At 37.6% G+C, this 72089-nt stretch overlaps 2 protein-coding genes across 2 annotated transcripts; one reads left to right on the top strand and one right to left on the bottom strand.

Annotated features, from left to right (window-relative positions):
• The first annotated feature begins 32284 nt into the window (after positions 1-32284).
• On the top strand, positions 32285-36948 carry LOC145093646 (uncharacterized). The gene is made up of 2 exons (XM_079031842.1): positions 32285-35100; positions 36386-36948. The coding sequence occupies exons 1-2, from the start codon at positions 32466-32468 to the stop codon at positions 36820-36822; spliced, it is 3072 nt and encodes a 1023-aa protein (XP_078887968.1). The 5' UTR covers positions 32285-32465; the 3' UTR covers positions 36823-36948.
• Positions 36949-37294: 346 nt separating this feature from the next.
• LOC145093645 (nuclear poly(A) polymerase 2-like) lies at positions 37295-44005 on the bottom strand. The gene is made up of 13 exons (XM_079031841.1): positions 43868-44005; positions 42580-42755; positions 42186-42263; positions 41506-41613; positions 41283-41345; positions 41038-41199; positions 40642-40755; positions 40452-40514; positions 39454-39783; positions 39057-39221; positions 37914-38393; positions 37611-37687; positions 37295-37514 (listed from the first exon to the last, which is right to left on the bottom strand). Exons 2-13 carry the CDS (start codon positions 42724-42726, stop codon positions 37490-37492), a joined length of 1812 nt encoding a protein of 603 aa, XP_078887967.1. The 5' UTR covers positions 42727-42755; positions 43868-44005; the 3' UTR covers positions 37295-37489.
• Between the last annotated feature and the right edge of the window lie 28084 nt (positions 44006-72089).

Raw genomic sequence — 72089 nt, 5'->3', positions numbered from 1 at the left:
CATATCTGTGAGTTTTCCATTACTTCAATGTTTTCTCTTTTTTTTATTATTATTATGAGAGCTCATATGCAAATTGAGATTATGATAAACAACCATCTCCAATCCTACATCCATTTTCTTTAGATAAAAAATATATAAATAATATTTCATCTTTAACCGACACTATTTTTTATACAAACTTCTATACCAAAAATATATTCATAATATATTCATTTTTTAAAACTTATATAGATTATGATAAAATACCCATCAACTTATAATCTTTTTTACATATTTATTTATATTTCCTATATAAAAACTTTATAAAACGTACAAAAATTGGTTCTGGACCTTTAAACCCGGTTCCGGTTTTTTTACATATTCGGTTCCAAAATCCGGTTCCGGTTTTTTTACCCGGAATACCTGGACCCGTACCCAAAATACCCGGAACCCGGATAAGACTAAATTTGGAACCCAATACCCGGACCGTTTAAACATTTTTCGATTATACCGGTTCCGGTCCGGGTTTTCGGTTTTATAACTCATCCCTAGGAAGAACACACAATACAGCTAGCATATACATTACATATACATTACATTCAGTTATGTGAGCCATTAAACGGGTCATGGCGCTACCTGCTATGACCATTTTTGTATCCAGAATCTCCTTAATTGGGGAGCGTATGAGTTTACGTATAGATCTATACTGGATTGACTATCCTACACCTTGTTGCTCGCTACAGTGGTACTTGCAAGTCTACGGGTGCCAAATGTCATTTCTTACGGCATCTTACATCGTCGTTTTACTATTGAGTCGGTAGCAGGATACAGGCCAATCACATGTTACTTTAAATTTCACTTGGTTTAAGGTAGTTAGTACAGCAGTAGTAACTTATTATAAAACTACAGTACATTATTATTTCCCAATTACATTCACTTCGTGAACATTCACACGATGCACGGTAATGTAAATACTATATTTTTTGTTAATGATAGTTAGATTTGGGAAAATACACAGTCTTACAATAGACACAGTTAGATACTAGATGCCTTGGTAGAAGGCTACTTTTAGTAGGAAGCATAGGGTTTTCTAGGTTATTCAAAACTTTTACATACTCATACTTACAAATACAGTCTCACAAATACATTCTTACAAATACATTATTACAAATACAGACACTAAAATACTTATGATCTCACCAGCTTTAAAGCTGATACTCTCTTTCAAAATAACTTGTATCCTCAGGTCAACAGTAGACAGGTACTAATGCAAGGCTTAGAGAAGATGGAGCTCGTTCAAGACTCATCTTTCATTCTTGATTCATACTTTAGTGTCTATTAAACATGTCAGAACACTTGTATTAAAATTATATTATTAATGCAATGGATGATGTTGTTGCTTGTTTACTGCTATTCATTGTTGTGATATTGTACATGACGTCCTTCGCCCCAGAACGTTTCTGCCGTTCTCGGTTTTGCGATGCGACATATTGGTATCAGAGCATTTTTTATAGTGAATTAAGTATATCAACCCATAAAATTTATACTACCTATAAATACAACGGGATTAAAAATACTCTGACCAAGAGTTTATACTTTTAAATAATAAAATATTTCACAAATTATACGTGCCTGCATTCATACTAAAATCAGTGTCACTAGGACAGTACAAAAGAATTACGATTGTTGGACAGCACAAGTAGACTTAGAGACGTATGGTTAACCCTGCGAAGATGTAGCTTGATCAACTACATTATCCGAGGAGTGACTAGCATGTGCCTAAGGATGGTTGTGAGTTTGCAACAAGTCTAAAAACTTACCAACACTACCACAATAAGAACAGTAGAACTTAACATTAAACTTAAAATACTATAGGAGTATTTTGTGTTACTATAATTACTTATCTGAGAACTAAAAGTCTTTATTCGTATGCCTTAGACAAGTATTCGTGTAACTGATAAAGATCCCCTTATAATTATCTAGTTAGTTCGTCTATTAATTTATTTTCTTACCCCAATTCTCGCGTAGATAACATGGTTGGAGTCCATCCCCATGGCAACCCGTACCTTCTAAACGAAGTCATTGCTGGATGGTTTGGAGAAGAACCAGAGAATGATCATCCGATCCCTTTGAATGATCACCATGATGAAGACCTTTCGGATGGTGCTAACTCCGAACCCGAGGTTGAGAACCTACCCCAGATAGCTCCCATTCCAAATCCTGACCCTCGTCTAGCTTTTCATGGCCCGACGCCTCCTTAGGTCGAATGTTTGGAAGCATGGAGCGAAGATCAAGATCAACCTATGACGTTTAATGGAGACCGAAGCTTCTACAACGTAAATAAAGGGAGCACAATAGACAGATTTCTACCAATCCTGATCCGTAGAGTTGCCCGAAACGAAATTCAGGGCAGGACAGCTCTACGTCGTATCGCGGAAGTTGACACCAATGGAGGGATGCATATCCTTCACACCAACTACCTTGAACATGCTCGTGAGAGATCTGAGAGAGACCACAAAACCCTGCTGCAAGCACTAGCTGAAACCCGAGCCGAAGTCATAGAGCTCCGAGTACGTCAGAGGGTATACGAAAGATGCCTGCTTGATATTGAACTAAGGGTTCACCATAGGGGTGACCGTCGCCAATAGGAGATACTTTACTTCCCTTCTTTGTTTTTAAGAACCATGTTCATATCTATGTTCGGTGTAGCACTTATCTATGTGATTACCTTGTATTGTAAGTACTTTAGTTAGGTCTTTATGTTGTCAAAGACTTCTCTACTCCAGATGTGATGTAACACCTACTATAAGGTCAATTTTCCCGAATTTATTACATCTTAAACTTCGATGATATTGACAGTCGGCGAACTTCCGTGTCACGCTTTTGTTTAAATACTCTCATCATACTTTCATTTGGAGTCTATCTGAAACTTGCTTTAGTCAAGTCTTTGGACTGTAGTAATTTAACTCCGGGATCATCTTCAAGCCTCTTTCAAAGGTTGGATAATATTATCACCAACCATTAGTACCTCGGCTTGAACGACAAACGTCTAGAGACCATTCTACGAACTTACTTCTACTCTTTCTAGGACTGCATCATAGAGATGTAGGTCAAACCTACGTGAACATACTTCAATTCCGTACTAGGACTGCATCATAGGGATGTAGGTCAAACATTTGAGAACATACTCTTACTCTTTACTTAAGCGATCGAAGTACATTTAGGGTCAACCAAAATCGCTCACAAAATCCTTATCTTTTGTGTTACAGAATCATGTCGTCATCTGGAAACAATCAGCCGAGCAACGAAACCCCTATCCTCCATATCGACGTCGCTACGTTACAAGCTGTAGTAGCAGCTGCTGTGACAACTTTCCTTACACACATTAACTCCGGCAACACAAACAAGACTGACAAAGGAGTCGAGAGTCCCGATTGTAGTACCAATCTGGGAAGTCAACAAATGACAACAGTCACGGATTTGCGAAGCCGTAAGACCCAAAAGAGGAGACGATATCGCCAAGCCAGAAGTGAGCGAAAGTGATTCCAAAGACTTGACATGCAACAACAGCAAGTGGCAAATCCTGGCCCTTCAGCACCGGCACGACCCATTCCTCCAGCCCTGGCATCGGGACCAACCCTACACACAAAAGTAGTGATAAGGTTGGACTCTTTAAAAGGAAATTTTCGAAGTGGGGTAACGAGGAAGGCACTCGTGTCCACGTAACCCTGACTAAACACCTCACTCCCACCACTAATGCCAGTACTAGCCAGTCATGCCACCAATGCTGTGAGATAGGGCACTTTAAGAAGGATTGTCCTATAACAAAGAACTCCGGTGCAGACGGTAGAATTCTAAGGATCACTGCCGCAGGGGAGACTACTTCGAACCCACGTAAAAGTAATTAAGGCGTTTCATTGTAACAGACTTATAAACCGTTTTAAATTAGTGCGACTCGAGTCTTACCTTATGCAGGATCCCGTCAGTTAAGGGACCCCCGTGTTGCGTATACTTGTCTTTTGTAGTATACCTTGTTCGCAGCAATACACTTGTAGTAAGTCTAAGGTACTGTAACTATGTTGACGGTTGCACGGTTGTGTTTTATCTTTAACGCCTTATGTTCAAATCTAATGTCTTTAGTTCCCATATGATTCTGACATTATCATACAACTAGATTCAATTTGATCCGCATAATACCAGCTCCTTACGTACATCTCTTTCTCCGAAATCGCCTTTCTAGCGAAGCCGTCATATCAGAACACTAAAGTACTCATGCATGGAGTACCCCATGTTTCTTTTCCTTTCCGAAGAAATCCTCGAAGTATCACTCGTACAGTACGTCAAGTTTAATCCAAAGACCCATACGGTTGATCTATCACTGAAGAATGTATACAAAGGGGTGGTATATAATCAAGGTTCTACAGGTTAAGAATTGATGATTCCACTTTAACTTCTTTTCGTCATTGGGATGTGAACGTAAAGAAGAATCATTTATTCGACTATCTTTTCAATCTTAATTATATACGAATCGTATACACGAGATTGTGATCGTTGAACCATGTATGAATTCTAATATGAACTTTAGGACGGAGACTGTCCAAGACTACGAGTAATCACAGCATCAGGTGAACAAACTTAGAACCCAGATTGCCATACCGTCTAAACACCTACTGAAATACAAGAACGATCCGGACAACTTAGCGAACTACCCAATAGTAGAATTGGAGGACCAAACTCCTCACCCTGGAGGGCTCCGGTCTTATTCTTCCAAAGGTAGACGAATTGTATCTTATGTACCTCGACTATCGGGGACTCATGAAGATTTCATTTGGAAATCATTATCTTTGCCTCGCATGAATGTGTGGGCTAAGCAAACGCAAGGAACGATTTATCTTTCAGAAATGGACCGGGATCCGAATATCAGCAGTTTCGAGTGTTAGAGAAGGATCTCCTGAGGACTACCTTCCGAACTCGATGCGGACACTTCGAGTCCGTAGTGATACCCCTCGGATAGTACCAATACGCCCATAGCATTCATGAGCTTAATGCGTAGGGTACGTCATTCTTACTTGGATCAGTTCTTCATTCTCCTTGTAAATGACTTACTTATCTACCCTCGTAGTAGGAAGGAAATCATAAAGAGACCTACAACAAACCATGGAACCAATACGATCAAAGAAGCGTTACGCAAAGTTCTCTAAATACGAGTTTTGGAATTCAAGAGTCAAAATTTCCTAAGACACTCTATTAGTGATGTGGAAATTCTTGAGGACCCTTGCAATTTATCAAAACCGTTGAGAATTTGTCAGCACCAAACACTCCGTCGGGGATTCGTCAAATTTTAGGTCTTGAAGACCTACTATAGTAGTCCATTTAGAACTCCTCGCAAATTACGGAACTTCTTACGACATTGACCTAGGAGGGAGTGGCCCTTGACTGGGAAGAGAAGCAAGAGAGAGACACCCTTGGAACTCCAGGTGAGAGACCAAATTCTTTTGGAAGTCTCACTCTGGAAAGGCTTAATACGCTTAGTAAAGCGTGGAAACCTAAATCCAAGATAGTTAGGACCTCCGAGATTCTTACCAGAATCGGTCAGGCTAGACAGAGGAAGAACACACAATACAGCTATCACATACATTACATATACATTACATTCAGTTATGTGAGCCATTAAATGGGTCATGGCACTACCTTCCATGACCGTTTTTGTATCTAGAATCTCCTTAATTGGGGAGCGTATGAGTTTGCGTATAGATCTATACTGGATTGACTATCCTACACCTTGCTGCTCGCTATAGTGGGACTTGAAAGTCTACGGGTGCCAAATGTCATTTCTTACGGCGTCTTGCATCGTCGTTTTACTATTGAGTCGGTAGCAGGATACATGCCAATCACATGTTACTTTAAATTTCATTTGGTTTAAGGTAGTTAGTACAGCAGTAGTAACTTATTATAAAACTACAGTACATTATTATTTCCCCATTACATTCACTTTGTTAACATTCACACGATGCACTGTAATGTAAATACTATATTTTTGGTTAATGATAGTTAGATTTGGGAAAATACACACTCTTACAATAGACACGGTTAGATACTAGATGTCTTGGTAGAAGGCTACTTTCAGTAGGAAGCATAGGGTTTTCTAGGTTATTCAAAACTTTTACATACTCATACTTACAAATACAGTCTTACAAATACAGACACTAAAATACTTATGATGTCACCAGCTTTAAAGCTGATACTCTCTTTCAAAATAACTTGTATCCTCAGGTCAACAGTAGACAGGTACCGATGCAAGGCTTAGAGAAGATGGAGCTCGTTCAAGACTCATCTTCCATTCTTGATTCATACTTTAGTGTCTATTAAAGATGTCAGAACACTTGTATTAAAATTATATTATTAATGCAATGGATGATGTTGTTGCTTGTTTACTCCTATTCATTGTTGTGATACTGTACATGACGTCCTCCGCCCCAGAACGTTTCCACCGTTCTCGATTTTGGGGTGCGACATTAGGGTTCAAGGAAACCCCCTTAAATGAGTTTACAGTTTTGTGACCATTACTCATTGAGTTTACGGTCGTAAACTCATGCTCCTTTGACCATGCGTTGTTTTGAAGTTCTACAAGTCCTCAGAAGCATTTGTACTTGATGGTTAAGCCTTTAGAAGAGATTAGGGCACCATTTTCCTCCTTTGAGGAGTTTACGCCCTAAGACCATTTCCTTTTGGGTTTACTACCGTAAACCCTTATAGATTATGGTATTTTTGATGTTTTCAAGTCCTAAACATATAAAGGAATGAGTCTAGACTAGTTTCCAAAGCTTGTGAAGGGACTAGGGTCACTTTGGCCCCTAAATTAGGGTTTACGGTCCAAGGCGTTCTTGGACCGTAAACACCTTTGATCTTAGGTTTCAATGGTGTTTTATTTATGTAAAGAAGTGTATCAAGCCTTAACATACTCTAGGATAGAAGTACTTACAATATAGAAGCTTGAAAAGGTCCAAAAGTGCAAAAACACTAGTGTGTGTTCTTGGTGTTCTTGGTGAAACTTGAAGAATCAACCTTTTGGAAAGATTTCATGGATAGAAGTGTGTTAAATCACTAGGTTAAGTGAGATACTAACTTAAAAGGGATAGAAACACTTACTAGATGAAGATCTTGAAGAATTCTTTGGGTGATACTTGAGAGAGAATTGAGATTTGGATCTTGATTTTGTGAAAAAAGGGTAAATAATGACTGAGTGTCACTTATATACCCCCAATTTAGGGTTTACAACAGTAAACACCTTTGTTTAGGCCGTAAACTCCAAACTCTTGGATCATTGGGGTATTATTGTTGCACAATAAACCCTAGAGCATCTTCTCTCCTGATATCTCCTAAAGTGTTGATCTTAAAATACTCAAACTTATTCCAAAAAGCTTGAAAATTAGCAACAACAATTCTGACTTCTATTGAATTGAAATGTTGTACAGAATAGAAATTTCGGGTTGTCACAAAACATTTCCATATTTTCCATATGATAATTTAGTATTAATAGAATCCTGTCTATTCATAATAATGTCAATATGGCCCATCCATTACAATACTTCCAATTGCCCACAAGCAAACAATCTTTGGTGATCCTTAGATTGTTCTTAGCAATTGTTTAACAACTTTAGTCATATCCGATTCTGGTCATTTTCCTTCTTAATTCCCTAGGCATTTGGAAAATTCAGAACAAATAAATATTATAGCATATGCAATCGATCCTATATCTGAAGCATATGGGACACGATTCATAATGTCTTACATAAAGGTATGATACTTGACTAGTCTTTTGCTATAATATTTCCATATATAGAATTTCCAAAGTTGATATATTTCAACATGGTATCATATATCATTGACTAAATTTTATTAAAATCCTCACAATCTAAGCTTTTAGAATTGAAATAAAGTATGAGTTCCTCACCCTTAATTATAGCAAAATTATTTTTCAAACTCTGCAAGTTTATGAATTGAAACTTTTTTTCTATAATTAACATTGCTAATTTAAAACACTTACCATAATAATTATGCTCCCACTAGCATAAAAATTATTTCTTTAAAAGCAGAACACTTACGCTCCCACTAGCTTTGACATGTACCAGAAATAAGCTGGACTTCTAGAAATCAATACTTGTTGACTTTTTTACCAAAGTTCAGATTTCTGATACAAGATGCTTCAATAAGACTTTATCTAGTCTTCTCAAACTCATACACCTTTCATTAGATAGCTCACATGTGTGTCTAACCAATTTCAAAACTTACAGTAATAAGTCTCAAATGTTTAGACTTTTTGTCATTTCTCACAATTCTAACTATGAATAGGGTTGTCGTAATCATAATCGAATTTGAGAACGCAAATATCACAAATGATATCTCCTTAAAATCTACTTATTGAAAATGTCTCCTCACAATCATTTTCATGAAGCGGAGAGAAACCTCTGCCACTTAGATTAATGGTGTATATGTTCCTATCCATGTGAATTTATCATAACCATTATCACAAGACAAGGTTAGTGTTAAATCTAAACTCATATTGACTGAACTTGTTCAATCTAAATTTATTGCCACTTAGCAGCACAAGGGCCTACCATTGCTTCCAGGTTGTTATGCAAACAATTGATAACTCATAGAACTCACATGCGTAGTCAACTTGACTGGAATGGACACAGAAACAAGAATATGTCAACACGATAGGTTACAAACACTAAGTCGTGTGCTAGTGATTAATAACATGTTTATTCTTGATTAGTTCTTGAAACTTTTCAAGATCTTTAAGACTCCCACTGACCTCTTCACATATAAGATTCTCTTTATCAAGAAACATTACTTGACAAACAAATATTCAAGAGTTAGTGTCGGTTCTTATCAAGAAAAACACTTCACACAATTGGTCTTAGTTGGTCTCTGTCTTATTCAAGATACAATAACTTACAAATTTCAAACGTGCAGGAGTAAGAAAATATCTTTTCTATTCCATATTTGATGAGTGTGTTGTAAACCTTCTTAAGATCATGTCACTCAATGTACAATCTTGGAGTATGACACTAAGACTTGATTTGGGAACGAAGTATGACTCACCTTTTGATTTAACCGTTTCAACAATTCGTGATTCCTCTTATTAGCCAGAAAAGTGCACTAAGGTGTCCTTAGAGGATCAATTGTGATATGGTTCCATAATCATTAAGATGATCATAATATATGATAGTAAAGTATTCTCCTTTCCTTTCAGATTTGAGAAACTTTTAGTCTTTCTGCCTGTTTGATTCCTTTTATTTTCTCTGCTAGACATTGAAACTTTTTCAATGATTCAGAATCACCCTTAATCTAGTAAGCATAACCATATTTATCAAACTTTTAGTAAATCATAAAAAAAATAGTTTTATTGATCTTTGTGGTGAACCTGACTAGTGCACAATGATGTGTACTAGATTCCTTAGTCCTTCACTTGACTCACATATACATGTGAACAAGGAATTAGTCTTAATTTCCCAAAGATGAAGGTTCTCATTCATCAAACAATACAAGTTGCATGATCCCAAGTTTCTATCCAATTGAAACTTGGGCGATGAGAATCTTTCCTTATTTGGTAAATTATGACACTACCACAAACGAAAGAATCAAATCCATTTTCCAATATTGCTAACAATAGAAATATACAAACATCAATTTTCACAAAATGTGGAAGAAAAAACTTTTCCTTACAATGCAATTACAAATGAAAACTATGTTCCAAAATATTTCTAAGCAATCTATCATAACTCTTAAGCAACAGCTCAAAAATCTGATCATTGAGCCATGCGATCGAAATCCATTTCTTCGCGATCAGACCCAACATACTCTTCCTTTAAGCTTCCTTTGATTCTAAAAAACATCAAAATGTAATTACATTACATCATGTATTAAGAATCTCCAAATAGGAACTTAATAGAGTTAGATAGTGGACTTCCCTTAAGCAGAGTCAAACACTTTGACTTTACCATCCATGTGGTCCTTCAGGTAGATATGACAGCTTCACAACCAATTCTCCTTCTCTTGGAAATAGAAGCAAACAGACTCTTTCAGAATGGTACATGGTACAATCTCAGACTTAGCCTTTCTCTTTACCATTTGGTCAAATGACTTGACCATGGTCAATCCCTTTCCATTGGGAATAGAAAGCTTTTCTAGACTTCCATTGTTTCCATTGTCAGTGTCCATGGAAGTTTGGGAAGTAGATCTTCCAATCAAATTTGCTTTACCAATGCGCCAAATCATTGTTGATTCAATAGCAAGAAGAAAATATGTTAGATCAATAAGGGTCATGTCGTGATATCCCATATAATAGTCCTTAAAGAACCCGCTATATAACTTAGGAAGTGATTGAAGAACAAAGTCAATAGCCAACATCCTTGAAACAACGACACCCAACATTCCCAGCCTGTCAATGTGTGACTTCATCTCCAAGACATGTGCACACACAGACCTTCCATCTTGGTGTTTGCTAGCCAATAGGGTTTAAGTGACCTTGAACTTTTCAAGTCTTTAAACATGTGGGTTAGGGATAATTCTTGGAGGAGGTGGAGGAAGTGAAGCATGATATCCATTTCCACGATCCAATTTTGGGACATCATCTTCATAAGGAAAGCTTTTTCCAAAAGATTCGGGAAGACCATAGTTGTCAGAACTAGACATCTACAAGGGAGAAATTCAAGTTTAGTATATTTAAATCCTTAATATAACACCCAAATGAAATATTAAGGCTAGGCCCCAACACAATATTTTAGAATTCGGAAGTGGGATGCCATAATCCAATTGCACAATATTTGAAAGTAGGTAATTGACGATTTACCAATTACCACCATGAAAAACGAAATTGATTATTAAATTTTAAAATGATTTGAAATTCCTAGATTCTTTTGAGATTCACTGAACTTTTCAATGGCATGTTTAAATCTCGATTATGCCCTTTAAGTTTGTGACTGGGATGCCGAGGATCGTAAACAAGTTGTGAATAACCATGCAAATTAGCTTGGTACACTTAATGTTACAAATCATCCAATCAATGTCTCGGCTAACCACACACGCTCCATTGATCCATGATTAAGATCAAGCTACAATTTGCCACACATTGTCTATCCCAAATTAGTGTGTCGGTTAACCACACACGCTCCACTAACAACTTAACAAGGTGCAGAGTGAAACTTCATGGAATAGCACCATTTTCACATTTTTCCTAAAGTAACTAAGATTGGGAATTTATAAAAGTTCAGTTACTTTCTATGTTCATGATACTTTAAGTGGGAGTTTGTGTCCTATCCTACCCGTTCGGCTAACGTCCCTCCACAAATCAAGGAAGTGGTGGGTGAGAGTGGACACCCATTCAACTACCATTTTATAGGCAGTTTATGGATTGGCTTCGTGAATGAGGCCTACTAACGGTAAAACTGACATTTACTTATACATATATGATATATTAAACTTAAAATTTTATATAGTATAAGGGTGCATTTTAAACTTTTAAATACTTGATGGTTTAATCTATTAATAAATTATACTTTTAATTAATTAAACTTAAACCATGTTATTACGGATTTATTAATCTTCTCTTTTAATTAAACACTTAATTAACTTAATTAAATCCATAAGAGGTAATTTGAACTATTCAAACAAACATCAAGGTTTTAAATATAAAAATTCAAAATTAAAAACTATTTAACTAACTTTTAGGCTATGAACCCAAGAGTTGCACCTTTTAATTACAAAAGTTTTAGAATTCAATGTTTCATAATTTGAGACTTTTCAAACACCAAAACTTGAGGGCAAGTTTTGTAACTCTTGAAAACCTTTTGAATTCCAAACTTGATGGCAAGTTTGTAACTCTAAAAAAAATTTAAAATTCCAAAAATTAAAACCAAGTCTTTTAACTCTCCAAAATATTTAGATCAAATTTTAAAACCTATAAAATAATCATAATATTATCTTTTACAAATTTGACATAATGCAACTCTTATAGCAACATAACTTCAAATCAGATATTACAAACAATTAGCATATCATATAAACTAGTAATAATTTCAAGATTTGACAATTTATCTTTTAATTGGATGGGATAATCATTACCATATCAGGAAAAATAGATTTTATGACACAAAACAGTCTGAGGTAATGATCCAAATCTAATTCTGGCCAAAAAACCCAAAAATATGCCAACAGACTGCTAAACTCATCGAGTCGGATAATGGACTCCTCGAGTTCATGAGTGGACTTGCCGAGTTCACCCTGGCAGAGTGCAGAATTTCATTTTTTCCAGCTTTGAACAATTAGCCATGCATCAAATATAACATAAAACAACCCATGGCTCTGATAACACTATTGGGTTTTATGTATTACAACAATCCTATGGTGCACATACAACCCTAATGCTTTGGATCTAAGTTTTCTCTAGTTATACATGCAACAAAAATTATCCAAAGCAGGAAGCTTACAACTAGCATACAAATTGATATTTACCTATTTGTTTTAGCTTGATGTATTTGCCCTTTAATAAGTTAGCACCTCAAATGTGATGCCACAAACAAGTCACAAACACCATGAACAAAGTAGGACTTTGAGAGAGAGTTTCTAGGCACCAAAATTCGGCTATAGCATCTCGAAGATCACTAGTGTGTCAATTTTGTGCATAAAGGGGTTACATATATAGTGTAGAATCCAAGAGTCACATTCTTACACTTAGGCTTATGATCAATAACTCATGTGGACTAACTCTTTATGGATTCTTACATACACTTAGCCTATCATTGATCAATAGCCCAAACTGTAAGTATCACTAATTTACATAATTAGTCCCTGTTAATCTAACTAGTTTCTTTTGATCGCTAAATTAGTTCCAAATTAATTCTTGATCAATACTAATTAAAGAATATGATTTCTCAACTAATATATTATATTTATAATATATTAGTAAATCATAAAGAACCTCTTTCTCAAATATCCATCCTATCAACTTGTCTTGGTGAAGGCAACCCGAAATTGACCATGCTACTCTCGGGTCAAGTACATACCAATTATAGTTATGGGCATAAACACCTAATCCAACAGTGTATTCTATGTATATAATTTTATTCCTTTTATTACTATTTTTAATATTTTGTACCGGAATTAGTGTGTAATAGCAGTACGAGTGCTTCAAATAATAGTGAAGAAATTTTGTAGTATGATTCCTACTAGGTCTCTCTACAATAGTTTGGTGTAAACTAGTCGTATATAATTAATATTGAAAAGAGAGTCGAATGAGTGACTCTGCCCCAAGTCCGCAACTAAACAAGGAACAGGAAGTAAGGCTGAATCACACATTCTAAATCTATAGAATCTTAATTATACATTACCCTAATGTTTACACCAGCCACCATAGATCACCTTAAGAGTCCTTAGTTTTTTTATATGAATGATATGACTTATTCGGGTGGGGGTCAATTTATGACTATCATTTATCACGTTTCGGGATCTATGGTTGATGAACTTTAATTGGCACTAGTTTTAGTGAAAATTTTGAGGCTTAGATATTGTTGTTTGGAAATGTATCGATATATGCTGATGGTTTCGGGAGAGTCTCTCCTGTAGTGATCATAAGTGCTCTTCCATTACTATTAGCAATCGTGTCCCTAGCTCTTGGGCACTCCCTTTTGAAATGCCCAGACTCGCCACAACTATAATAGGTTTGGCTCACTCTATCACTGGCAGCTTGGGCGGTTTGTCAAGTTGGCAGTCTACAAAAGCGAGCGGTATGCCCATTTCTATTGCAATTCTTGCAATGCATCCCTTAACACGATCCTTTGTGATGGAAGTTACATTTGTGGCACTTGGGTAGGGTTCCAGCATACAATTTTGTCAACACTGATGTAGTAACTTAATACATAGTAGGAGTAGTGTAATCACTAACTCACATGGATATACTAGTCTATCATATGCCAAAATGGTGCACAAGGTGCCCAGCCATTTCACTCATTTCATGAGTGGCCTCCTCCGCTCTCTATTCTGCGAAGGCTGCCCTAGCCTCACCTGCAAGGATATGTTGCCCCATGGCGGCCACTTCCTCCTCTAAGGAGTGTAGACGTTTCGTAATATCCTCCTGCTCTGCTTGCTGGTTTAATATCGCACCTGAATGGTGTTCTTATTCTCCACAGAGATGTCGAAATCGCATTGTCACATTCCGGGCTTCGCCTCCAATCTCCATTACTTCATGATGGAGAGCCTGAGATTGGGTGTCTAGACAAACCACTTGTGGTACCATGGCAGGGTAGTGGAGGTCTTCATGGTGAAATTCAGCCATGTTGGTTGTACGAGAATAGAGGTATGAGAAATACGTAGAGGGTTTAAGTGTGTGGTTCAATGGTATCCTGAAATACACCTATAGTATTTTAAATGTCACATTTGATTATGGGTATCTTACTGTTGGTAAGTGTAGACTCGTTGTTTCCTACGACTATTTCCCAGCATATGCTAGTTACACCTCGGATAAATATAATTGATCAAGCTATATTTATTCAAGGTCAAATTACATATCCCGAGGCCTACCCGTAGTTTTCAACTCATCATAATACTTTTATTATGCCCTCGTTATGACACTGCCCCAACTTGTATGTACTTATACTTTACTTAAAATATTGATATATATATATATATATATATATATATATATATATATATATATATATTATTTGTAGTCAAAGTGTTTTAGCCCTATTGTATTTATAGTTGTATACCTTGTATGGTTTGATATACTAGTTCGCTATAAATAATGCTCTAATACCAATCTGTCACACCGGCGAACCGGAACGGCAGAAACATCCGGGGGCGGAGGACGTCATTGTATAGTATCATAACAGTTGAATATAAATGAAACATAGCAACACAAACATTCATACAATGGAGATACAAGCTTACATCGTTTACAACTTTGTTTTAATCAAAGGTTAAATACAAATAACTGAAAAGTAAAAAACATGAAACGGCGACGCCGGCCCTCGAGAAAGGTGGAATACTTGTCTACTAGTTTCCTGAGAATACAAGTAATTTTGAAAATCATCAACAATAACGTTGGTGAGTCCATAAGCATTTTTGAATGAAAAGGGTTTGTAACTGTTTCGTTTTAAAATGTGTTTGTATGCTTTCAGAAAATCCGATATTTTCTATAAAATAGGTTGTTAATCTAATAACCAAGACTAAAAATGCATGAATATTCTTTGTATTTTTCTCTTGTATGTATAAACGTATATGTTCCCAGAAAACCCAATGTTTTCTGATGTATGAAAATTGTAGTCTTATACCCTAAGACCAGAAATGTAATAAATAGTATACTAAAAAGTAGTATGTAGGTTTTATTTTTTATAAAACCGATGAAGTGTAAGCTTCCCATAAACCAAGATAGTATCGTTAATCCCTATGTGAGTCATTATAACCATGTTTGATGTAACTGTTCTGCCTGTACGACGTTCTTCAGGCGTCAGAATACGTAAGATATTTGTCACCCTAGACTGACCCATCTAGCTATAGCGAACAGCTCAGGTGTGGGGTTGTCAATCTCGTATAGATCTATACATAACTATCTCACTCTCCCTCCAGGAGACTCTGGTCATAATGCAGGACTTAAAGTGTACGCTAGGTAGGTACGGTGAAGTGAATATCTCACTAGAGCATTAACAGATTTACGTGAACTATGACTCCCTTTTTCTTGTATTATGAAATAATTACATTGTTGGAAATTTATGACACATAAACTATACCATTAATAGTTTGCCTTGTATTCTTTTTTTGTAAACCATTTATATAAACTTATATAAATATCAAGTTGCATATCTTTTCTTGTATTGATGTATGTTACCAAAATTTGAATCCTTGGGTTTTAACCCACCAAAAATAGTAGTGAGTAGAAATATAACAATTTTTCTTAGAAAATCTATTTTTAGTAAAAATCTCCAAAAACTTGTAGTTGATAAAACTCGTATTTTCCTTATTGATGTGTGTTAAACACCAAATGAGTTATATTTTCAATATCTTTGTATACTAAACCCATAATCACAATTTTTTGGTAAATAAAATGGTATTATCCACATCTTATGTAAATTTTACTCCAAACTCAAATAATAGGTTAAACCCTGCAAACATCCATAAAATAAACTTTTTTTTGACTTGTATCCCCCCCCCCCCCCTAATAGCAAGTAAAACTCGAAAAAATTGGGGTATAAAGCTCACCTTGGGTTGGTTTTTTGGATGATTTGAAGTGTTGTGGGGAGGATTTCAAGCCTAAACACTAGTATGTGCTTGATGAGCTCTTTGAAGCTTATAATATCCTAAGAAATCTACCACATGATTTTGTGTGTAAATGAGGATGAAACATTACATAATAATGTGTAAAAACACTAGGGGTTGTCGAAATTACTAACCAAACTCTAAGGACCGCTTAGATGATAAAGATCTTTGAGAAGAACTAAGCTTGTTCTTGAGAGAATTTTGAAATACGAAGCTGGAGTGTAGAAGGAAATGGAAAAAGAAAAATTAAAGAGCGCATGTAAATGGAAGGGGTCTTCTGGCATGGTTTAAATGGAAGGAATGGGTATGGATATATGTTAGATAATTGAGTGTTGTGCATGGTAGTTTGCTGGGTAAAAAGAGGTAAGGCCGAATCTTTTCTCCCAAGGTAAATCTGTAACATCCCGACTCTCGGTTATGATATATATATATATATATATATATATATATATATATATATGAGTTGATTGTGCAACTTGACGAGTTGGATGCCCCAACTCGTTGAGTAGAGACGGATTGTATAACAACGTAAATTTTCAAACCAAATTTTTAATTTTCAAACACAATAAAACACATGTCACATTTTCACAAAAATATCAAGTATCAATTTTTCAACACATATTTCAAAAATTGTTTATCACAAATCCAGTATCCTCCAAAATCATATCTCCAATACATGTGTGTGTACAATCAAACCGGGGCCTTCCCGCGATCCTCGGAAGTACCTGAAACACATAACACATAACACGGTAAGCACGAAGCTTAGTGAGTTCCCCAAAATACCACTTGCAAAAATAATAAGCCTCTCATGGCTATAACTTGGCATGGACCCTCTGGTCTCGTGCGTCTCGGTGTGGACCCTCCGATCGTCTGTCTCAGTGAGGACCCTCCGGTCTCATAACTCGTTTTGGACCCTCCGGTCCTATCTCAATGGAAACCCTCTGTTCCCACAACTTGGGTTGGACCCTCCTATCCGATCTCATTAAACACAAAATTAAACACAAAATATAGCATATATATCACACATACAAATGCATAATATCACATAACTCAAATAAGAACAAAAGACCCTCCGGTCACACATAGGTACCGCTTATGGTAAAGTATAGTGAGAAGAATTATGTCTTCATGATTTATATTGTGTATTATACTGAGCTTACTGAGTTAGGACCGGAGGGTCCACCCGAGTTGTGGGACCGGAGGGTTCCACTGAGACACATTGACCGGAGGGTCTTATTCGAGTATAGCATGCGAGGCTAATGAGATGTGTGTGGTATTTTAGGGAACTCACTAAGATCAATGCTTACCGTGTTATGTGTTATGTGTTTCGGGTACTTGCCAGGATCACGAGAAGGCGACGACTTGATTATACACATGAGATGGAGTTATGTTTTGAGGATCATGGATTGTGTTTAAACAATTTATGAACATGTGTTTTTGATAAATTGTCATTTTAGAGAGTTGTGAATTGTGTTTATGAGAATTATGTTATTTTTAAAATGAAAATTTTGTTTGAAAATTTACAATGTTACAAAATCATTGACGTACAGAACATCTAATAGAAAAATCCCAACTGGATACCACTTTAATTGGTCGTAAACCCTTTTAAAACCTCTTTGCTTTACCGGAATCACCCTATTCCCTTGGTGATTTTAGTCCTTTATCTTTGAATTAGTGAGTTTTCGGCCTTATTAGGGCACTTCCTAGTGTTTTCGATTTTTGATATGGTCCATTATTAAGGGTTTTCGGTTCTATAGGTCACCTAATAAGGTGATTTCGGTCATCGAGTCCCCCATGGAAAGGTTTTCGGTTTGAGTTTCACCCACTAATACGTAACACCCAGTTCGTGGTACGTATTTAAATTCAAGTAATTTCATGTTTTACTCTGGGACTAGGCGAGTTGAAGGCCCAACTCATCGAGTAGACTCGATTTTGACCGGGAAGTTTAGTGACCTACTCGACGAGTCGGGGGACCGACTTGACGAGTAGAAGTTGTCTGGATGAAACCATAATACTTAGGGTTTGCACCCTATTTAAACGACTTATTCTGCATCAAACCAACCCCCATCGTCCCTCCCAACCCAAAGAAACCCTAACTCGAAACCCTAAGCCTTTATTGAGTGTTCTTGAGCGTTTTGGTGCCTTTTGTGTGTGTTTGAAGTTGGAAAAAGAGAAGGAAGCTTGGGAGATCAAGAGAGAGAAAGTAGATCCAGAAGTCTTGGCACATTTCCTACTCATTTGAGGTATAAATCTGATACATTGGCTATTCATTACATAGATCTTGATTTTGGGCTATTTTCTACCTTTTTCTAAGCTTTAGTAAAGCTATACTCGGATTTGTGTGTATATTTGGAGTTGTACTTCAGATTTGGAACCATTGAGGGCTCCCATGGCATAAAGGTGTCAACTTTATGGCCATGGGAGACCCATGGAACATATAAACCCCTTTTTATGGCTTTTTGAGCCAAAAACCCCATGCATGGACATCAAGTTTATGACTTTACTTATAATATGGACCCTAGGAGGTCAGATCTATGATTTGGATTCGTTAAGACCAACTAAAATCGACAATATAGTTTTGGACAAAGAGGGACTCAGCGAGTCGCTTAGGTGACTCGGCGAGTCAGGTCGCAGTTTCGCCCATAACGACTTCTGGAACTGGTCTTTGGTTGAGTTGAAGGAAAATTCAGCCTGTTGGGGTTAGTTATGGACTTGAAGATCAAAGGACTCAACGAGTTCAAGGAGGAACTCGGCGGGTTCAAGACAATGTCCCAACCACATGAAGATGGACTCGACGAGTTTAGAGAGACCTCGGCGAGTCATAGAATATATACCTACATACGGATGAAGATGAACTCAACGAGTTCAAGGAAGAACTCGGTGATTCATTTGAAGAAGGTCCCGATGTTTGTTGAAGGAGAACTCGTTGAGCTCTTGCTGGACGGGATTGTAGCATTTTGTGGACGTGGGGATTCGACGAGTTGGTGGTCCAACTCGGCGAGTCGAGTCAACCAGAAAGGATGTTGTGAGTATGAAATGGTAACTTAGAAAGGATGTTGTGTAGGGATCGAGGGAGTCGAGAAGAGTTGATTTTCGTGCCTAGGATAGTGCAGACACTACACGACATTGAGGTGAGTTACCTTCCAGTAGAAGTGGGTCTAAGGCACCAAGGCCGACCCACTAGTAGTTAATTATAGTTAAGAGGATTGTCTTTGTGATAATTATCCGGTTTGCTACTATTTGATGTGTTCTATGTGCCAGTATGATATGTTATACGTGATAGTGGTAGTAGGAAGGGAAGGGAACAGTCCTCCGATTCGGTCGTTAGGACCGAAGGGTAGGTCGGACACCCCAGATATGCCTGACAGCATGATTATGATATGTTATTATGTGATAGTAGTAGGTTTGAAATAGTCCCTGTGGCCGGTTGAGATAGACCGGAGGGTAGGCAGGCACCCCAGAACGTCCTAACACAGGTAGGTCCGTACCCAAAAATGGCTTGACATGGGTAGGTCAGCACCCCATAATGGCTTGAAATGGGTAGGTCGGGCACCCCATAATTTCCCAGCGGTATGTATGGTTGTATGGTATGTGGTATGGTGGGGGAACTCATTAAGCTTTGTGCTTACGGTTTTCATTTTTGCTTTTATGTACCTCTTCATCCAAGAGGAAGGAGTCGGCAGGGTAGCAGTGCATCGCACACACATGCTTCGGCATTTGAGAACCCTGGGATTGTACTCTGGCATTATACTATTTAACATTATGGTTTTTGAGACATGTAACTATGGTTTTGTGGTTTAATGTGATATCAGTAATGTTTTCCTTAAAATTGGTCTCGATTTTTGGGATGTTACAAGTTGGTATCAAAGCCTTGGTTTTAGGGATTCAGGCACACCTCCGTGGGTGCCTGGACTCAAATCGAGGGCTTGAAAGATTTGTACAAGAAAACAATTTTCTAAAAATATAAAACAAGGAGTTTGAGAAATAACAAGGTGTGTGATGCGTGCGACTAGCCGAGCTCAAGTAAGTTTTTCCCCAAGATACCCATACATGATTGTTATGGTTTATGATATGATTATGAGAATTGCATGCTAGACTAGGGCTAAGGATCTAGGGAGGATGCCTTGTATGCCTGTTATGTGATTATGAGAACTGCATGGTAGATTAGGGCTAAGGATCTTGGAAGGATGCCTTATATGCCTACTATATGAGCTTACTGAGCTATATGCTAGGGCTGGTTAGTCAGCAGTATGATAGCATGATTAGGTTTTGCTTGGTTATGGTTAGTCGATACATGAATGCTACTTGCTTTGTGCTTATAAGGGTTCTAGCTAGCTTTAACTAACTAGTAAGCGAATATGTAATGATATTCGCAAGCTATGTTAGGGAAAGATGGTAGGGACTCCTTGTACAATGATGGCGGAGAGTAGGTCGGTGAGTGCCCTAGGACAAGCCTAGGATGAGGTTAGTTTGGAAAGCAGTATTAATATAAGGGACTTGGTGAAGTCGAAGCAATCCTTGAGGAAAGTATGGATAGATGTGGAAGGTAGTATGGGACCGTACTACTGGAAGCAGAGGATCCGTACTCGAGTCAAGGAGGTCTAAGATAGAGCCAAGGAACTTGGAGAGTGTGTGAGACCTCTTGAGAGTATGTATGACCCTGATGTTTATGTGTCTATTTCAGCATGGCGATTACGCAACATGGAGCAGGAGGTTCAAGTTTTGGATCAGGATCAGGATCAGGATCGGGTGTGGGATCCGAGCAGGTTGATGACGGGCTACGCGAGTTCATCGTGTCATAGATCATGAAAGGTATCCTTGAGGCGACATCGGTCATTTATGGGTCGATCAAGGAGGGGATTATTGAGTTGATGGAGGATCGCCTCTGGACATTCAAGAGTGACTTGGCGTCCAGCCAGTCGGGTACGTGCACACTGTCCCTCAAGGACTTCAGGGGGAGTGGTGCGCCAGACTTTCAAGGGGTGAAGGACCCCATTGCCGCTAGGAGATGGATCGCAAACATCAAGTCTACACAATTGACGAGCTTCTGCCCGGAGGGGTCGAAGATCTGCTTTGTTGCAGGTTGTTTGAGAGACAGAGCTAGGGATTGGTGGGAGTCAGTTGGTGACTCACTGGGAGCCCCGACCATCAAGGCTATGACTTGGTCAGACTTCATGATCAGATTTAGGGCTGAGTTTGTGCCACCTGTGGAGCTTCAGTAGCTAGCCAGGGAGTTTCTTGACATGAGACAAACTACGGAAACAGTGGCAGAGATCACCGCCAAGTTCTGAGAGAGGGACTTGTTGGTACCTTAGTATGCAGGGGATGAGGAGATGAGGAAGACCCGCTATCATGATATGTTGAGGGCTGATATTCGGGAGCATGTCAGCTAATCAACCTGCCCGACCCTGAATTCCATGATTGCTAGGGCGAGGGAGAGGGGGTGGATTTAGAGCACCTCAGGAAGAGAAAGGTAGAGACGGAGTAGGTTACTAGGATTTCGGGGAAGAAACCCAAGGGATCCTACGCCAGGTCGAAGGGCCAGCCGGGGCAGAGCCGCTGCAGGAAATGCGGCAGGCCGCATGAGGAAGCTTGTAGAGCGGGATCATCGGGCTACTACAAGTGCGGCAAGACGGGGCACTTTGGCAGGGATTGTACTACCCTTGCCCCCACTGTTCAGACATCAGACCTGATTTGCTTTCATTGCAATCAGAGGGGCCATAAAAATGCCAACTGCCTTAGGCTGACAGAAGAAGCAGTAGCAGCACCAGTGGTGGCGCCGACTCCAGAAACTACTTGGGTTACGTATGGCCGGAAGGTCAAGTCAGTGGCTCCAGTGGTGAGGAGCCGAGCTTTCCAGTTGACAGCCGAAGATGCACGCGACACACCTGATGTGGTGACGGGTATGGTTTCTTCTCTCTAACTTTATTATATGTCGCTTGTGATATTGATATGCCATGTTATATGTTCTGTTTAGGATCGTTCCATGTGAACGGTATCCCAGTTCAGGTGTTGTCTGATTCGGGTGCTACCTGATCATTTGTCTCTCTTGCGCTTAGCAAGAGCTTCCCTAAGTCTTCTAGCATGTTGGATTGCCCTCTAGAGGTCGAGATTTTGGATGACCGATCAGTTCGAGTAGCGGAGGTTTTCAGGGATTATGTTTTGAGGTTGTTCAAAGAGCGCTACTTGGTAGACTTGGTTCTCATACCATTACGGGGGAACAGGGTTATTATAGGCATGGATTGGTTGAGCCCAATGGGGAAGTGATCGACTGCGTGCATCAGTTGGTCCAGGTCAGTACCCCAAGTAAAGGAGAGCTGGTAATTTATGGCGAGAGGCCATAGTGTGGACCAGCTTTATGTTCAACAACGAGAGCTAGGCGTTATCTCCAGCAGGGGTGCGCAGGGTATGTCGCCTATGTTTTGGATACCCGAGAGGCGGGTAAGGCGACAGTGAGTGATGTACCGGTGGTACGAGGGTACGTGGATGTATTTCCAGAGGAGCTGCCTGGGATGCCTTTGGAGAGGCAGGTAGAGTTCAGGATTGACATAGTCCCTAGTACGGCTCCGATAGCCAAGGAACCGTATCGATTGGCTCCACATGAGATGCAGGAGTTGTTTATGTTGCAAGCGCTGTTAGACAAGGGATTCATCAGACCAAGCAGTTCACCCTGGGGAGCCCCGATTCTATTTGTGAAAAAGAAGGAAGGGTCACAACGAATGTGTATAGATTACCAGGAGCTGAATAAGGTAATGGTGAAGAACCGTTACCCACTCCCGAGGATTGATGACTTTTTTGACCAGCTTCAGGGAGCATCTTGGTTCTCTAAGATTGATATGCATTTAGGTTATCACTAGATGAGGATCAGAGAGGAGGATGTGCAGAAGACTACTTTTTGGACACTATATGGTCACTATGAGTTCGTGGTGATGCCTTTCGGGCTCACCAATGCTCCTGCCACATTCATGGATCTCATGAACCACGTGTGCAGACTGGTATTGGATCAGTCTGTGATAGTTTTCATTGATGACATCTTGGTTTATTCCAAGACACAGGAGCAGCATGAAGAGTACTTGCGAGAGGTGTTAGATACTCTGAGGAGGGAGAGTTTATATGCCAAGTTCTCCAAGTGTGAGTTCTGGTTGCGTGAGGTGCAGTTTCTAAGGCACCTTATCAACCAGAATGATATTTAGGTCGACCCGGCCAAAGTGGAGGCCATGATGAGGTGAGAGGTTCTGAGGTCTCCATCTGAGATTTGGAGCTTCCTGGGACTGGTAGGTTACTATCGTAGATTCATTCAGGACTTCTTCAAGATAGTCGTGCCTTTCACCCGGTTGACAAGGAAAGTCGTGGTCTTTAGTTGGGGGCCTGAGCAGCATGCCGCATTTCAGACACTAAGATAGAGATTGTACGAGGCATCAATCTTAGCCTGCCAGAGGGCGTGGAGGATTTTGTAGTGTATTGCGATGGGTCCATCTCGGGTTTGGGCGCGGTATTTGTAACAACGTAATTTTCAAAACAAAATTTTCATTTTGTCACAACCATTTTCACATAAAATATTTTCAAAAATATCCAACAATAGTTATCAAAACATATCGTATCCCAAGATCACAAAAATCAAATCCTCTCTCTAATGTGTACGAGTCACGTCGGGGCCTTCCCACGGTCCTCGCTAGTACCTGAAACACATAACACAACAACTGTAAGCATAAATGCTTAGTGAGTTCCCCAAAATACCCTTACACACATACGCCTTTCCAGGCCATACTCTACACGACCTTCCGGCCCATTTGTCTCAGGGGACTTCCGTCCCAATCCTAGTAGACCTTCCGGTCCTACTCATATCGACCTTCCGGTCCATGACTCCCTGACCTTCTGGTCCACGTCATAAAGGCTTCCGGCCCATATCATACATAGCATACATATCACACACATAACGCATACAGAACATACAACGCATATCATACAAAACATGCATCTCAGAGCATACAAGACCTTACGGTCACACATAGGTGCCCTTCCAGGTACAGTATAGTGAGAAGACTCACCTCGTATGATGTCTAGAATCTCACGTGCTCGATATCTCTGAATCTCGAAACAACGACCTAGCCCTGCCTAATCACAACAAATAATCATTCTAATTATTATCGGCTTCCAAGGCTATGCTACACCCTTTTCCACTATCCCACAGAAGGGTAAAAGACTATTTCACTCCTCCTTGACTCAAAAGTCCACCTGTTGACCAAAACCCTAAAAGGCAACAAAAGTCAACAGCAAGCAGTACACGGGGCGTACCAGCTCCTTTACGCGGGGCGTACCCTTACATTCCAGAAACGGGGGACGCGACCCACTACGCGGCGCGTACTGGAGTACGTGCCAGCGTACATCCCAGTTTCTCACTTCCTCATTCTAATGTCTTAAACGATTAAGACATAACCCCATATTCCAGATCTAGCCAATTTAATACCTCTTAATCCATAAAGTCGAAACCTTTAAGCCTTTGCAGTGCTATAAAGGTTCCCCACACCTTCTAACACCTTTCCTTTCTCCTTCAAGAGTCTAGATCTCATGCATGGCTCAACATCCACGTCCAAGATTGCATTTTTATGAACATACAACTCATATAGTTTTGATATATGATAGATCTAGGCCAATGGAGACTACTTGCTCATAGTCTCCATCTTGGGACCAAAAACCCTAAAAATTGGTCCAAGAAGCACACCATATAAACTACAAGGCAAGATCTGAACTTTTTACCTCAGGAAGAAGCTCCAACCTTTGTAGTCCTCAGATCTACACTTGTCCACCAACTTCTAGCCTCCACAATGGTCTCCTCTTCTCTTTCACCACCTTGAAATGACACTTTGAAGCTTAGAACACTCACACCCAAGCTAAAAATGAAGGAAATGCTCTCTTAGGGTTTCTTTCTGAAAGATGGTGGCTGAGGGACAAGACCATCTCATTCCTTTTATAGCCCTCAAGTCATATTAGGGTTTTGAGTCTGGGCGGGTTACGCCCGGCGTAACCTTAGGTACGCCCAGCGTACCAGGATGGAACCGCGTACAAAATAAGCGTGTGAGTACGCATAGCGTACTCCTTGTACGCCCTGCGTACTCACAAGCTTAACACTCAACACAAAGGACCCAATATGACAACTTGAAAAAAAAAGGTTAAATGGTTGAACCTGAATTTCGGTCTATTACAGTATTGATGCAGAGGGGGCATGTTATCGCCTACGCTTCGAGGCAGTTGAAGCCTCACGAGGTGAACTATCCGACGCATGACTTGGAGTTGGGGGCAGTTGTTTTCGCCCCCAAGATTTGGAGTCATTACCTCTATGGGGTCCGTTGTACTATTTACACGGATCATAAGAGTTTCAGGTACCTCATGGATCTGCCAAATCTGAATATGAGACAGTGTCGATGGCTAGATGTGGTGAAGGATTACGATTGTAAGATCCTCTACCACCCTGGGAAGGCCAATGTCGTGGACGATGTGCTTAGCCGCAAGGTAGCACCGATCAGAGATATTTGTTTGAGGATGACCGTGGTGACTCCGCTGTTGGAGCAGATTTGAGAGGCTCGGCAGGAGTCTATGAAGGAGGAACATCGTAAGAGTGAGCGTATTGTGGGTCAGGTTTCCTCCTTCGATTATGACAGTCGTGGATTTTTGGCACTACACCGTAGGGTGTGGATCCCATATCATGGAGGTGTAAGCCAGGTATTGGTGGAGGAGGCACACAAATCCATGTTTTCCATCCATCCCGGGGGGATGAAGATGTATAGGGATCTTCGTAATGATTATTGGTGTCCCTGCATGAAGCGGGATGTAGCTTGGTACGTTGAGAGATTCTTGACTTGCAGGAAGGTCAAGACCAAGCATCAGAGGCTCCATGGCAAGACCTAGCCGTTGGATATCCCAATATGGAAATGGGAAGATATCACTATGGATTTCATCACGAAGCTTCCTAGGACCGTGCGGGGAGTGGATTCGATTTGGTTCATCGTGGATCGATTGACCAAGAGCGCCCATTTCATTCCGATTTAGGAGAACATTTCGGCCGAAAATTTGGCCGATATCTATATTCAGGAGGTAGTGGCTTGACACGGGGTGCCAGTATCGGTGGTTTCCGATAGAGATGTGCGGTTCACTTCCAGATTCTGGAAGAAGTTTCACGACAAGTTGGGTACTCGCCTGCACTTTAGCACCGTTTTTCACCCTCAGACAAATGGTCAGAGCGATCGCACCATCCAGACTTTGGAGGATATGTTGCCAGCATGCGTTTTAGACTTCGGAGGTAGTTGGGATACTTACCTTCCTTTGGCAGAGTTTTCCTATAATAATAGTTATCACACGAGTATCGACCATCCTCCCTTCGAGATGTTGTACGGGAGGAAGTGCAGGACCCCGATATGCTGGGGTGAGGTTGGACAGAGGGCATGGGGAGTACCAAAGTGCTACTCAAGACTACAGAGAGGATCTAGTAGGTTCGGAGCAAACTTCAGACTACTCAGAGTCGGCAGAAGTGTTATGCCGACAGGCGTCGTTCGGACCTAGAGTTCCAGATCAGGGATATGGTGCTTCTAAAGGTGTCTCCTTAGAAAGGTATTATTCGGTTTAGGAAGCGGGGCAAGTTGGGCCCAGGTATATTGGACCCTTCAGGGTTGTAGCCCGAGTGGGCAAGGTAGCATATAGGTTGGACTTGCCAGCCGAACTCAATCAAATTCACAGTACCTTTCACGTCTCCCAGCTGCGGAAGTGCCTGGTAGATGATTTAGCAGTGGTGCCTTTAAAGGATATTCAGGTGGATGACAGCCTGAACTACATTGAGCGGCCAGTAGCTATCCTTGACTGGAAGTCGCGGGATCTGAGGAACAAGAGGGTAGAGTTGGTGAAGGTGCAATGGCAGCACCGCAAGGGCTAGGAATGGACCTTGGAGCCGGAGGACGAGATGATGGAGTACTACCCCGAGCTTTTTCCAAATTCAGCAGCAGACATCGAGGACAAAGGCTAAAATAAATGGGGGAGATTTGTAACACCTAGTTCCTGGTACGTATTTAAATTCAAGTAATTTTATGTTTTTCTCTGGGACTCGGTGAGTTGAAGGCCCAACTCGTCGAGTAGACTTGATTTTGACCGGGAAGTTTAGTAACCTACTCGACGAGTCGGGGGACCGACTCAACGAGTAGAAGCTGTCTGGATGAAACCCTAATATTTAGGGTTTGCACCCAGCTGCAGAAGTGCCTGGTAGATGATTTAGTAGTGGTGCCTTTAAAGGATATTCGGGTGGATGACAGCATGAACTACATTGAGTGGCCAGTAGCTATCCTCGACAGGAAGTCGAGGGATCTGAGGAACAAGAGGGTAGAGTTGGTGAAGGTGCAATGGCAGCACCGCAAGGGCTAGGAATGGACCTTGGAGCCGGAGGACGAGATGAGGGAGTACTACCCCGAGCTTTTTCCAAATTCGGCAGCAGACATCGAGGACAAAGGCTAAAATAAATGGGGGAGATTTGTAACACCTAGTTCCTGGTACGTATTTAAATTCAAGTAATTTCATGTTTTGCTCTGGGACTCGGTGAGTTGAAGGCCCAACTCGTCGAGTAGACTTGATTTTGACCGAGAAGTTTAGTAACCTACTCGACGAGTCGGGGGACCGACTCAACGAGTAGAAGCTGTCTGGATGAAACCCTAATATTTAGGGTTTGCACCCTATTTAAAGGACTTATTCTACCTCAAACCAGCCCCCATCGTCCCTCCCAACCCAGAGAAACCCTAACTCGAAACCCTAAGCCTTTATTGAGTGTTCTTGAGCTTTTTGGTGCTTTGTGTGTGTTTGAAGTTGGAAAAGGAGAAGGAAGCTTGGGAGATCAAGAGAGAGCAAGTAGATCCAGAAGTCTTGGCACATTTCCTGCTCATTTGAGGTATAAAGCTGATACATTGGCTATTCATTACTTAGATCTTGATTAGGGGCTATTTTCTACCTTTTTCTAAGCTTTAGTAAAGTTATACTCGGATGTGTGTGTATATTTGGAGTTGTACTTTAGATTTGGAACCATTGAGGGTTCCCATGGCATAAAGGTGTCAACTTTATGGCCACGGGAGACCCATACAATATATAAATTCCTTTTTATGGCTTTTTGAGCCAAAAACCCCATGCATGGACATCAAGTTGGTGACTTTACTTATAATATGGACCCCTAGGAGGTCAGATCTATGATTTGGATTCATTAAGACCGATTAAAATCGTCAGTATAGTTTTGGAAAAAGAGGGACTCGACGATTCACTTAGGTGACTCGGCAAGTCGGGTCGCAGTTTCCTCCAAAACAACTTCTGGAAGTGGTCTTTGGTTGAGTTGAAAGAAAACTCAGCCTGTTGGGGTTAGTTATGGACTTGAAGATCAAAGGACTCGACGAGTTCAAGGAAGAAATCGGCGAGTTCAGAGCAATGTCCCAACCATATGAAGACGAACTCGACGAGTTTAGGGAGAACTCGGTGAGTCATAGACTATATACCTTCATACGGATGAAGATGAGCTCGACGAGTTCAAGGACGAACTCGGCGAGTCAGTTGAAGAAGGTCTCGATGTTTGTTGAAGGAGAACTCGTTGAGCTCTTGCTAAACTCGACGAGTAGGGACATGATTGTAGCATTTTGTGGACGTGGGGACTCGAAGAGTTGGTGGACCAACTCGGCGAGTCGAGTCAACTAGATGTTGACTTTCACCAAGGTTTTGACCTTGACTTTGACTTGGACTTGAGTTGACCCGTAAAGGGGTTATAAGTATGAAATGGTAACTTAGAAAGGATGTTGTGTAGGGATCGAGGAGTCGAGAAGAGTTGATTTGCATACCTAGGATAGTGCAGACACTACACGACATTGAGGTGAGTTACCTTCCAGTAGAAGTGGGTCTAAGGCACCAAGACCGACCCACTAGTAGTTAATTATAGTTAATATTATTGTCTTTGTGATAATTGTCTGGTTTGCTACTATTTGATGTGTTCTATGTGCCAGTATGATATGTTATACGTGATAGTGGTAGTAAGAAGGAAATAGTCCCCCGATTCGGTCTTTAGGACCGAAGGGTAGGTCGGAAACCCCAGATATGTCTGACAGCATGATTATGACATGTTATTATGTGATAGTAGTAGGATTGAAATAGTCCCCGTGGCCGGTTGAGATAGACCGGAAGGTAGGCAGGCACCCCAGAACATCCTAACACGGGTAGGTCCACACCCAAAATTGGCTTGACTTGGGTAGGTTAGCACCCCAGAATGGCTTGACATGGGTAGGTCGGTCACCCCAGAATTGCCCGACAGTATCTATGATTGTATGGTATGTGGTATGGTGGGGGGAACTCACTAAGCTTTGTGCTTACGGTTTTCAGTTTTGGTTTCAGGTGCCTCTTCATCCAAGGGTAAGGAGCCGGCAGGGTAGCAGCGCATCGCACACACATGATTCAACATTTGAGAACCCTGGGATTTTACTCTCACATTATACTATTTGACATTATGGTTTTTGAGACATTTAACTATGGTTTTGTGGTTTAATGTGACATCAGTAATGTTTTTCTCAAACAATTTTACAAGTAATATAATTAATAAACAAAAAGTTTTGGTCTCGATTTTTGGGATGTTACATAGTGGGTGATTTCAGTTCTAACCTTCTACATATGTTGATTTCGGCCTTAGTGGTTCTAGGTTGGTGGGGTACTAAGCTAGAAACAATGTCCAAATTTTATGATTTCCATTCCACTGTTTGACTATTCTTGATTTGTTTAAACTTGTTTACTTTCAAGAGGTTCTCATGAATATGATCTTTAAGGTAAATATACATACATACATGCATATATATATATATATATATATATATATATGTGTGTGTGTGTGTGTGTGTGTGTGTGTGTGTGAACTTATATGTACACATGCCACTAATGTCCTTATGGCTTTCAAGGTTTTATTGTAACAAGGTTGCATTGTGAATTCACTTACACAAGGTACGATCTAGACCTTGCTTGATCTGAATCTTTCGGGTTGTCACATGTAGTGAACCATTAGATTGGTGTTCTGGTATATAGGATGTTTCTATGTTGTAGTGATCTATAGATCTGCATGTTTTTCTGATGACTAGTTATATGATTATCTGTTGATGCACATCTATTATTTGTTATGCTATGTCGACATGATGTAGTGGGGTTGAGACTATACTGTTTTGTGTTGTCAATCAACAGACCGGGGCATTCCAACCGAAAGGTTATACGCCAAGGCATTCCAACCAGAAGGTTGTGGGCCAAGGGTAATCAAACCAGCAGGTTGTGGACCCAGTATGTATTAGGCAATCCAACTGAAAGGTTGTGAGCTGAGGCATTCCAAGCGGAAGGTTGTGGGCCAAGGCTAACCTAACCAGGCAGTTGTGGACCCAGTATCTGTTTGGTTATATGTTTGTGTGGTGGTACCTTGGGGGAACTCACTAAGCTTTGGCTTACGGTTTCAGTTTATTGTTTCAGGTACTTCAGATGATCGGGGGAAAGCAAACGCATGATCATGCACATCCTTCATATTTTTATGTTTTTGGATCTTGGGATACTCTGACTTATAATTATTACTTCTGGAACAATATTTTGTAAATAACTATGATCTTCGGAATGGTTTTATTGATTGACAAAATGAAAAAAAAATTACCTTGGTTTTTAGGATGTTACACCTTGGTACCTCCAAGACACCACTCTCTCTCTCTCTCTCAAAAGGTTGGGAGTAATGGGTTGTTTATATTGTTTCACTAACTCGTTTCCTCTCTCTCTCTCTCTATCTATCTATCTATCTCTCACACACACAGACACACATGCTTTAAGACTTATATTATAGATGTTTTGTATTTTTTTAAATGTAATAGGTTGAATGAGTTGTAAAATATAAGGTTTTATGTGTTGTGGGTTGGAAAAGAAAGAAAATAGTAGAAAAATAAAATATGATATGGGCTGATGTTTGATTGGATTGTGAGGGAAGCAATGTTTTAAAAACTAGTTTGAATCGGTTGGACGGAAAACCAAGGTAAAAAACGGTTCAACTATCACCGGTTTTATGTCGATTTCTGAACCAGATTGAACCGGTCGGTTTTTAGAAAAACTCGGTTAAACCGATCAAAATAAACCATTTAAACCGAATAAAAATACATGAGAAATAACCATTTGCATAATAAACTTTGGTGATTTTTTTTCAAATCTATTTAGTTTTTTGAATATAAAAACATATGGTAAATGTTATAAAGTTTTTTGATATGTTTGTATTCATCTAAAACTATATTTTATTTCGATATTATATTTTATTTTCTTTTTGATATATATGTATTAATGTAAAATATTAAACCTTATGGTTATATATTATTTTAATGTATTCGGATTGATGTACAACTTATTTTTATGTATATTTTTAATGTTTAAACTAGTAAACATCAAATTTATGATTTATATATGTAGGAAAATAGAATATATATATATATATATATATATATATATATATATATATATATAAACAGGTTGATCCAGCGGTCAAACCGGTTGAACTGGAAACCAGTCATCATACCAGTTGAACTAGAAAACCCGTTTTTAAAACATTGGAGGGAATGACTCCCTCCTCCCTTAAAAACATTAAAATAAATTGAAAAAAAATAGAAAAAAAAACAAATATAATAATAGTGTTTTCAAGTTGGATAGATAAAAAAAAATCTAATTTTAAACCATTGGTACAAATTTAATTTTTTTTAACTATATAAAATATAAAACACGTAGGACCAATCTTATTTTGTTAGTTTTGGTTTTTTATAAAATAATTAAAAAATAACTATTTTTTCTCTTTATCTCTATTTTATGTGGCACTACTTTTATATCAATTACTGGATTTAAAGTAATTTTATATCAATTTTTGTGTGTAATAAATTAAAGTTGCATAAGTTAATTAAAAGGTCACCTAATTCCATATTTTAATAAAATTCTTACAAGTGGGTTTACATACACAAGTAGATGCCCTCTCTGTCACACCACATCAAACCGGCGGCCAAACACACTATAACAAATCTGACGGCCTGTCGAACGTCACAAAAAGTTAACTAACCAAGTCAAAAGGTCACGCCAACGATATGTTTTTCCGATAACACAAACCACCACCGGAAAAGATGGCATCGCCGTCGCCACCACATCTCCTCTCATTCTTCGTCTTCATCTTCATCTTCATCTTCATCTTCCTCACCTCCGTCGTAAGTTCACAACAGTTCTCGACTTCCGACCAAACTACCTTGCTTAACCTCAAGCAACAGTGGGGGAATCCACAGTCACTAGCAGATTGGAACTCCACCTCGTCACCTTGCAGCTGGCCCGAGGTTCAGTGCCGGAATGGCTCCGTCATCATGCTGCAACTCGACAGCAAGGAACTTACCGGAACTATACCGCCGTTTATCTGCGATCTCCAGAACCTGGAAAACATGATTCTCCATGACAATTTAATCACAGGAGAGTTTCCTAGGGTTTTCTATAACTGCTCGAAGCTGGTTGAGCTTGATATTGCACAGAACCTGTTCTTCGGAAGGTTACCAGATGACATTGACCGACTATCACAACTCCAAATCATTGAATTTGGGGGTAATAACTTTACCGGCGACATACCTCCGGCAATCGGGAATATTTCGGCGTTGACTTCGTTGTTTTTGTATCAGAATTTGTTTAATGGCAGTATACCTCCGGAGATCGGAAATTTATCCAATCTGGAAACATTAGGTCTGGCGTATAACGAATTTGCAGATCCGGTGATACCGCAGGAGTTTGGAAAATTGAGAAGTTTGAAGGTTATGTGGATGGCGGCGACTAATCTGGTCGGAATAATACCAGAATCATTATCGAATTTGACCAATCTCACATCGTTAGATTTGAGTTTAAACAAGTTGGAAGGTGAAATTCCTCCTGGATTGTTCCTCTTAACAAATCTGGATGTTATGTTCTTGTATCTGAACAAATTATCCGGCAACCTTCCCTCCTTGATTCAGTCTCAGAATTTGACTCAAATCGATATCGCCATGAACAGATTGAACGGCTCAATTCCTGATGATTTTGGAAAATTGCAGAAACTGCAGGTTTTCAATTTGTATTCAAATCGATTTTCCGGACAGATTCCAACGAGTATTTCTCAGATTCCATCACTGAGGATCTTCCGGGTCTTTAGAAACAATCTCACCGGAGAATTGCCTCCGGAATTTGGACTTCACTCCAAACTTGAATCATTTGAGGTATCAGAGAACAACCTCACCGGAACGTTGCCGGAGAATTTGTGCGCCGGAGGTGCTTTGACAGGCGTGATTGTTTTCTCAAACAACCTCACAGGAGAGATACCAAGTTCATACGAGAGCTGTAACAAGGTTAACAGTATCCAACTCTATAATAACAACTTCACCGGTGAGATTCCTCCAGGAGTTTGGACATTATTAAATCTTTCAACTTTGCTGCTCACCGGAAACTCATTTTCCGGTGAGCTTCCTGGTAAAGTCGCTTGGAATTTATCTAGATTTGAAATCAGTGACAACAAGTTTTCAGGTCAAATCCCGTCTGAAATCTCTTCTTGGATGAAACTCAACGTGTTCAAAGCTAGTAACAACTTGTTTTCCGGCGTCATCCCACCTGAATTCACTAGTCTTTCAGAGCTATCCGTTCTTTATCTTGACGGAAATTCACTTTCCGGTGAACTCCCATCACAGATCAAGTCCTGGAACTCGCTAACCATTCTGAATCTCGCAAGAAACAAACTTTCCGGCGATATCCCATCTTCACTCGGTTCTTTACCAAATCTTCTTGGACTTGATCTCTCAGAAAACCAATTCTCAGGCGAAATCCCACCTGAATTGAGTAATCTCAGACTTACCAGTTTGAATCTATCTTCCAACAAACTAACCGGAAAAATTCCCTCCGCTTTTGATAACTCCGCGTTTCAGAACAGTTTCTTCAACAATCCAAACCTCTGTTCCACTTCCCATATCTCCAATCTCCATAGCTGTTACACCAAAAGCTCCAGGAAGAAATTTTCGCCCAAAATCATCGCCACAATCGTCATTTTATCATCCTTCCTTCTACTCCTCGCGATCCTCTTCACATTGTTCATGTTCCGAGACCACTTAAAAAAGAAGCCTAAACGGACTCGAACGACATGGAAACTTATCTCCTTCCACAATCTCGATTTCACCGAAGAAAACATCTTATCCTGCATGACCGACGCCAATCTAATCGGCTCCGGTGGTTCCGGTAAAGTCTACCGAATCGGGGTCGGTCCGCCTCGAGGTTTCGTCGCCGTGAAACAGATTTCAAACAAGAAATTCAACCGGGATGTTGAAAACGAGTTCTCCTCCGAGGTTCAGATTTTGGGCTCCATTCGCCACTCGAATATCGTGAAACTTCTGTGTTGTCTTTCGAACCCTAACTCGAAGCTTCTGGTTTACGAGTACATGGAAAATCAGAGTCTCGATAAGTGGTTACACGGGAAGAAGAGGAAACCGGAAATGGAGCTGCGTTTGGAACCTCCACATTTCGTGTTGGACTGGCGGCGGCGGTTGCAGATTGCCATTGACGCCGCCCAGGGGCTTTGTTATATGCATCATGATTGTTCGCCGGTGATTGTGCATCGAGATGTGAAGTCGAGCAATATATTGTTGGATTCGGAATTTAAAGCAAAGATTGCGGATTTTGGATTGGCACAGATCTTGGAGAAGCAAAAACCTGGTGATGATAATATGGCGTCGATCGTTGGCTCATTGGGTTACTTTGCTCCTGGTATGAACTCTTTTGACACAGGCATTGAATCATAAATCGGGAAAATAAATAATTAAAATAAAAAGAACAATAAAGGATTGTTTGTAACCAGAAAACCTAACTATTTAACAAAAACGTATGGTTTTTTCTTTTTTCTTTTTCTTTTTTTTTCTAGAAAGAAAAAAAAATCATGTTTTTTTTAAATAAAAGCCCAAAAAACGTTAATAGAATATCGATTTTTTTATAAAGTACACTTTTTATTTAGGTTCGAGTGGTTTTTTGTTTTCAAACCAAAACACACCATATTTTAATACAATGCTTTTTTTGTTATTAAATACCTAAATGACATCAAAAACCATTATAATTTGGTGTTTTTTTTGGACTAAAGTATTTTTTTTCAACTTTAAACATCGAAATTTCTTTCGATAAGAAAAATCACTGTAAATTTTTATCAGTAATAAGTTGCAAAAAACCAACTGGGAGAATATTTTTTGGGTTAAAGATGTACTTTTTAGTTTCAATGGTTAAATATCTTTCAAAAAAATATATCAAAATGGTTAAACCGATCAAATTCTAAAATATATTGGTTTTTCTATAATCCAAAGTTTTATGTAGATCCTCTTTAATAAATAAAAGTTTTTTTACCACATGTCAATCTCTCATGAGTTTTGACACTTGTCATTTTATGGTATTTTTGAAATAAATATTATCTACTTATCAATTTTTAGTTTGTTTCAATTTTTAACATTAAAGTCATATATATATATATATATATATATATATATATATATATATATATATATATATATATATATATATATATATATATATATATATATATATATATATATTGCAATAAATACATTTCTTCATTTCTTATTTAAAATTGTACATTAAAAAATATTTTCTGTTTACATTTTAATGTTTAATTTTTTTTAAATCAACCCGTATAATATACGGGTCTCACACCTAATTTTTATAATAAAAAAATCCTCAATTGTTAAACCAGAAACAATAAAAAATAAAACTTCCGTTTGTCAAACAAAAAAAAAACTAGCATGGTGATATTTATGGGATTTGCCCAATTTAAAAAGCTAAAATTAACAAATATTTTCATTTCTTTATGGATTTTATCACAAAAAAAGTCCATATATTCAATTTCAACTGCTTGTGGATTCTCACTTCTTTACCACTATTACAGTCATACAAGATAGTTTCTTTAAAACATAAACCAATCAATCTTTTTTCAGTTCAGTCTTTCAGTTTTTACACAAAAACTCAATATGTACAACATGTTCAATTGCAGAGTACGCATACACAACAAGAATTAACGAGAGAATAGACGTATACAGCTTCGGTGTAGTGCTACTTGAACTAGTAACCGGAAAAGAACCAAACGGAAAAGATGGAGACCTAAACCTAGCCGAATGGGCATGGAAGCACCATGGAGAAAGCGACTCCATGGTTGGAGTCTGTGATCCTGAGATCAAAGACTCCGATACTTACATGGAGGAAATGAGCACTATGTTCAAACTAGGGCTTATTTGCACAAGCACATTGCCTTCTAGTAGGCCATCAATGAAAGATGTTCTTGAGATTCTTAGAAGATGTAATCCAATGGATGAACTCCCTGAAGAAATGAAAGAGGGAAGAGATGAGTTTGATGTTGCACCTCTTCTTAAAAGAGAAAGATCCGTTACTGGGCCCAATGAAAACGAGGGTGTTCTTGTTTCCCAAGTGTGAAATTGACTTGTATACATGTATTATTTATTTTCCATGTATGTATACATGTATTTCTATGTGTATATTTAGAAAAATAGCGACATGTAAACATGACAAATTAGTGATAAAAAGATAACGGGTTAACCATGCATATCTAGCAACAGAAGTAGGCGTTGTATATAGTATATAAAGTGTAAAATGATAATTTTACACTCATGCATAACTACATGAGTGTCAAGTTCTAGTCATTTAGACCCCTAGTTTTTTTTTATCTTATATTTTTACTTTGGACCATTGATTCCATTAAGAAAGTAAAAAAAAATACAACTCAAATGGAATCATTCATAAGTAAAAACATGTTAAGTATATGGACCATGAAAATCCTAAACATCTTGTCTACATTTTTGTATTCATTTGATTATAGTTTTGCAAGATTGGATTGGTGTGATGAGAATAATTAAAGAAAAATATGTAAAACTAACAAGATACAATGTGATAATAACATTTTCTACGATAAACACGATTCAATCCATTACATTCCAAAACCATAACAAAAGAAAGAAAGAAAAAAAAAAGTTGCAAGGTTTAAAATTTAAAATTTAAAGAACAAGCCCTCATTTTTGGTAAATTACATACTACTACTCCCAAGTTGTCAATACTAAAAGGTCACACTTCCGCTCTCAATAATTTAAGCCGTTGATTCCAGGCTCAACCTGCCACAAAAAACAAATAAAATATCATTTGAAAATAAAGCATTCGCCAGCTGAGAAAAGACGTAAATGCCCTCCTCCTACAGAGAGGAAAGATACCTTATTGCAGATGGCTGCATTGATTCGGGATTTGCTCCATCTTCGGACTCCAATACCACCTTTTGTGTAATTGAAGACTGTAGACAAAATATAAACCAATATGAGTAAGTCCATACATTCCATTATCATGTCTCATTACCTTGTAGAAATGGAGATAAAGTTCATAAACATTTTTTATACTTCCTCAATTCCATCGCACCAAACACTATCTATCTGTTTTTGTTCCAATAATCTTATCGTCTCACACAAGGACAGGAAAGTAAACATATAACATTAGAAAATTCCTCAAGTTAGAAAACTGACCTCACAAGCAAGATCTTCAATTCCGGAGTTCACCGGAATGCTACTCCCTCCAATCCCCACACATTCCGGGCTCCCAAAAGACGTTTTCTTTGGTTTTCCATGTCCAGAAGAAGCATCATGTTTCCTCTTGAAACGCTTCTCAGATGAAGGAGAGCTTGAGCCTTCAGGAGTAGCAGTAGTATGCCTTAATTGTCTTTGACGTTTATACCCTTCAGGAAAAATGTATGCAGGAAGTTGTCTCCTACGTACATGAGACACAAAAATGTCCATTCCAGGTCTCCAAAGGTTGTAACTGTTTACCCCTTGCTTAAACTCATCTACAGTTGCCCGGATATCAAATTGTTGACCTTCTTGAACTTTGACTCCAGGTTGCCTTTGAAGACCCATAAAAAAAGCACAATGGGCACATGGTTTTGATGTATCGATGTATTCGTTTGGGAAAGGGTGGCATTGTAACATCCCGTCTGTATCACGTTCGATCTGAAAAACCATGGAAAATGGAAACACGGATTAGACATCTTTTTCACCATTTTACCCTTTGTATCGCATTCAATCTGAAAAGTATGAACAAAGACTTTTCTTTTTTGCAGTCGATGACTGTAAATGACCATTTTACCCTTTGTATGACTTATTGTACGGAATCCAAACAGAGGGTAAAATGGTCATTTACAGTCATTCAGATAACTAATTATCTAAAAGCAGAGAAAACGAAAACAGAGATTAGACATGTTTTTGACCATTTTGCCCTTTGTATCACATTCGATCTGAAACGTATGAACAAAGACTTTCTTTTTTGCACTCGATGACCAAAAGTGACCATTTTACCCTTCGACTTATTGAACGGAATCCAAACAGATACAAAGGGTAAAATGGTCATTTACAGTCACTCAGACAGTTAACTTACTAAAACCCATATAAGATTATGATAAATTATAAAAAAAAAATGTATTCATTTAAAAAAGATTTGTGACATTAAAAAATAACATAAATAGAATGGGTTATATTAGAATGGAAACTAATGGTCCATTCCATTCCATAGCATCAGAGAAAACAACCGGCTCTTTTGATTCCAATTCCATTCCTTCTCTGATTCCATCATACACAAAGTAAAAAGTTTGAAAGATGAGAAGTATGAATTAAAACCTTCAAAGTAAGTAATCTAAGGCGGGATTCCACCCATCCCCTCCATGCAAGAAGATCATCCGCATCTGCAGCTACAATGTCTACCTGCAAGTAGTTTTTATACGACTCGAAAAAAAGAGAAGGCTCAAACAGACAGCTCCAGTTTGCTTTGTTCAACTCAATCTCCTAAAATTTCATTCAAAACCAAAAAAGAAACAACATCAATAGTCTACCAAATGATCTCGATGTGCAAAAGACGTAAATGCCCCTTGTCATTGAAAATAGCCCTAGAAAACTTGTCTAGTCCTTTCTAGGGCTATGATGAGAGAGAGAGAAGGGCATTCAATTCAAGTCTTTTGTCCACTCAGATCAAACAGGGGCAAAAAGGTAAAATTATGAGAGTTTTTCTTAGTTTTACCTCGCAAACCTTATTTCCGAAAAGGAACTGCTCCACCATAACACGAAGGGTACTTGCGGAAACATTGTAACTAGAGTTCATGCATGGGTATGCGGGAGTGATGATGGGCATGAGATGGGTTCGATCACGGGACCATTTCCGTGGGTCCCACACGTTAAATCCAAGATCATCCTCTTCGATTGGGCATAGCATGACAGGGTTTGGCCAACGCCAGTTGGTATAGACTCTGAAAAAACGGGAAACCAGCATACTAGGTATTGCATTGGGATAAAGCTGGCATACCTGAGCAACTAAAAGAGCCCAATTCACTCCACCAAGAAATCCAGTAACCTAAATCAACAAACAAACAAACACCTCACTACATCATTCATAATACAATACATGACTAAATTACCCTTTAATCATCATTACAAGGAGGTTTCTCACAAATCATCCACAATGATCAATATGGAGATAGAGAAATCAAACAGTGAATTATGAACTTAAAGCCTTTTACAATTGTGTCTGTCTCAAGGACTAAAAGTGTTATAAAAAAGTGAATTATGGAAGAAAAGGGCAAATAGATTCTTTTTTGGACCATACCCAGTAAGGATCACTTTTTTGTCCCTAATTCAATGTTTCATAAAGCTTTTAGTCAATGGGACATATGCCATTTATAATCCTGATAGCATGCCTTACAGAAGAGGGCATTTAGGTCATTTACCACCACTTTAATCATCATTACGGAGAGCGGATTTTCAGAAACTATCTCTAATTGTCAGTTATAGGGCCTTTCAAAATCATCATCAAGGAGAGGGGGATGAAATGACCGACATACCCTGTTCTAGCTTAGCAACCTTTAATAAATGGTGTCTAACCGAGGGACTAAAAGTGTTGTGAAACAGTGAATTAGGGACGAAAAAGAAAAATTTTGATATAGCATAGGGACCAAAAGTGAAACTTACTCAAAACACAATTCAACACAAAAAAAAAAAAGTAGCATAAAATCAAAACCTTACATTAGAATAAACGCCACGCCTCTTAGCCCAAAACTTTAAGCATCTAAGTGTGGTGCAGAAGTTCTACAAATTTTTAAAGGCAGATGAATAGATGTCAAATACCAATAATGTAAGCATTTAAGGGTGTATATATATATATATATATATATATATATATATATATATATATTATATGTAACATAATACATGCCTCTACATTTGGAACAAGTTTAAGTATTTGATCAGCAACCCGACATCCATTAAGACTTCGAACCGTTTTCTCATCAGTGTTGTACAACACAGAATTTTGAGAGATGTCCAAATCCTGTCACAAGTTAGTTTCACAAACAAAAAAACCAAACTCAAACACATAAAACAATACAATACAATACAATTGTTTCTACCTTATAATTATATCACTAAATATATTCACATCATAAGAATAACATACTAGAACCAAAAACATAACAGTAATAAATCATCATGTGCTATTACTACTCAAATTATGATGGCATGTGATGCTACCAGTGCTACTTCTATCACATATACCACATAACATCAAAATATAGGGGCAAATAAGTAAATGTGGAAGTGGAAAGGAAATTACTTCTGGAACAATCAATAGAGATACACTGGCATAAAGAAGATCAATGGATATTCCTTGGAATTTGAACTTCATCACAGGAACATGTGCATCATTAACTGGCTGAAGATCTGATACTTCTTCCATCTCCAACAGAATATTATGCAATATAACAAAAAAATCATGCTGATAAGAAGAAATTGGGAAAATGGTTAAAACATATAGATATGAATACATCCATCATACATGAGACAAATTCATTAAACCACCTCTCGAGTCACATATGAGGGCCCAATGCATAGTGTATCAATATCAGCATTAGGACCATGTACCTGTAACAAAAATGCCTCAGTCTTTTATCATGATTTCTTCTTTTCATTCTCAAAGACACACAAAAAAAAAAAAAAAAAAAAAAAAAAAACTGTAATATTGACCTTTTATGTAAATAAATAAAAAAAGTTAAAAGGGAAATAAAGAAGTAGACGCTATTACCCCTAGGCGATAAGACCCAAAGGTACGTACAATACCATTTGCCTCCTCAACCATTTTTTCTGTGTACCCTTTTTGGCGTGTTAACTGCTTCACCCAATCTTTAATAATCTGGAAAAAATTACAAAACAAATGTTTCAAAATGATCACTCCAAAATAAATGGTTACTTACTGCAATGTGTCACAGATTCCTGAATGTTATATATCCAAAGTCCAAACTGATAATAAAATTATGGAAGGAGGTGTAGAGATGAGCACATTATGTCTTAAATAGAATAGGGCTACAAATACAATGCAAGAAATAGTAACTTTAGTTTCGTATTTATGTTGCAACAATCTACTTTCAATATTGTTCTTATTAAAGAGCTATACTTGAAAGTTAAAACATCTACCCGATTAAAAACTTGTACTTTAACAAAAAAATATCTTATTAGGACCTTATACGGAGAAAAATATACTTAATTATAGCAGTGAATAATGTTTTATACTTTTGTATTTGGAGGAAAATGCTATAACTTGTTAGATTTTTCAATGTAGAGTGTTTTGTGGGATCAAGGGAAGAAATGCAAGTAGGATGCTGAATTAAACGACTCAATGAAAGTAAATTGCTATTTTTTTTTTTTTTGCATTTAACCTCATAGAATATAGCAAATAAATACAAGAGGGTTAAATTAGTCAATTACCTGATCCAGACGACGAAGAACCTCTTCTCTCCTTGCGGTTTCTTCCATGCTCTCATATATCCCTGACTCCATCAAAAGCTTACAACAAAAACAAGGAAAATAATCATTGAAAAGTTAAGAAGAAAAACTTGGACATAAGTAACAAAATAAATTTAAGGCAAACCTCAGAAAAACCCATCATATGTTTGTTTAATTCTTAACAAAAAAAAAAAAAAAAAAAAAAAAAAAACACTATATGATTTTTTTAGTGCATTAAAACCACTATACTTTCTGAAAATCTAATTTAAGGCTTTCTAACCTCAGAAAAACCCAATCTATTTTAGAGTTAAATGAAAATATGTTGGGTTTTCATAATGTTTTCCTAAATTTAATTGAAGAAAAAAAAAGTGTATACCTTTTCCAAGAGTGAATTCCTGTGAAGGTCAGCCTCAGTGGGTCCCGCATATGATATTGGGTTCATGACACCATACTTCTTCTTCACTTCCGCCTTCTGTGACGGTGGTGCTGGTGAAGAACCATTTTCTTTCTCAGACCCCACCATCTCAAAGCAACCAAAACTCTACAACAAACCTAAATGAATAACAAACTAACATGTTTACCTAAATATGGAATATAACAAAATAACAAACACTTAGAGGCACCAAAATCACACTAAATCTAAGATTGGAATTAACAGGTTGTAAAGAAAGTAATACAACAAAAGATAATGAACTCATAAGGACTGGCTGCATTTTCATCTTTGTATAGCCATTACTACAAAATCAACATCAACAATCATCCATTTCTACTGGTTAAAAAGTCTAATTCAAGCTCATAGGTATGTTTCATAACAAAAAGTAAACTTGTTATGATTTACATGGCATAATCATGGATCATGATAAGATAACATGTTGTGAAAATTTACAACAAACATGGGGAAATGGAATGAAAAAAGTGAATGATGTTAAATTTGTAAAAAGTTTAGAGCTTAGCACAGAAGCCTCATGTCCCTTACTTCCTCTATTAGGTCATTGTTAATGCATTAAGTCAAAAAGAAACACTCATGTATTCATTGAGTCAAAAAGAAAAGGGCACCTAAGTAAAATATGCAAAAGGTTTGCATAAAAGGATGCTCCTAAATCTATAGGAGTTGATCAGTTGAACCTCTTTAATAATGTCAATGGGGTTTACCTCTTTATATTTCATATTGCTTTCTGTTTGGCCTAAACAAACTGGTATGGGATAGAATGCAGTTAATTCAACCTTGTCTAGAGGATTCTTAAAACCCAGTTTTGGCATCAATATCAACATCCAACGGTTTTTGTGAAATTCAAAACCCTAGGTTTTTAACCTTAAAATGCATAAACATCCATTGCCATTTATTATACCCTGAAAACCTAGGAACCAAGGCTGATAAACCTCAAAAAGAACCCTAACGAACAACTTCGGCAAAATTAAATCAAAATGCCAAATAAACAAACTCGAATTACCTAATTGAGTCTAATCAAGCTACAGAACTTAGTAAAATTTACCATAAAGCAGTTTGGTTGAGAAATTAAAATAAAGGCGCTAAAAAGTTTGGGCAATCACTCACCTGAATCATATCTAAACCGCTACTAACAATTAGGCATGCATAGAAACAGAGAAATGGATCTAAGCGCCATTTTTTCTAATGGAAAAACAGAAAAACGTTTGTGGGAAACCTGAGGGAGAAGGACGTCATCTGATGCATTGTAGACAAGCGGTGAATCGGAATTGGAACCGTCCTGAGGTTGAATTTTCCGGTGGTTTTTCTGATTTGAGTTTTGCGGACTGAAGTCAAAGTCTTAATTGCATCGATTTGTGTCTTAGCTGTACCTTTTCTCATTTCAATCTGTGTAGTGTTCTTATTCTTATATTCTAAGCTTACCCTTCTTCTTTATCTTTTTCAACTTTAGCCACGATTGTTTTGTTTTTTCTACAAATAGCCTTTTCATGTGCAATACTTTGACATTAAATTTTACATATTATCTCTTAAAGTTATTTGATTTTGATAAAAATACTTCTTATTTACAAAAAAAAAAAAAAAAAAAAAAAAAAGAAGTTAAATTAGACAGGACTCACGTGTTCCTAAAAATGGTTATATTATTTGTCATTCGTGTGCGCGTATCTAAACTAAGTGAATGTAGTGTGTGTATCTAAACTAAGTGAATGTAGGTCTTAAGATCTATCTTTTTTTTTTAAATTATAACAATGGGTATAGATAAAAAAAAATTATTAATGATAATAATAACTATCTTATTATTTTTAAAGAAACTACCTAATGATTTTTGAAAAAAAAATCAATGAGCCCATATTTTTTATAACCAATAAACATTTTGTATAGCCTAATGTATCAGTTGGTCCATCTAAAATTAAACAAAAACAAATTGGAAACATCATTCAGGGATTCAGCGACTTTCACGGTCTTAAGTATTCAATTGTTTTCCTACCGACTTCCATTCACTAGTCACCATCCAGCCATGCCATCAGCCACTGCCTAGTCGCCCTTTGTTGCTGTCATCCCCACCTCCAAACCACAACCAATCCACTTGTTTACAACCCGGCTCGCCACCACTAATACTTTTTGTTCTTTCATATTTTCAATTTCATTTACATTAGGAACCACATGGTTTTGGCAATGTTTTGAAACCGGACCGTAGACCGAATTGGACGTCTAACTGATTTGATGGTTCAATTGGTCTAACCGGTCTCAAAAACTAAAAAACGGATTATGTCATAATTATATTATTATTAATTTTAATTATATAAAAATTACCAAAAATGAAAAAAAAATCCAATTTTTCCGGTTCAACCAGACCGGTTTTTACCGGTTAACATAATGAGCGGTTTTTTGGCCTATAAGAACCAGTTCCGGGACCAGTTGAACCGGCCGATCCTGTCCGGTTTTCAAAACATGAGTTTTTGGTTCTAGATTCACAACTGGTGTTGTTCGTAAGTATCCATACGAATCATGTATCACGTATAACATTGATGAGGTAATAACAATCTTCACAGTGCAAATAAGAAGATACATAACCCCAACATGAGTAATAACTTATGAATTGTTATTCATGGCAAGTATGTTGGAATATTATTTTAAGAGGAAACAATGGAACTATGTAGCTTGTTTCATATTATTAACCAACTTTTGTTTGTATTATTTAGGTTAATGGTTAGAGAGGAAAGGAGTGTAAAAAATGTTTGAATACTTACAAAAGTGGTGAATATTTCATTTGTATTTTGACAACTATTATTTACCATGGTTTATAAAGGAAATGAGTGTAGACAATGATGTCAATCACTGCTTAAATATGAGATGGTTAAAGTGAAGGGCAGTCACATTAGTTTTGTATGACAAAAAGATCCGATTAAACTTAATGGAAAATTCTACATAGTTGTTGTAATGTTAGCTTTATTGTATGGATCTAAATATTAGCCACTAAACACGAAAATTGTATCGATTAAGATGTTATCATCGAACATGAAAAACTACTAGGATTGATGTCGATCCTATTGGTTTGAGGTAAGGAAGATTGTGGCGGTTCATACATATCCAATTAGAAAATTGGTAGTTACAGTTAGGAAAGTAGAGATTATCGATGCTGTAATATTTGGAGGAGATGACACCCTGAGAACGAAGTGGGAACATAGTGTAAGGTTAGACTTAAACAAGTTGGCTCTTATCGATGACATGATTTCACATAAAAGAGTGTTACGTCTTAGAATCAGTGTAGTTGAGTAGTACAAACATGCTTTAAGTACTAATTTTCTTTCTATTCTTTGTGGCTTCCATATAATATTCTTTCTTACTTTTTATCTATTTACTTTCAAATTTTTATTGCTAGTATCTATTTAATGATGTATTTTTTTAAAAAAATCTTTCACTATTTTATTATTTATACATGTATTTATTTATTATTTCCCCCTCTCTACTCCTAAGTCCCATCATTTATATTAATAAATGTTTTTTTAGTCGCCTACCATTTTTATTGACTATTATGGGTGGAAATTTTCATATTCAAATGCGAGCTAATATTTTTTCCTTGTTGAAATTCATCGATCAAAGCATTCTTATTACCTTTGAGTAAAGGCTCGATATCTAGGTATTGCATTCCCTTTACCTCATTCTTATATATATATATATATATATATATATATATTCTTATTGTTGTTGTTTTTAGTTTTTTCTTAAACTGTGTTTATCTTTTTTTGTCCTTTTTGACTTGATATGTGTACATACATATATGTATGTATGTTTATGTATTAGTAGTTATAGACCTATCTTTGAAGTCTAGTAGGGGACTTAGAGTATTTTTTGGTGGAAGCATGATTTTACTAATTTAAATTACTTAAAGCATAATATCAATGTTATCACCCTTTCTGAATGTTCTTTTTTTCCTTAGATCGCACTTTGTTAAAGACATTTGTAGAATCTAGCAAAATACAATTGCCAAAGGCCCTTCAATATAGTTTGTTGAAGGTCGGTGTTATGTATGAAAGAGCTGGAAATTGTCGTCATCTCTGACAAACACGTGTATATCCTTAGCAGTGTTTAGTAAATGCACCTAACTTAGGATGGTCATCCAAGGTATAATTTGTATATTGAATAATGAATAAATGAACCGATTGAAATTGACTAAAAATACCCTTTTTGAGTTAAAATTGAAGAAATAAGAGATTTATCACACACTGTATTTATAAATATTATATTCTACAAAATCCAATACCTTGAAAACTGTAAATATTGAATTTCCTACCAATTCACATCCACACAAATTAACCAAAACTTAATTTATTAACATAATATAATCATATGATCTTGATTTTATTTTATTGTTTTCATATATATATATGAAAAGGAAACAATGTAATTGGTCTGTTATGTCAAATACATGGTTTCACATGGTTTCAACTAGGAACTAAGTTTTGATGGCTAAAGTACAATTGTGAAACTAAAAATATTGAGGTTATACATGTATGTATATGTGTGTATTATTTATGTTTTATAATCTTCGAATTATTACAATAAACATGTAAATATCAAGGTGAAGGAGATAATTCAGTTGTTTTCAAAATTAGACATATATAGCAATTATATGGCATAAATTGATTGTGTTGTAAGAAAATCAAATAAGTGTGGAAAAATAAAATATGTACATTAAATATCATAATGATAAAACAACATTCTCATAGTAATTTAGTGTTAAGAAGATGAAAGTTATACCTTGATATCTTTGATTAACCGAAGCGATTGATCCTTTAGATCTTGGTGTTTATTAACCTTCTATGTGTTCTTCTCTGCCACCTTTATCTATTAAAGTGGTTTGTAGAGTTTGGTGAGAGTAAATAGATAATGGTCTTCTATATAGTAATCAAAAGGTCGGAGGGTCGGTGCTACGTGGTAAAGATGCAGATAATTGTATTAATCCATTGCGTGTATGTATGTATGTATGTATGTATGTATGTATGTATGTATGTATGTGTATATATACATATGTGTGTGTTAACATGTGTATGTGTTTAGAAAAAGAGAGAGTAAGAGAGAGAGAGAGAGAGAGAGAGAGAGAAATGGAAGGAACAAATGTGATATTTAACTATGACCTTAAAAATTATATTTTCTATATTTTGTTATAAATCTGCAATAATGACTTAAAAACCCTCAAAAAGTGTAGTTCAAATGTCATATTGATTAAAATTTTGTAGTTGTGTTTATATTGAATAACATCTTAAAATGGAATAACTGATATGTGACAACCCGATATTTCAACTCTTTGTAACGACCAAAATGGGTCAAGTATTGTAACCACTTCTGAATAATAAAAATTTACTTTCATAATAAAATGTACAAATAAGTTCTATTTAATTTCCTTCTATGATTAAATGTCTTTGAACCATGATCGTACGTAAAAAGAACGCCCAAATCCGACTTCATATAGCGAAGTTATGATTTTTCCAAGTTCGGCTTAGCAACAGACAGCTAAAAACTCGAATCGGAGATCGAACGACTTTTGGCCGGAATGACCTAAACGAGAATCGAAGGTCTCGACAATGGTATTCCAGCGGTAAAAAGTCTGGCAAAAACCGACATCAGATAAAGAAGTTATGAATTTTCTAAGAAATTCCTTAAACACGATGGATTTTTAATAAATAATAAAAAAAATAATTTTGGAATTTGCCGACGGAGTCTAAACGAAAGTTGTAGAGCGTAGTCTCACCTACGCGAGGATATAAAGACCATCGACAACGGAGTTCGTATGAAGAAGATATGAATTTTTGAAGTTTATTAAATAAATTAATTATTTATTTAATTCAAAATTCGGATATTATCCGAAGGGGAGTCAGCGTCCTCCTCCGAGGTACGCGCTGCGTACCCCTGTACGCCACGCGTAACCGAGAGGATTGGCCTCTGATCGTCCACGTCGCGCTATCCGAAGAAACCGACCCATCCGACCCGTCCGACCCGACGTCCCATCCGACCCGCGTACCCAGCAACCCGTCCCATCCGAACCGAGGCAGTCGAGGCTTCGGTCATGCATGACGTACGCGTACGCGCTGCGTACGAGCGTACGCCCCGCGTACCGAGGCAGACCAGCCTTACTATAAATAGGATGCGAGGGTTTCCAAAGAAAGGGTTCATTTCTCTTCTCTCTCTCTCAACTTTGCCTCGTTTTCCGTGTCCGTTCAAACCCGAAGCTCTGGTCTTTTTGGCTCAAGTCCCGAAGGTCGATTTTACTCCCAAGATTCCCAAGAATCCCGAGGAAATTCCGTTTCCCGAGACGAAACTCTGCCCGGTTTTCCATCTCGCTATCTCCAAAACTTTCAAGTGAGTTTCATACCCCTTAATCAACCTTTTTAATTATTCTAAATACTTTTATATGCTTTCAAGAGGGGGGGATTACAAGTAAAACACACGAGTATTATCGTGTGTTACATAAAGAAACTCTTTTATATACTTTTATATATTCAAATCACATGCGATTTATAAACATTTAAAGGAACTTATATATATATATATATATATATATATATATATATATATATATATATATAACATATGTTACAATAGCATTTTATCTTTTAAAATATAAAGTTGTTGTAATGCATGTATAAACTAAACTGTTCTTAGAATTTTCTTATCTATCCTAGACTCTACACCAAAAATCTATACTTTCATAAACAAGTGATTCCTTTTCTCACTATTTCTAAACAAACAAGACACACTTTTTGAAAACTATAATAGGTATAGTTTTACGAACAGATTTCTAACTCTTATGTACTAGAAACATATATTTCAAGAAGTTTACTTTCGTATACAAGAACATACGTAACATTTTAACAAGTAGATCTGTTTTTATACCACGGTTTTGTGAGACACTAACTTCATGTACGTTCGAGTACACATTTCAAGTCCTGTATTATATACCAGAATCCCTTGGAGGGGGAGCATGGTGTTTGTGTATAGATCTATACGGGCTTGACAACCCGCGCCCTGACTGTTAGCTGCAGTCCACCGTTTGGGGTGACAAACGTCATAACATTCCAACGCCTGAAGAACGTTGTGTATAGGCATTCCGAGTCAATAGTATGGTTATAAAACTCACAAGGGGTATTAAAAATACATTGATTTACAAGGTTTTCAAACTCATTGGTTATTTTACATTTACATACATTTTGGAAACAAACATTGGTCTTGAGTGAAGGCTACTTTTATACTAGTAGAAAATATAGGATTTTCTAAACACAAACAAACAAAGATAAAACATTTCATTTCATTCAAACATTGTCACTTAAATACTTATGAAATTCACCAGCTTAAATGCTGATCTACTCTTTCAAAATTACTTGTATGTCCCAGGGATTCAGTAATTTCATGTACTAATATGCTTTTGAAGAAGAGATGCTGCGGCGCCAGTTTAATCTCGTATTTTTGACATCATATTGTAATTGAGTTTTGAACATGTAACTTTTGACAAATGTAAACTTTCAATTATATATATGATGGTTGTATTGCTTTCTTTACTATGTATTCAATTGTTACGTTACCACATGAAGTCATCCGCCCCCGAACGTTTCCGCCGTTCAGGTTTGGGGGTGTGACAGATTGGTATCAGAGCAATGTTTATAGTGAACTAAGCATATCGAACCACATAAGATATACAAACTATAAATGCTTAAGGGACTAATACTCTCTGACAAAACAAATTTTCTTTTACACTTAAGCAGCATTTCGTTCAACTCAAATTGATAGTTCATTTAAGTACAATTACATGCATACCACAAACTATTTTCATGTTATACAACTATACAAGTATTTAGGCAAGTTGACACTACGATTGAGACTCGATATATGTAATCAGATTTTGGACAAATATAGCGTGATCAACTATATTTGCCCAAGATTGGACCAACGTATATCGAGGAATGATCGTAGTAAGCAACAAGTCAAACCTTACCCAACCATTACAAGAATCAAACACAAGAACTTAAATACTATAGGAGTATTTGCTATCTAAACTAGTTTAACTTACATGTTTTACATGTTCCGACTTTACTCAATTCTTATAACCCTATTTCTCGTACAGTTAAATGGCTGGATTTCACCACCCTAGCGACCCCTACTTTCCCAACCAAGGCAACGGAGGATGGATCGAAGATGATCCCGAAGAGGACGAGGAACCCATAGAAGTGGGTGATGACTCCGGTACCGACTCAGAGCCGGAAGTTATTGATCCACCACCCATTCAACCTCCCGTCTTCGTAAGGAACTTTCAAGGACCGACTCCCGTCTGGGGAAGTCACCTCCACCATTGGAGCCAACAGCAAAACCTACGCCCTCCCTACGGCATGTGCCGGGACTTCTATGATGTCCGCGGCGGAGGTTCGGCTGATCGAGCACTCCCGGTAATGGTGGGTAAGTTAGCCAATCAGTCCTATCAGTCTGGAGTACAAGCTAGTCGACTCCGGGATATCAATGTGGAAGTGCAGGTTCACACTTCTGACATCCGTAGGCTGGACAAGATGCAAGACAACGCCCAATTCCAAGCTGAAGCATTTCAAGCGCAAATGATTGCAGCCCTCGCCGAACTAAGGGAACAACAAGCCGCTTTCGATAGGCGTCTAATGGAGTCAAAGCAATCAGATACGGAGTCAAGCTCCAAGCGCAACCTTCGACGCAAGTAGTGCTTGTCAAGGACTCAAATTTTGTTATAGCGTAGGACCTCGGCTAAAAGTCTTTAAATTTCTCGAACTTTGTAATCGGAGACCCTTATAGGGGTCAAGTTTTCATGATCGTTGTAACAACTTTTATATTAATATAAGTGGCACTATTACTACTATGTTAAGTATTTCGTTCGAACCTTGAATGGTCTTTGTGAACCCAAATACTTGTTTCATACCTTCAGTCTTACAAATAACTTTCATTCTTCTATTTTAAGACTCATACTATTATCTGTTGTTGAACTATAGCGATTTAGTTCATGAGACACATACATTTTCCATTCTATGAAATTCTTATCCTTGTCTTTTCAATCTATAGTTGAAGGATGCCTCCGCGTAGGAACCCAAGGCGAAACAACGGTGAGGAAGCACCTATACCACCTCCACCACCCCAATTTGATGCTGTTATGTTTCAAGCAGCAGTCACCGCAGCGGTAGCAGCTGCCATGTCACAGATCAATAACTCGAGTACTAATGGCTCGGGATCTGGCACACACCTATCCAACCATGGCGAGAGTCATGGACCACCTCGAGAATGCACCTATAAGGACTTCACTAATGCCAAGCCCCGAATGTTTTATGGTACTGGTGGTGTGATGGCCCTGAGGCAGTGGATTGAAAGGACGGAGGCAGTCTTTGAAATATGCTCCTGCCCCGAGCACAGCAAGGTCAAATTTGCAACTTTCACCCTTCTCGATAAAGCTTTAACTTGGTGGAATGGCCACGTTAAAGTACTTACCCTAATCGTGGCGAACTCCATAAGCTGGGAGAGCTTGAAGGCCATGATGATGAGAGAATACTGCCCACGGGGAGAAATTCAAAAGCTTGAACACGAGCTATGGACTCTCGGAATGGTAGGTACCGACATCGCTACTTATACCAACAGATTCTGCGAACTGGCAATCCTTTGTCCAGATATGATTGCTCCCGAGAGCAAGAAGATAGAAAGGTACATCTGGGGACTGACGCTCCAAATGCGATCAAGCGTGTTAGCGTCTAAACCTGACACCTTTGAAAGTGCTAAGGAACTGGCACAATCTCTGATCGACTACGGAGGTCATCAAAACTCAACCACTTCTGCACCAGCACCACAGAAAGGAAACAACAACAACAACAACAACAACAACAACAGCAACAATAACAACAATGGCAGGAAGAGAGCATGGATTAAAGGGAAGGGTGGGTCTTCCCAAGAATCCGCAAAGAAACAACTGGTATCAGTAAATGCTGCCACTGTACCAGCTACAGCCCCTACAAATACCTACCCAACAAAGCCTTATATAGGTAACCTCCCAAAATGCACCAAATGCAATTACCACCACCATGGACCTTGTCGAGATATGCAGTGCGCCAACTGCAGCAGGAAAGGACACACAGCCCGTTTCTGCAAGGAACCCGCAAAGCCGATCACTCAAGTTCCCGGTGCGGGTGTAGGGCAGGCTTGCTACGGTTGTGGCGAGGTGGGCCACTACAAGAGAAACTGTCCTAAGGCAGCAGGCATCGGAGGTGTGGGACGAGTTTTGGCAATAGGCCACGACGAAGCTGTAGCTGACCCAACTATAGTTGCTGGTACGTTCCTTCTCGATAATTCATACGCATGCATATTATTCGATAGTGGAGCGGAGAGAAGCTTCATGAGTCAAAACTTTATTCATTTACTTAAACTTAAACCTAGCAAATTAGAAAAATCATTCACTGTAGAGATGGCCAATGGAAAAACCGAAAACACAAATTGCATATACATGGGCTGTACGTTAACATTAGACGGCCATTCTTTCCCAATCAATCTCATGCCGGTTCAAATTAAAAGTTTCGACGTTATAGTCGGCATGGATTGGTTGAGTCTTCTTCGCGCCGACATCATGTGCTTTGAGAAGGCAGTCCGTCTTAACCTCCCTAACAACGAAACATTAGTTGTCTACGGCGACAAATCTAGTACAAACCTTCGCATCATTTCGTGCATCCAAGCTCGAAAGTGCTTGCGGAAGGATTGTCGAGCATTCCTAGCGCACATCGTCGATACAAGTCAAGAACTGAAGGACATCAAGAGCATCTCGGTAGTACGCGACTTTCCCGATATCTTTCCAGAAGAACTACCAGGATTACCACCGCAACGCCAAGTCGAGTTCAGAATCGACTTAATTCCAGGAGCTACCCCAATAGCGAAGTCGCCTTATCGTCTTGCACCAGCAGAGATGCAGGAACTTTCCAGTCAACTTAATGAACTCCTTCACAAAGGATTCATAAGACCAAGTTTCTCACCTTGGGGAGCACCGGTCTTGTTTGTAAAGAAGAAAGACGGATCGTTCCGTATGTGCATCGACTACAGAGAACTGAACAAACTTACTGACAAGAACCGCTATCCTCTACCCCGTATTGACGACCTATTCGATCAACTTCAAGGGGCGAACTACTTCTCCAAAATAGACCTACGATCCGGATATCACCAATTACGAGTTCTAGAGGGGGACATTCCAAAGACAGCCTTCCGAACTCGTTATGGACACTATGAATTCGTGGTGATGCCGTTCGGATTAACCAATGCACCAGCAGTATTTATGGACCTAATGAATAGGGTATGCCGCCCTTACTTGGATCAGTTCGTCATCGTCTTTATCGATGATATACTTATCTACTCTCGAAGTGAGGAAGAGCATAGTCAACACCTACGAAAAGTCCTAGAAACACTGCGAACGGAGAAACTCTATGCGAAGTTCTCTAAATGCGAATTTTGGATTCGAAGAGTCGAATTTTTAGGTCACGTTGTTAGCGAGAAAGGTATACACGTGGACCCCTCCAAAATTAAGGCTATTGAGAACTGGTCGGCACCAAAGACACCTACAGAAATTCGTCAATTTCTAGGTCTAGCTGGCTACTATCGCAGATTCATAAAGAACTTTTCGAGCATTGCGAAACCTCTTACTTCATTAACCCAGAAAGGTGTGGCCTTTGACTGGGAAGCAAAACAAGAGAAGGCATTCCAGACACTAAAGCAGGCCTTGTGCACCGCACCGATACTATCCCTCCTCGAAGGGATAGAAGACTTCGTAGTGTATTGCGACGCTTCAAATCAAGGACTTGGTTGTGTTCTTATGCAGAGAAGGAAGGTTATCGCTTATGCCTCCCGACAGCTTAAGACACACGAAGTGAACTATACGACACACGACCTCGAGTTAGGAGCAGTGGTATTTGCTCTGAAGATCTGGAGGCACTACTTATACGGAACAAAGAGTACTATATTCACCGATCACAAGAGCCTTCAACACATTTTCGATCAGAAGGAACTCAACATGCGACAACGACGATGGGTTGAGTTACTGAATGACTACGAACGCGAAATTCGTTATCATCCTGGCAAGGCCAACGTAGTAGCCGACGCCCTCAGTCGAAAGGAATATACTGGTCGGAGGGTCAAATCTCTGACCATGACTATCCATTCCCACTTATCCACACAAATTAAGGAAGCACAAATGGAAGCTTTGCAACCTGAAAATTTGGCGGGTGAATCCCTGCGAGGAATGGAGAAGAATTTAGAAGTCAAGGGTGGTGGAGCCTACTATCTCATGGACCGAATCTGGACCCCAAATCATGGTGGTTTCAGAAACGTAGTCATGACCGAGGCTCACAACTCAAGATATTCCGTTCACCCGGGTTCAGATAAAATGTATCTGGATCTTAAGAAACTGTACTGGTGGCCTAACATGAAAGCAGAAATTGCTACCTTCATGAGTAAATGTCTTACTTGCGCTAGGGTTAAGGTCGAGTATCAGAAACCGTCAGGACTACTACAACAACCAGAAATACCGGAATGGAAATGGGAGCGGATTACTATGGACTTCATAACCAAGTTACCCAAGATGACAAGTGGACTCGATACCATATGGGCCATTGTCGACAGGCTGACCAAATCCGCACATTTCCTACCCATCAAGGAGACTGACAAAATGGAGAAGCTTACAAGACTTACTTAAGGGAAGTAGTGCGACTGCATGGTGTTCCGATATCCATTATCTCCGATCGAGATAGTAGATTCACTTCAAGATTCTGGCAGTCACTACAAAGTTCCCTGGGAACTAGGCTAGACATGAGTACAGCCTACCACCCACAGACAGACGGACAAAGTGAGAGAACAATACAAACTTTGGAAGACATGCTGAGAGCCTGCGTGATTGACTTTGGAAAGGCATGGGATATTCATTTACCCCTTGTCGAATTTTCATACAACAATAGTTATCATACAAGCATAAAGGCTGCTCCGTTTGAAGCCCTCTATGGTCGAAAGTGCAGATCCCCTCTGTGCTGGACTGAAGTTGGCGATACCCAGTTAGCTAGAGGAAGAGTTCCTGAAAGCACTCTCACCGGTCCGGAGATCATACGTGAAACAACAGAGAAGATCGTTCAGATCCGTGAACGATTGAAAGCCTCAAGAGACCGACAGAAAAGCTACGCCGACCAAAGGAGGAAACCTTTGGAATTCCAGGTAGGAGACCACGTCTTATTAAAGGTCTCACCGTGGAAGGGTTTAATACGATTTGGAAAGCGTGGGAAACTAAATCCAAGATACATAGGGCCTTTCGAGATTCTTGCCAGAATCGGCCCTGTGGCTTACAAGCTTAACCTACCGCGCGAACTTAGTAACATCCATCCAACCTTCCACGTCTCAAACTTGAAAAAGTGTCTGTCCGACGAGGCTCTTGTTATTCCACTCGACGAGATCGAGATCAATGAGAGCCTCAACTTTGTGGAAGAACCAGTAGAAATCATGGACCGAGAGGTCAAACAAACAAAACAAAGTCGCATACCCATAGTGAAGGTTCGCTGGAACGCCAAGCGGGGACCCGAAATCACATAGGAACGCGAAGATTAGATGAAACAAAAGTACCCTCATCTCTTTCATGTTCACTACTATCTTTACTACTTTAAATTTCGGGACGAAATTCTCTCTAACGGGGGGATGATGTGACAACCCGATATTTCAACTCTTTGTAACGACCAAAATGGGTCAAGTATTGTATCCACTTCTGAATAATAAAAATTTACTTTCATAATAAAATGTACAAATAAGTTTTATTTAATTTCCTTCTATGATTAAATGTCTTTGAACCATGATCGTACGTAAAAAGAACGCCCAAATCCGACTTCATATAGCGAAGTTATGATTTTTCCAAGTTCGGCTTAGCAACAGACAGCTAAAAACTCGAATCGGAGATCGAACGACTTTTGGCCGGAATGACCTAAACGAGAATCGAAGGTCTCGACAATGGTATTCCAACGGTAAAAAGTCTGGCAAAAACCGACATCAGATAAAGAAGTTATGAGTTTTCTAAGAAATTCCTTAAACACGATGGATTTTAATAAATAATAAAAAAAATAATTTTGGAATTTGCCGACGGAGTCTAAACGAAAGTTGTAGAGCGTAGTCTCACCTACGCGAGGATATAAAGACCATCGAAAACGGAGTTCGTATGAAGAAGATATGAATTTTTGAAGTTTATTAAATAAATTAATTATTTATTTAATTCAAAATTCGGATATTATCCGAAGGGGAGTCAGCGTCCTCCTCCGAGGTACGCGCTGCGTACCCCTGTACGCCACGCGTAACCGAGAGGATTGGCCTCTGATCGTCCACGTCGCGCTATCCGAAGAAACCGACCCATCCGACCCGTCCGAAGCCCCGACTCGTCCGACCCGACGTCCCATCCGACCCGGCGTCCCATCCGACCCGCGTACCCAGCAACCCGTCCCATCCGAACCGAGGCAGTCGAGGCTTCGGTCATGCATGACGTACGCGTACGCGCTGCGTACGAGCGTACGCCCCGCGTACCGAGGCAGACCAGCCTTACTATAAATAGGATGCGAGGGTTTCCAAAGAAAGGGTTCATTTCTCTTCTCTCTCTCTCAACTTTGCCTCGTTTTCCGTGTCCGTTCAAACCCGAAGCTCTGGTCTTTTTGGCTCAAGTCCCGAAGGTCGATTTTACTCCCAAGATTCCCGAGAATCCCAAGGAAATTCCGTTTCCCGAGACGAAACTCTGCCCGGTTTTCCATCTCGCTATCTCCAAAACTTTCAAGTGAGTTTCATACCCCTTAATCAACCTTTTTAATTATTCTAAATACTTTTATATGCTTTCAAGAGGGGGGGGGGATTACAAGTAAAACACACGAGTATTATCGTGTGTTACATAAAGAAACTCTTTTATATACTTTTATATATTCAAATCACATGCGATTTATAAACATTTAAAGGAACTTATATATATATATATATATATATATATATATATATATATATATATATATATATATATATATATATATATATATATATATATATATATAACATATGTTACAATAGCATTTTATCTTTTAAAATATAAAGTTGTTGTAATGCATGTATAAACTAAACTGTTCTTAGAATTTTCTTGTCTATCCTAGACTCTACACCAAAAATCTATACTTTCATAAACAAGTGATTCCTTTTCTCACTATTTCTAAACAAACAAGACACACTTTTTGAAAACTATAATAGGTATAGTTTTACGAACAGATTTCTAACTCTTATGTACTAGAAACATATATTTCAAGAAGTTTACTTTCGTATACAAGAACATACGTAACATTTTAACAAGTAGATCTGTTTTTATACCACGGTTTTGTGAGACACTAACTTCATGTACGTTCGAGTACACATTTCAAGTCCTGTATTATATACCAGAATCCCTTGGAGGGGGAGCATGGTGTTTGTGTATAGATCTATACGGGCTTGACAACCCGCGCCCTGACTGTTAGCTGCAGTCCACCGTTTGGGGTGACAAACGTCATAACATTCCAACGCCTGAAGAACGTTGTGTATAGGCATTCCGAGTCAATAGTATGGTTATAAAACTCACAAGGGGTATTAAAAATACATTGATTTACAAGGTTTTCAAACTCATTGGTTATTTTACATTTACATACATTTTGGAAACAAACATTGGTCTTGAGTGAAGGCTACTTTTATACTAGTAGAAAATATAGGATTTTCTAAACACAAACAAACAAAGATAAAACATTTCATTTCATTCAAACATTGTCACTTAAATACTTATGAAATTCACCAGCTTAAATGCTGATCTACTCTTTCAAAATTACTTGTATGTCCCAGGGATTCAGTAATTTCAGGTACTAATATGCTTTTGAAGAAGAGATGCTGCGGCGCCAGTTTAATCTCGTATTTTTGACATCATATTGTAATTGAGTTTTGAACATGTAACTTTTGACAAATGTAAACTTTCAATTATATATATGATGGTTGTATTGCTTTCTTTACTATGTATTCAATTGTTACGTTACCACATGAAGTCATCCGCCCCCGAACGTTTCCGCCGTTCAGGTTTGGGGGTGTGACATGATATGAGATGAATAATTTGTTACATCCTTTTGTCTAGATTTTATAATAAGTGTTTATGATACATCATGATACTTGAAACAATATAACTATCATAGGAATAAAAGAATAGAAATGAAAGGCAAATTTCCCTTGATTTTTAAGTTTTTTAATAGCTTTCCCTACATCCACTCTTAAAGAATTACAAAGAGGCTTAATATATTATAGCAATACTTTTTTAAAAATGGAGTATGGTTTTCTTACAAGTTAATAATACAATAAAGAGGATAAATACCATATGTGAGAACCCCCCCCTTCACCCCAATAGTCTAACAACCAATATGAAGGAGTTTATACAATTGCAATGTCTCCATAGCAAGAGAAATAGACCTTACTTATAGATTGTTAGTTCCTTACTGCTAGAGCAAGTATGTAGAAGTAGTAAACAACCTAAGTAAACCTTAAGAAAATATGATAAATCAATATTTATATGTGATCAAATTGAAATGAATCAATGACAATAAATACATAAAATGAAAATATTCATTGTGGTACACATATACATGCTCTCACTTGATATATGATACAGTTAAATGACTATTAATTACCTTAAAATATTTGGGAAAAGTCTATTATAATGCCAAATGGCTTGGTGTTTTATTTTCGGAATAAATGTTTTCTAATGATTCAAGATTAATCTTGAAGTGTGTTACAGTTGGCCATAATTTTTATGTTACTGTTGAAACTATTGGATTAGTGTCTAAGCACATAACTATATTTGGTATGTACTTGACCCGGTTGTGTATGGTCCTTTTGGGTTACCTTCACTAAACCAACTTGATAGGATGATTTATGGAGAGAGAGAGAGAGAGAGAGAGGTTATTATGGTTTATTAGTATATTATATGAATAATATATTAAAAGAGAAATCATATTGTTTAATTAATATTAGACAAGAATTAATTAAGAATTAATTCAGTAGCTAAATGACATTAATTAAATAAAGGGGACTAGAACTGTCAATTGTGTGATAGTTGAACATTGAGCTAATGAGCTCCATGGAAGTTGGAGTGGACGAAATCTATGGTTAAACCCATTAGAATTCGTCCAAGGCTTCTAAGGAAGGAGTCCATGCGTTGCTTAGGGCCTAAGCAGTCAGATTAGGGTTTCCTAGTTCAAAACCCTAATAGCCTCACTATATAAGGAACCCCTAAGGACCCAAAAACGTGTGGAAGTAATCCCTAAGGGTTCTTTGACGTTTTTGGTGCCCTCTTCTCTTGCTTGTGGTGTTTGTAAGCCATTATAGGAGTGACATTTGTGACTCTAAGCTCCAAGACAAGAAGATTCAAGCCATTATTGTAAAGGTAATCATCTAGATCTGATATTATATGATAATTTTGAAATTTGTATGCTAAATCTAGGGTTCATAACTCTTGGATGAATTGCATGTACAATAGAGAAACCTAGATCCAAGCTTTAGGGTTTGCATGAGCACATAGGATGTTAAGCATAACATTTCTGGTCGAACCCGCCCAACCCAACTAAGAAGAACCGAACCTGACAAACACATATTTTATTTTGTGTAAAACTCATCAGTGGTATCAGAGCCAAGTTGGTTTCTATTGTATTGATGCCTTGTATGTTCATCTTGCTGAAAATCATTTTTTCTGCCCTTTGCCCGACCTGACTCGGCGAGTCAGTGGATGAACTCGGCGAGTCAACCTGACTCGGCAAGTCCAGTCCCTGACTCGGTGAGTCTAGGGGTCAGACAGAGGATATTTCGTAATTTTTTTGGATTTTGGCTGATTTTGATGATAGATAATTACCAAAAACGTTTTTCATTAATAAAAATCCGAATTTTATCAATATTTGGTGAATATCCTTACCAAAATAGAAGATAATTGTCGAAATTAAGATAATTACTTGTTTTATAAGATAAATATTAATTATTTGTAATTTTGTTTTGAATTATCTTGTAAGAAATTAAATTATGTCAAATTTAGATAATTACCAATTATTTGATTAATTTAATTATTTATAATTTGATCTAGATAGTTTTGAAAATTTTCAAAACTTGTACTCAAGTTTTGGAATTTAAATTTTTGATTAAAAGTTAATTTTGAAATATTTAAATTCTAAACCCTAATGTTTTGAAAATGTTTCAAAACTTGTCCTCAAGTTTTGGAATTTAAAATTTTGATTAAAAGTTTAATTTTGAAATATTAAATTCTAAAACCCTAGTTTTTGAAAAGTTCAAATTACACCCTTACGGTTTTATTAAATTAATTAAATAATTAAAAGAGAGTTAATAAATTCATAATGATATGATTTATATTTAATTAAATTAAATTGTAATTTATTAAGTTAGACTACCTAGTATTTTAAAAGTGTAAAATACACCCTTATACTATATATAAAATTAAAAGTCTAATATTATATATGTATGAGTAAAGAGTCAGTCTTACCGTTAGTAGGCCTCATTCATGAAGCTGGTCTTTAAGGGGTGTTTAAGGAAATTGCCTATAAAATGGCGATTGAATGGGTATCCACTCTTACCCACCGCACTCTTGACTAGTGAAGGGTCGTTAGCCGAAAGGGTAGGATAGGACACAACCTTCCATTATAAGTCAAATGAACTACGAAGTAACTAAACACTTTTATAAATTCCCAAATCTTATTTACTTTAGGAAAATGTGGAATTGGTGCAAATCCATGAAATTGCACATTGCACCCTTATTGGTCGATTAGTGGAGCGTGTGTGGTTAATCGACACATTCATATAGGACCAATGAAGGATGACAATGGGTAGCTTGATGTTTATCATAGATCAATGGAGTGTGTGTGGTTAACCGGCACATTGATTTGGTGATTTGTAACATCGAGAGTACCAAGCTAATTTGCATGGTTATCCACAACTTGTTTGTGATCCTCGGCTTCCCAGTCACAAATGAAGGACACAATCGAGATTTTAACATGTCATCGAAAAGTTCAATGAATCTCAAAAGATCTAGGAGTTTCATTTCATTTAAAACTTAAATTTCCTTTTCGTTTTTCATGGTAGAAATTGGTAAATCGTCATTTACCTACCTTCAAATGTTCTGCAATTTGGATTACGACATCCCTCTTCCAAATTGTAGAATATTGTGTTGGGCCCTAGCCTTAATATCTCATTTGGGTGTTTTATTAAGGACTCAATGAACTAACTTGAATTTTCTCCCGTTTTGTAGATGTTTGATTCTAACTATGGTCTTCCCAAATCCATTGGAACAAGCTTTCCACATGAAGATGAAATTCCACGATTCGATCTAGGAATAAGAGATCATTCTTCACTTCCTCCACCTCCTCCTATTGCTCTCCTGACCCACAAGTTTGAAGGCTTGAAAAGTTCAAGCTTGCTCAAGCCCTTTTGGCAAGTAAACATTAAGAAGGAAAGTTAGTGTGCACACACGTCTTAGAGATGAAGTCGCACATTAACAGGTTAAGAATGTTGGAGTCGTTGTCTGTGAGAAGTTGGTTGTTGACTGGGTTCTTCAATCGCTTCCTGACTCATATAGTGAGTCCGTAAGAGAGTACTATATGATAGACCACGACATGACCCTCATCGATCTCACCTACTTTCTTGTTGCTGCTGAATCAGCAATGATTTGGCACACTGGAGAAGAAACTTTGATTGGAAGATATGCCTTCCAAACCTCCATTGACATAGGCAATGGCAACAAAAGGCATGCCATGGTCAAAATTTTTGACCATAAGAGAAAGCCAAAGTTTGAGGTAGTTCTGTGTGCTGTTCCAAAAGAGTCAATTTGCTTTTATTGCTAAGAGAAGGTGCATTGGAGATGAAGCTGCTCTGTTGTGACAACCCGGAATTTTCCATCATGTACAGTCAAACACTTCATTGAAAGTCAAACTCATTCCTACTGTCGTTTAGCACAATTTGGAGTCTGTTTGAGCATTATGAGCCTTGTACACTTAAGGGATAAGTGTTGGGGTTTATCTGTCGAAGCTGTAGTATAAAGAACATGCCTATAACACCTTAATCAGGAGTTCACGGCCACCACAAGGGAGTTTACGGCCGTAAAATCCACGTGGGCCGTAAACTCCTCCTATATGATGTAGTGCTGGCCATTTTGTTCATTCCTTTCTTTCCCTTAGCTGAAATCCTTTCAAGTATCATCCCGATCTTCGTCCTCGAAATTCAAAACTCGTAAGTTTCTTGCCCTAACTAGTTGATATCTTACATGAACTAGTGATCTTACATGATTTCATCCGTTAAATCATTCCATTTATGTAGCTCTTCAAGTTTCACCAAGAACACACACTAGTGTTCTTGGCCAAAACCGACCATTCAAGCTCCTAGATCATAAGTACTCTTGTCTTAACTCATTGTACACTAGGTTTAACATGTTTAGGCCTTAGAAATCACCAAGAAACACAAGATCAAATGTGTTTACGGCCAAGACATGTTCTTGGGCCGTAAACCCTTATAAGTGGGGCAAATGGCACCCTTGTCCCTTACTAAGCCTTGGAACTTAGTCTAGAACCATACACGATTAAAATAAGGACTTAAAACACCAAAATGCTACTTCAGACCATGAGTTTACAGCCTTAAACTCATGGGGAAGTGGTCCCCAGGCCGTAAACACAAGTTAAGGTCATTTCTCGACCTTAAACTCACCTAGCCTCTTGTTTAAGCCTTAGAACACTTAACCACTTAAGACACCTTGCCTTTAAGCCTCAAATAGAGACCCATTAGAGAGTTTACGGCCAAGAGTAAACTCCCCTGGGCCGTAAACTCCATTAAGTATGGTCCATGGACCATAAACTCAAATACAAAGCCTTATACTCCTTTGTTGCAACCGAATGGCCTCCTAACACTTTGACCAAAGTGTTTTCCTCACATTAGGATGTTTATACTTGTCTAATTAGTGTTATAATCACTAATTGTATATATACATATGTCTTTATATGTTTATTAGGACCATTGTGTGTGTGTTCAAGTCTTCACTTGACACCAAGCACTAGTCCGACACTTCTGTACAATCCACTCACTGCAGATGAGTTCATACCCCTTAATTAACATATTAAATGTTGTTAAATGTTTATAAATGCTCTTATGGGGGGGGGGGGAATACAAGTTGAATCATGCTAGTTAGTATATCAATCACATGTGATTAATAACTAGCATACAAATGGATTTACTACACTTTTAGCTGTTTTACCAAGCACATTACTCCAAATGACTTTTTCAAACGTTTTTACATGTTAAAACTCTTTATCAAACTGTCTTACATACTGTATGTTTCCTTTCAAACTCTATTACAATTATGTTTCAAACAAAGGTTTTTCTTATACTTAAAAACTGTCTTATCAAACAAACTACTTTCAAATCGTTTTATAAAATGACATCAAGTCATGAACTCTTATTTATTAAAATTTTCAAAGGTTTTACCAAAACTTCTTTTATACTTTTATATTGTTAAATGCATGCCTATATATGTATAGTTATATAAGTAATGTTTAAAGGACTTAGGACGGCTAGCTCGCTGTATTTCCTTTTCCTTGTTGGGATGTGGCCTTAGGGCATCGGTTACTTGTCCGAATGTCGTCTAGATATTAGTTATATATCATGTATACATATATAGACATAAAAGTTCCATCAGTCAGTTCAGTACCTTTGGGTAGCAAAGGCATACTTTCGGTTATACACGTACATTACTAGTAACTATAATAGGTATAGTTAGGAGATACTACTTACTATTCTAAGTACAAGGAATCACACAAGAGTCAGTTCATTCATGAGTCTATACTAATACATTACTAGTAACTATAATAGGTATAGTTAGGAGATACTATTTACTATTCCTAGTACAATTGTTAAATGTCTGCCTATATATGTATAGTTATATAAGTAATGTTTAATGGACTTAGGACGGCTAGCTCACTTTATTTCCTTTTCCTCGTTGGGATGTGGCCTTAGGGCATCGGTTATTCGTTCGAATGTCGTCTAAATATTAGTTATATATCATGTATACATATATAGACATAAAAGTTCCATCAGTCAGTTCAGTACCTTTGGGTAGCAAAGGTATACATTCATATATTTCTGGTAAGCTATTATAGGTATAGTTTTTGGTACATATATGATTACGTAAAATAAATGTGGATTTCAACCTAGCGATTCGTTGTGGAAGTCACAGTTACTTTCCCACAATCTCCTCTAAGGAGAACTTTTAGTATGGGGACTATCAATCACATTATTACTTACTTTCAGCGGGTCTCGTGAGAAGACTACTTACTTACAGCGGGTCTCGTGAGAAGACTACTTACTTACTTTCAGCGAGTCTCGTTAGAAGACTAATTACTTACTTTCATAATGGTCTTGGTAGAAGACTGCTTTTTATACTAGTAGGAAATATGGGAATTTCTAGGGTTTTCATACTTATACAAACTTTTCCTCAAAACAATTACAAGTCTTTTATTACAATTTTTATTTACAAATAATGACATTAAATACTTATGAATTCACAAGCTTTATGCTGATACTCGCTTTCAAAATAACTTGTATTCTCAGGTCACGAATGGACATGTACGATGACCAGGTTTTGTGAAGATGGAGCAGTCAAGACTCATCTTTTATTTTGAATATTCATTATATTGTTATTCTATGAAAGAACACACTTGTATTTAAAATTATACTATTAATGCAATGGATGATGTTGTTGCTTGTTTACTACTTTGCATTGTTGTGATACTTTACATGACGTCCTCCGCCCCAGAACGTTTCCGCCGTTCTTGGTTTTGGGGTGTGACAGATTGGTATCAGAGCATTGTGTTATAGTGAATTGAGTATCTCAACCCATAAAAGATATACTAACTATAAATACAATGGGATTAAAAATACTCTGACCAAGAGTTTATACTTTTAAATAATAAAATATTTAACTAAGTATACATACCTACATTCATACTAAAATCCGTGTCACAATGACAAGAACAAAAGTATTACGATTGTTGAATATCACAAGTAAGCTCGGGGATGTATGGTCAGTCTTGGGAGTGGCATAGCCTGATCAACTATGATGTTCTAAGGAGTGATTAGCACATGCCCAAGAATGGTTGTGATGTGGCAACAAGTCTAAAAACTTACCAACACTACCACAATGAGAACATTAGGACAGAGCATAAGTCTAAAATACTATAGGAGTATTTTGTGTTAATATAATTACTTACTTGAGAACTAAAAAGGATCTTCATTTCTAAGTCGATAGTTGCTAAGTGGATACACCAAGGTTATATGTAACTAGGATTCCATAGACTTAGAATCTGTGAAATTTTGCTTTACCCCTGTTCCTCGTGAATTTGGAGTTAAGGTCACTTATTCGAAGGCCTATCATGTTTTGATTACATATAACTGGTATGCACTTTACAAATAGTGTTAGAGTCATACTCCAATATTGTGACTTGAGTGACACATCTTAAGAAGTTTTAACACACTCATCAAATATGGAGTAGAAAAATGTTTTTCTTAATCTTACACGTTTGAAATTGGTAAGTTGTGATGTCTTGAATAAGACAAAGACCAACTAAGATCAAATGTGTGTAAGAATCCGAACTAACTCTTGAGTGTTTGTTTGTCAAGAAATGTTTCTTGACAAGAGAATCTTATATGTCAAGAGGTCAGTGGGAGTCTGAATGATCTTGAAAGGGTTCAAGAACAAATCAAGAATAAACCTAGGTAAACACTAGCACACGAATTGAGGTTTGTAACCTAGCATGTTGACATATTCTTGTTTCTGTGCCATTCCAGTAGAGTTACTTATGCATATGAGTTCTACAAGTTCTCAATAGACTGCATAAAGTTAAGCACCTTGATCATTGGAAAGTACATTGATAAGTAGGGGTAAGCTGCTAAATAACTTGGAAGCAATGGTGGGACCCTTGATGGCAAGAAATTAAGAATAAACAAGTTCAGTCCATATGAGTTTGGATTTGTCACAAACATTGTCTTATGATGATGGTTATGACAAATTCACATGGATAGGAACACATACACCATAAAATTTAAGTTTCATAAGGTTTCTCTCCTTCCCGAAAATGATTGTGAGGAAACGCTTTCACTAAGAAGACTTTAAGTAGATAGCGACTATGTAAATTGCATTCTCAAATTCAATTATGATTATGGCATCCCTCTTCATAGTTCGAATTGTGAGATTTGGCAATTATTTTGAACGTTTAAGACTTATTGCTATAAGTTCTAAAATGGTTTAGACACACACATGAGCTATCTAAGGAAAGGTGTGTGAGTTTGAGAAGCTTAGATAAAGGCTTATCGAAGCATATCGTATTAGAAATATGAACTTTAGAAGTCAATAAGTATTGCTTTCTAGGAGTCCAACTATTTTCCGAATACGTATCAAAGCTAGTGGAAGCATAAATGTTATGTTGGTATGGAGATAATCATCATGTTAGTGGGAGCATGATTATTATTATTTTAGGTGTTGCAAGTTAGCAATATTAATTATAAAAAACAAAAGTTTCACTTTGCAAAGTTGTAGGGGTTGAAAAGTTGTTTTTGCTATAATTAAGGGAGAGAATATTATACTTCGTTTCGAAATTTAAAAGCTTAGATCAAGAAATTTTAATTGAATTTAGTCAAAGGACATATATGGATGTTATGATGAAAAGATTCAACATAAATGAATTCTATATTATAGCAAGAAACTGGTAAAGTATCACATTTTTCATTATGGATTGTGTCCCATATGCTTCGGGTATTGGATCGATTGCATTTGTTGTAATATTTGACCGTTCTAAAATTTTCCAAATGCCTAGGGCATTAAGAGGGAAAAGGGATTAGAACCGGATTTGACTAAATTAATTAAACAACCGTCAAGGACAATCTAAGGTTTGCCAAGGATTGGCTGCTTGTGAGCAATTGGAAGTATAGTAATCGATGGACCATATGGACATTATTATGAATAGATAAGACTCTATTTAGAATGAGTTGTCATATGGTAAATATGGAAATGTTTCCATATTGGGAGTTGGACGTTAACAATTTATGTCTAGATTAGAAACTTTTATGCAAGAAAGATGTTCAAAGGAATGTACTTTGAATATGAGACTTAACATCTATGGAATTTTCTTGTAACAATCTCCAATAGAAAAATTTATAATTTCATTGGCAAAGTATTGGTGACTTTGGCTATATGACATTGCGAAAGGATCGTTGCATAAAGCGTTGGAATCTAACATATTCTAGCAGTGGCGAGAATTTTGTATTCTTACACTAATGATAAGGATTAGGAGTTGTGAAATGAGTATCATCGGAAATGTGTTCAATTGATCTATTTCATAAAGAAACGACCATAGGTAAGCAAAGTGTGCATGCTTGGAGCATGGGACAGGTGTTGTTATAATTCAAGTGTTAAGTTGATTATCCGAAACATTTTACAATGAATAATGAGTAATCAATATGATGACTAAATAAAAGGTGTTTTGTTTATACTCAAAAGTTTTGGGGCCATATAGGACTAAGTATTATTATTGTGTTTCACTTTGCATGTTTTCACTTCCCGAATAATTAGATTATTCAAACCATCCACAGTCGATCATACTTTGGTAGTAGGTATGAAAGAAGACTGTCATGAATCCATCTGTAGATTGTCTAAAGTGTTTAGACATAGCACAAGTTTGCTGCAGAGTTCATGAGTGCTGCTATAAGATTAGAGTATTGGATTAAACCCACGCTCACATGGATCGCTTCATGGATTTTATCACGAGTGATTGGTGAGACGATAATATCTTATATTCTTGAAACCGAGACATGTGAGTTATATTCTCCAAGTCAGTTGCACATTGATAATATGTAAACGCACCAGTAACTTGGTGTTATAAAACATATTGTTGTGTGTGATTTGATGAGTAGATACAAGCGAGCATTGGAGTCGAAGTTTATCCGTTCCATTTACCCAAAGTGGGATAAAAGCAATATATGTGGGTCCCTCGATGATTTAGTGATGACACCCTAAGCGCTTGGCCAAGCCGGGACCAAGTTGGTGTGTTCAATTGTAGTCTGTTGTCAGTCGTCATAAATCGGAAATCGAGAAACAACACATGGACTAAGAGAATGATTATAATCCATGTTTCATGTCTATACGATATCTAGAATGGAGGAATATATGATTCCTTATCTAAAGGACAGGTTGCTGATAAGATCAAAGCTCGATAGCGTCTTTGAGAGCTACGATTGTTAATCGGATTGTACTTGCATTATAGTTACTAGAATTATCCAAGTGGGAGACTGTTGGATTAGTGTCTAAGCCCGTAACTATATTTGGTATGTACTTGACCCGGTTGTGCATGGTCCTAATTTTGGGTTGCCTTCACCAAAGCAACTTGATAGGATGATTTATATATATATAGAGAGAGGTTATTATGGTTTATTAATATATTATATGGATAATATATTAAAGGAGAAATCATATTGTTTAATTAATATTAGACAGGAATTAATTAAGAATTAATTATGTGGCTAAAAGACATTAATTAAATAAAGGGGACTAGAACTGTCAATTGTGTGATAGTTGAATATTAGGCTAATGGACTCCATAGAAGTTGGAGTGGACAAAATCTATGGGGAAACCCATTAGAATTGATCCAAGGCTTCTAAGGAAGGAGTCAATGGGCTGCTTAGGGCCTAAGCAGTCAGATTAGGGTTTCCTAGTTCAAAACCCTAATAACCTCACTATATAAGGAACCCCTAAGGCCCCAAAAACGTGTGGAAGTAATCCCTAAGGGTTCTTGGACGTTTTTGGTCCCCTCTTCTCCTCTCATAAGTCATTCTCTTGCTTGTGGTGTTTGTAAGCCATTAGAGGAGTGACATTTGTGACTTTAAGCTCCAAGACAAGAAGATTCAAGCCATTCTTGTAAAGGTAATCATCTAGATCTGATCTTATATGATGTATTTTAGATATGGGGTTCATAAGTCTTGGATGATTTGCATGTACAATAGAAAAACCTAGATCCAAGCTTTAGGGTTTGCATAAGCACATAGGATGTTATTTTGTGTAAAACCCATCAGAAACTTATATAAATGATTACTAGGTCATAATTCAGGGTGTGATGCGATTACATGTTAGTTAAGACGACAAAACCCTCTTAGAAGCCCTAAGAAGGTTAGAGAGTGATTGAAGTAAAGGAATAAAAGAGATCCAAAGACAATAGATGATAAATCTTTCGATTTACTTGACTTCAACATGTCTAATCTAGTTTACTCAATGATTATTTGTTTTTCTGATTTAGTTATGGGCTAATACCCCTTAGCTTTAATTTATCATAGATGAACCTTGATATTATGCGTTGCTTTGGACTTTTATGGATTTGTATATGTCGGTTTTTACTTGTGTTTGATAAATCAACAACCTAGCATGTTAAAGTTATGGTTCTTATTGCTTATATTCAAGTTATGTGTAGTTAGATGATCACTCCAATTGCATTAACTTGTTGTTTATCTATTCATGATCTTTGAATAGTTAGATCTAGCGATTAAACAAATCTTAGGATTAGGTGGTAATAATTAGTAACTTTGATTATGTTAGAGAGCATTAATAACCATTTTATGTGTTTGATTTATTGTCTTGATCATAGAAAAGAAAATCACTAGATCTTGTCATTCATCGTCCAAAACACTAAAATCAATTTAGTGTTCACTTGTTGCATGACCATTGTGACATCCCGAAAACTCTATCCTGTACACTTATTCAAATCTATGAAAGTTATACTCGTTTTGCTAACTTTTAGCACTCTTTAGAGTCTATTTGAGCATTCTAAGCTTAATACATCAAAGGAATAAGTGAAAGGAAGTGTCAATTGAAGTAGTAACCTAACAAACAAGCCCTAACCCTTATCATGTAGAGTTTACGGCCACACCATGTGAGTTTACAACCGTAAACACATGGTGGTCGTAAACTCATGCTATATATACATGATTTTCTTCATTCTTCACATTTCAAGCCCAAGAATTCGGAATTCTCTCCCAAGGATCTTGAGACTTTTGCTTCCAATCTTCCAAAAATGTAAGTAAATCATTCCATCTATGTGTTATACATCACTTCTTCTTGATTCATGCTTGAATCCATCCACAACTTTCATCTTTTGAAACTAGATCTTCAAGATCATCAAGAACACCAAGAACACTTAAGTGTTTTGGGCCGAAAACACCCCCATTTGCCTTCAAAACGTAAGTATACTACCCTTAGCTTGTTACATACTAGAATCACTTGTTAAACATCTAGAAAACATCAAGACTTCATGATCAAAAGGGTGTTTACGTCCAAGGCAATCTCCCTTGGCCGTAAACTCTATTTAGTGGTGCAAAGTTGCCACAACACCTTCCTAAGCCTTGGAGCTAAGTCTAGAACACCCCTAAGATAAGCATAGGACCTTAAACATGAAAATGGTACAAGATACCATTTTACGACCATAAACTCATTGGGCCGTAAATCCATGGGTCGTAAACTCATGGGGGTTTACACTTGGGCCGTAAGCTCCAAAGTGAGGCCCTACAACCCTTAGATGCAACCCTATGTACTTCTAGCACTTGAAGCAAAGTGTTTTCCATGTCCTAGGGTGTCTTTTCTTGCTTCATTAGTTGTGTAATCACTAATTAGATACATATATGTGACATTATATGTTAAATAGGATCCGAGTGTGTGCTCAAGTCTTCACTTGACACGTAGCATCTTATACAACACTTTCATCCAAACCACTCACTACAGGTGAGTTCATACCCCTTAATCAACCTTTTAAATGTTTTTAAATGATTTTATGGGGGGGATACAAGTTGAATCATTATAGTTATTATGTCAATCACATGTGATTAATAACTATCAAACAAATGGATTTACTATACTTTTAACTGTTTTGTCAACAAAACTACTTCAAAATGTTTATCAAACTCTTTTACATGCTAACATATTCATCAAACTTGTTTTATATGCTAAACCTTTCCTTTTAAACTCTTTTAAAGCTTATAATGTTAAAACCATGTCAATACATATATAGTTATATAAATATGGTTGGAAGGACTTAGGACTGATAACTCACTTTATTTCCTATTCCTTGTTTGGTTGTGGACTTAGAGTACCCTGTTGTTTGTCCAAGTGTCGTTTGACCCTTAGTTATATATTATGTATATATGTGTAGATATAAAAACTTTTACCTCAGTTTCCAACACCTTTGGATAGCAAGGGTGTATAAACTTACTAAGTCATTCAAACAACATTTCTAGTAAACTATAATAGGTATAGTTTAGAGGTATACTAC

Source organism: Lactuca serriola, chromosome 3 (genome assembly GCF_051521515.1).
Source record: "Lactuca serriola cultivar US96UC23 chromosome 3, Lser_US96UC23_V15, whole genome shotgun sequence".
Taxonomy (NCBI): Eukaryota; Viridiplantae; Streptophyta; class Magnoliopsida; order Asterales; family Asteraceae; genus Lactuca; species Lactuca serriola.
This window is presented reverse-complemented; position numbering and strand designations above follow the sequence as displayed.

What these genes read in the sequence shown, in the direction of transcription:
- LOC145093646 (XM_079031842.1), top strand. Translation starts at nt 32,466, where the DNA reads ATGGCATCGCCGTCGCCACCACATCTCCTCTCATTCTTCGTCTTCATC. An exon ending in ATTGGGTTACTTTGCTCCTG is followed by an intron (nt 35,101 to 36,385) that starts GTATGAACTCTT and finishes GTTCAATTGCAG; the next exon opens with AGTACGCATACACAACAAGA.
- LOC145093645 (XM_079031841.1), bottom strand. Translation starts at nt 42,726, where the DNA reads ATGGTGGGGTCTGAGAAAGAAAATGGTTCTTCACCAGCACCACCGTCA. An exon ending in TTCTTCGTCGTCTGGATCAG is followed by an intron (nt 41,614 to 42,185) that starts GTAATTGACTAA and finishes AATTTTTTCCAG; the next exon opens with ATTATTAAAGATTGGGTGAA. An exon ending in TCGGAAATAAGGTTTGCGAG is followed by an intron (nt 39,222 to 39,453) that starts GTAAAACTAAGA and finishes ATGAAATTTTAG; the next exon opens with GAGATTGAGTTGAACAAAGC.